The following is a 72089-nucleotide window of genomic DNA, read 5'->3' on the forward strand; positions in this document are numbered from 1 at the left end:
TGAAATACAGGCATACCCCACTTTTAAGTACACAATGGGACCAGAGCATGTATGTAAAACAAAAATATACTTAAAGTGAAGCAATACCTTTTTTTCACTTCCCAACGCAAGTACTGCATTGCAATAGTAATTTGCGGGCATAATGGATACTGCAACTGCAGATTTCCAGTGATTTTATTTCCAGTGGGCTTTTATTCAGTTAAAACAAACCGTAAAAAGAAAAATCTCATTCCAGAGTGTACCATTTTTCTTTAATGTTTTACTCATCTGACAACCTTCATTTTCTGTCAATACAGCGCCAATTTGTATTTGTTAGGAGCTTAGTTGCACACTTTGTTTAAAAACACCTCTTCATCACTTTAAGCATTTATGGTTTAATTTTTAATCCTCAGAATTGTGGCTAATGCAGCTAAGCTGCTAAGTCATAGTTATAGAAAATGGCAGGTTAAACCCTTTCACTGGATGGCAGCCGATTGCAGAATATGGACAATGTATGGGCAGAAAAAAAATATATCTATGTTCAGCTAGGAGTAAGCATTATAAATATGTCCCAACATGTCTGAGGTTTACAGATCCTAACCCAACCCGTAAAACAAAAACAGAATGAGATGACTAACCTGTGCCATCTCAGAAGGTGTGAAAGGTTCTTGCCCCAATGAAACTGAACTGAGCTGCTCCGGGCGAGAATAGAACCTTCCATTTCCTGTTCCCCCGCTGACAGAAGAGGCTCGGGAATCTCTGTACTCACAAGGCACCTTTACGTACACTCGCGGGTATGTCTGTACTCGCGAGTATGTACGTAAAGTGAGTGTATGTAAAGCGGGGTATGCCTGTATTGGCTGGTGAATTTTAGGCCAAATAACATCAATCTCCAACTGTTTATCGAATAAACCTTTAAAAAGGATTACTTGAAAAGCAAAAACTGTGTTGCAAAAGGAGGAAACAAACTAAAAAAGGTCAGTCCACTAATACACACTTCCAAGAACAAGATTATAAATACAAGCTAACAGGTTACGATGCTCAAATTATCAAAGGAACATATCTTGAAAAAGGAGTTGAAAAAATAAATTAAAAGGACTCATTGAATAAAAGATTGGTTCTTGTACAGTACCATGCCAATGCCTGTGTATTGCAGGAATAACATGGAATATAATTATAGGACCACTAGATCGTGTTCCTATCCCATGTTAGATAGGCTGCCATGCCCTCCGTGTAATAAAAATTATTAAAATAAAAAGTTTATTTACCTTTTTCCAGGGACAATAGTCCTGCAATATTCCTCTGTAGTTAGTACAATCCAATGCTCATTATTGAGAAGCATTGGGGACCTGATACTGGTTGCTGAAAGGCTTCATTTACCTAGAGTTTGCTATATTTGTGACAGTTTATAAATGTGTCGATTTCAATAGAAAATCAGCATTTTTATAATAGAGGCCGGAAATACATCCCTGGCTGTCACTCAGTCAGGGAGGTTTTAATTCCGCTTCCATAAGGTGCACGCAGCTAATGCTGAGCTAGACCATATCTGTCTTCTCCTTTTGTAATTGAGCCGTACTACAGCTCATTGAGAGCAGTGGCAAGCTGCGATCTCATTTGCGGAAGTTCGCAGCTCCAGCACAGAATGAAAAGCCTTTGATTAAAGTATTCATCAGCACAGACTAAAAATCTGTGCTAGGGAAAGAGGAGGGTGCTTGCAAAGGTCGCAACAGCTGTTTTTTTCAAATACCCCAAACAGGGCCGGTGCAAGGATTTTTGCCGCCCTAGGCAAAAACAATTACGTCACCCCATTTGCTCCACCCACTCATGCAGACTGACATACACAGGGCCGGCGCTACCTATAAGGTGGACTAGGCAGCCGCCTAGGGCGCCCCTTGGGAAGGTGCGCCGCCAGGAGCGCTGGCCCCCCTCATGCTGCAGCCGCCCGAGCGCTCTGTAGAGAGCCTCAGGCGGCTGCAGCTTTGCCCGGGCTGGTGCGTCCATGAGGGCGCACCGCCCGGGCGCAGCATGAGGAGAGGGGCTGACAGGAGGGAAGCGCTCAGCGCTCCCTCCTGTCACTCCCTCACTGTAGCATGGCCGAGCCCTGTATGGTCCGCGGGTACAGGGAGCATCTGTCTCCTGTACCCGGCCGGACTAACAGGAAGTGCACACTCAGTGTGCACTTCCTGTTAGTCCGGCTGGGTACAGGAAACAAAGGCTCCCTGTACCCGTGGACCATACAGGGCTCGGCCACGCTACAACAGAGGTAGGGGAGGGTGGGGGGATAAATGGAAAGGGAGGGTGAGGGGAATAAATGGAAAGGGGGAATAAATTGAGAGGGGGGTAATAAATTGACAGGTGGGTAATAAATTAACAGGGAGGGGAATAAATTGAAAGGGGGGGGGGAATAAATTGACAGGTAGGGGGGTGGGAATAAATTGACAGGGAGGGTGGGGAATAAATGGACAGGGAGGGTGGTGGGGAATAAATGGACAGGGAGGGTGGGGGGGATACATTGACAGGCAGGGTGGGGGGAATAAATTGACAGGAAGGGTGGGGGGAAATAAATCGACAGGGAGGGTGGGGGGAAATAAATTGACAGGGAGGGTGGGGGGGGGGGATAAATTGACAGGGAGGGTGGGGATAAATTGACAGGGAGGGTGGGGGGAATAAATTGACAGGGAGTGTGGGGGGAATAAATCGAAAGGGGGGGGAATAAATTGAAAGGGGGGGGAATAAATTGAAAGGGGGGGGGATAAATTAAAAGGGGGGAATAAATTGACAGGGTGGGGGGGAAGAAATTGACAGGGAGGGGAATTGACGGGGTTGGGAGGGGGAATGAGAGTGGGGAGAAGAGAGTGACAACAGGGGAGACGAGAGTGACAAGGGAGGGGGGAGAAGAGAGGGCCAAGCAGGGGAGAAGATAGTGACAAGGGAGGGGGGGAGAAGAGAGTCACAAGGGAGGGGGGAGAGATTGACATCCATCACACACACACAATGCACCCCTTGCACACAGAAAAACACACAATGCATTACACACACAGACACACACAAGCAATGCAACCCTTATACACACACACTGCATCCCGTGCATACACAGAAACACACCTTGCAGCCCTTACACATACAAACACAGATTCACACAATGCATTCCTTACACACATATCAGGACATCCCCTACACACTCCACCTCCTGTGAACAAACTCATTGGTGGAACATGAAGGTGGACCCTGGGACCCAGACCTTGAGCTGTGTAAAGGGCGTTAAAAAAATGGAGCTGCTTCCCGTTCTCCCAGAACATTGATTTTTGTGACCACAGTTACAAACAGCCTCCAGAGAGCCTGTTTTACACCAGACCAGTGGAGCCAGACTGCAGCTAGAGCCCATCATCATCCTCATCTGGTTGTAAGTAGGCAATCTATTATATTATTTGTGGCACTAATCTCTAATTTACCTCACATTAAAGAAACACTATAGTTCCCAGAACCACTTCAGCTTAATGTAGTGGTTCTGGTGTCTATAGCCTGTCCCTGCAGGCCTTTTAATGTAAACACGGCGGCACTGCAGCACTTGCGTTAGTTAACATGGCAGATCATATGGGTGGGGCATTGTGATGTCATATGGGGGGCGGCAACCTTAACTTTTGCCTAGGGAGACAAAAATCCTTGCACCGGCCCTGGACATACACTAACCCAAGCAGACTGGCGCACATGTACTGACCCATGCAGACTGACGCACACTCACTGAAACACACAGACTGACGCACACACACTGATGAATGCGGACTGACACACACACACACTGATACATGCAGACACAAGCTGACCCATGCATACCCACACAGATACTGATCCATACAGACTGACATACACAAATTCTTCACAAATACATATTCCCTATTGACCCACTTACCTTTCTTAATATTCGACTGCTTGTCACATGTTCCTGGCCGCTTCCCTTCGCCTGGCCGCCTTCACTGCGTGTCAGCCTCGCCCCTGCTATTCTCCTGCCCACTTGTCCCCACGTACAGGGCAAGGAGCGGCAGCGAGGAATTGAAGCGCCCTCGCGGCAATGGGAGTGCTTCTGGGGGGGCTGACTAAAGTGGATGCTGCCAGACCAGCGCTAGTCAGCAGATATGCAAGTGTTCCTAGCGCCCGGTAACATGGCCGGCAGCACGATTTGTAGAATTATTAAAACATAGAGGGGCAGCCAAACGAGCAGAGCGGTAAAGTTCCTGACCCCAAAAGAAAACATGCAGGGGGAAAAATAAAACCACATGCATGTTTTCTTTGGAGTATAGCTACAAAAATTATTACAAATGTTCCTTTAAACATATACTGTTTAATAACATATTTGTTACTATTACCTGTTTCTTGTGCTTCCCAGGTACACCTTCCTGTAATGCATTGGCTTTCTCTCTATGTGCTTTTCTAACTGTTGTACTTGCTTTAATAACTTGTTTAGGAATTGAGAGAGAATGCTTAGGGTTAGTATTGAGCATGCTTACACATTCATATAATGAACTGCATTGGCAGATATGTTTTCTGTTATCAAATACACATTTTTAAAACCCAGAATATCTTTAATATAAAAAGTTACTCATAGAGATGGTTATTGCCTTATGTGAAAAGAGAACGCTAGAGAGTACCTTTGATTGATTTCAAGTCATATAACACATCAAAAATGCCCGCTCCATGTGTCAACATTAAAGGGACACCACAACAACTTTAGCTTAATGAAGCAGTTTCGGTGAATAGGTCATGCCCTGCAGTTTCATTGCCCAATTCTTTGTCATTTAGGAGTTAAATCACTTTTTTTATGCATCCCTAGTCACACCTCCCTGCATGTGACTTACATAGCCTTCATAAACACTTCCTGTAAAGTGAGATTTAATGTTTAAAACTTATTTTATTGCAAATAATGTTCAATTTATAATTTCTGATCTCTTACTTAATAGAGATAGAGACTTCTAGACTTTGCAGAGGCCTCCTTTGTGTGATTTTACAGAGCAGGAAATAAAAACTTCTGAAACAAATTAACATCTAATTAAAAATGAAGCAATTTTATTCAAGTATGCGGTGTCAGTCATAGGCCGGGGAGGTGTGGCTAGGTTTGCATAAACAGAAAAAAAAAAAAAAAGTGATTTAACTCCTAAGTGGCAGAGAATTGAGCAGTGAGGCTGCAGGTGCATAATCAATATACCAAAACTACTTAATTAATCTAAAGTTGTTTTGATGCTTATAGTATCCCATAAACTTTAAAGTCAGTTCACCTTTTTTTTTTTTTTTAAAAGAACAAATTGAATCAAGGAATTCTAGTTAAAACAGACTTCCTACAGGCACCTTGAGCATTCTCCACCATCAAGGACTTAAGTTTATAAGCCGTAAAAATCCCTCACTCCCACAAAAACACCCAAACAAGTCATGGGTGAAAAGCAGTTTTTTTTCTTTAATCTTTTGAGTAAGTCCTAACATTTTCCTGTCACAAACAGCCAGATTAATTTGTATAATCAGAAAGAATTTGTTTACTTTGGCAATGTACAAACAAAAAAACCAAAAGATATTTATTTAGAGTTGTGATGGCAAAATTCTGATGATTCTCCTTAGCCTTCCATCACCTTCTATAATAATGTGACAACACAAGAGTTGTCACGTCTTCAACACATTTTGTTTTAAAGATGCCCCAAAGCAGGGGGGAAAAAATAAACCAGATGCCAGTTCACTCTAATATTAACATAATGGTAGGAACAAATTATAAAAATAGTTTAAAGAAGACACAGTTTTCTTTAGTGCAAACTAAACTTTGGCTATGTCACATATCAAAAACCAGTAAAGCCAAATTAACATTGGCTTAGCGAGTCAGTTACACATAGCCACACATACGGTATACCATTTAGTACTTTTTAAATTTTAACAGAAAACACATTTTAAGATTTTTTTTTCTTTTCGGAGGAAGAATTCTCCAACTCTTCACATTCTTGCCTGTGCCTTTTCAGTCCACCAGGAGGCCGCCAATCACCAGAGTCTTTATGATCTGTGAAATCATCTTTGGTACATATGTTAGGGCCTATGGGTGTTAGACATACGTCCTTGTGCGATGTTCGTGCTACCTGTGGCAAGCCTGCACTTTGTAAAACAGAGTTTGTATGAGAGCATGTCCCTGCTTCACTAGAACTTTGTCCTCTGTCATTATAGACTGGGGAATGGTGATGGAGATGGCCATTACTCTGGAGTGAGCATGAATTGTCTGTTTCTCCCCCTTCCGCCTCATCCTCCTGATTTCTTAAACAATGTTCTATGCTGGTATTCAAAGAAGTAGAAGAGTCCCTTATTTGGAAAAGAGATTGCTGGTTTAAAGTCTGTTGATTTTTTGGGCCGCTGTGTGCCAATTCACAGCCACAATGATCACAAGAGTCATCAGATTGAGGTGAGACCTCTTTGTGGATGGATGTTCCATTCAATTTTTTAGTTTCCGACAGGCATTCTAAAGACCCGGTATCTTGTGAAGAGTTTTCCAATTCTTCCAACCAAGAGTGTTTTTCTCCCTGATAACTTGGACATGTACTAAGGCTTTCTACCATAGAGTCTCTTTGTACAGAATCTGAAGCTGCAGAGGATATATCATTTGTGTTTTGTAGGCTATCATTTACCTTAACCGGTGGCAAAGTACTACACCTTCCACTTGTACCTGGCCTTCCTTCTTCACTTTCCTCGTCTGCATTGGAGGTCTCTCCTTCTTTCCCTTTAGAATAGGATATGTAAGAATATTGCAGCCATTTATATGCTTTATATATCTTTCGCTCAACTAAGCCTATGCTTGAACACAGTGAAGATTTTCTGTCAATTTCGTTTGGACTTCTTCTCTCAGGTGAGGATTCCGAAGATGTTGAATGATCATCAACGGTAATTTGAGGATAATCATACACATCCTCACCTACAATGGTTGTGGTGTTTTCTGTGTTTACTTTAGCCTTTTCTTCCCTTTGAATTTTTTGACGGTTTCTGAGTGCATTACGTTGTCGCATTGCCGATCGACGATCATTAAGGTTGTCTTCTTCATCGCTGTTGCTGCTGCTACTGGATTGATCTTCCTCAGGACTCGGTGATCGAGGACGAGGAAAGGGCTCAATCTCTGCCTCAGTTTCACAGGCATTATCATCGGAGTCAGAGTTGTTGGACATGGCAGACAGTCGTTTATCCTGGTATCTTCTTAAAGCCAACATATGTAGCTGATGGGAAGACATATCTGGTCTTGTAGTAGGAAACTCTGCAGATCTCTGGGACCCTTCAGCATTGGTATTCTCATCAGACACTCCTGGAGCTTGCACTGGTGAAGGAGGTAGAGATGAAGATTCTGAATCGCTGTAAGCTGAACGCTCACTGACTCCAGGATGAAGCTGCAGAATTGTGCTGTCACTATCAGAATCTGAGCTCCATCCCTCAATCTCCCGCCGTACTAGGGAATCAAAGAAAGCCATCATTCTGGGGTCCTCTTGCACTGACTGGTTGGCATAATCATGGGACAGCCCACTTCCACTGTTGAGTACAAGACCAATGTACTCTTCATGAGTGTACAAACTGCGGGAGTCATCGTCAACCTGCCCATCAAGGTCTCCAGAGCAACTTGGCTGTTTATAAGGGCTCCAAACCTGTCAACAAAATTATAGATCAAATGTAAGAATACAAATTTAATCAGAGAAATATATGTCTCAGCCAGCTCATAGATGTCGGTCATATGGACTACGGTTTTGCTTTTATTAGGCATCATGTTGAATACGTGCTAACTGATGAGAAATATTCACAAATCTCATCTTACATTGGGGATTAAGTGTAAGAGCAACAGGAAGACCTAAGCTGGAACCCTGACTAAGTCACAAGAGAATCTTCATCTTAGTGGACAATAATGAAAGATCCATTTCATCACATTTTAACGTGAATGTTTCACACATTAAGAATAATTTAACCTCACCTTTATTATCTTTTCGACACCTGAAGAACAGATCATGTAGGTGTCTGGATTGAAACGCACTTGATTTACAATGGAGCGATGTCCCTTCAGAACCATGAAAGCACCATTTACATCTCTACTTGCTCCACCTACATATGAAAAGAGAACACAATGGTACATTTACATTAAGAACATCGCTGTGCCAGAACCAACAATAAATCGCATTTTACAGACAAGAGGCAACCACGCAAAACATATACTGCAGAAGCACTGAACGATGTAAGATGTATGTAATGTGCGCTCCGTTAGCCAATCAGGATATCGAGCACTTACATGTAAATTAACTTAAGAAAGCCTGTCAGATGGTAATCTTATTATATGGTGATCAATGGCTCACGGATTTATGGCAAGCCCTGAACAGTGAACTAATAATATCCGTTTTCTTGCCTGACAAATCAGGCCTCTAATGCATTACATGCAATCTGTTTCTAGATGATGAAGTGTAAAAATAAACATACTAGAAGGGGAAATGTCAGTTCCTAGGACTTTTAATATTAAGTTTATTTACTCCTTAAATTTAAGAAATATCTGTTTGTAAAGTATGACAAAAACAAACAAAAAATATAGATGTGGAGAAATCCTCATGGCTGTATTTAGTGCTATGTAGGAACTGTGTAACGGAGTGCCTCAACCATGGCTCTCTGTCAATCACTGAACATTGGCCTCAATTTAATACTGTTCGATAAGCTTTTCAAAATTAGTTAATATTTTTTTTAACAAACTTCAAATGATTTAATATATATATATATATATATATATATAAAAAAAAATAATAATTTGAAAACCCAACAATATAAAATTTAGGCAATAGTTATTTACTATAGTGAAAATTCAACATGAATCCAGTATAGCCAATGTGTCAGAAGAATAGTTGTTTAAACTCACCTTTATTGCAGTGCCGTGCCCATCTCATCGCGGCTGGCTCTGCCCACTTGGCTGAGATCATCAAACTATCTCAGTCAATCCAATGCTTTTCCATAAGAAAACATTGAGAGGCTATTGCTCATGCGCAGCAAAACGTTGTGCTGCTCCAATCAGCATCTCCATATACAGATGCATTGAATGAATGCATCTCTATGAGGAACTTTCAGCTCATCCATGCAGAGTGCAGAGACGCTGAACGTCAGTGCTGCACATCGTGCAGCTCTGACCCAGGAAGCACTTCTAGTGGCTGTCTGAGTGACTGCCACTAGAGGTGTTCCTATGCAGTAATGTATGCACTGCCTTATCTCAGAAAAGGCAGTGTTTACATGAAAAAAACTGCAGGGACAGGCTATAGACACCAGAGCAACTACATTAAGCTGTAGCTCTTTTGGTGACTATAGTGTCCCTTTAACTTTGAAATTCCCTTGAAATTCCCTTTAAATTCTCTCTTGTGGAGAAACAGAGCTCCTGCTTCTATTTCCAGAGAAGTGTTAGCTCCCCGTGAACTTTGTAACAAAGCTGAATACATCAAACCTGGCTTGTTAGATTCAGCAACATTTAGTAGCAAAAAGCTTTGCTTATCTTACTAAATCTAATGTTTTATGGGAGATCGGAAAATATGCAGGCTGGATAATTGGTTACTTCTAATCTGTGGTCCTATTCTATGTTTATGTTAAATCCCAACTGTCTTGAGAACAAAAATATCCTCCCCTGGTGGTTTTTATTTTCCAAGTCACAAGTGAAGCAGAGCCCTTGAGGTCACAGGTCAAAACAATATTTTTTTAAAGACTGATACAGACCAGCCTGATTCCAAAGGCTTCATGTAATCATGTAGGCTAGACATGTAGACATGGGAGATACCATAGCTTGGATATCACAGATATTAACTTCTCTGCGACAGGTAGCACATCACAAAAAAACTATCCTTTGAGGGCAAGTGACTCTCCTGGGACATGACTGTTTTGCGAGCGTGGAAAGCAAGCACGCATGCATCCTGTGATCTCCGGGTAAATGCAAATACGGACACTGTCCGTATCAGACATATTCCGGCATTTCTCAACATTCGATAACTCTTAGTAATGCTGTGTTTGTCTGCCGTCCAGCTTCTCTGCATACTTGCTGTGATTGTAAGTAAGCAGGCAGGCTGGTTTAGAAAGTATATATATTCTGCCCCAGGCTCTCTTATTGGCCATCCTCCTTATAAGTGCCCCATCTTCCGATACACCCCCCCCCCCCCCCCAAAAAAAGCAAAACTAGCCACAGTAATGTATTCCAAGTATGTCTCATACTTTCTATAACTCACATTGATTGCAAGTAATTGAAAGGTTTTAGGAATCGTGACGATGCTGCACCCACCCCAAGGACTCTCCCCACACATCCCATTTAAAATTATGATTATCACGGAATTATTAAGTGGTCAACATAACTTTATGTCTTCCTCTCACTCGGAGATCTTAAGTATGGAAGAAGCTTGAAGGATAATCTAGTTCTTAACCTCATTCTAGAATGGCACAACTACCCCACCTGCAAACACTTTATAGTAAACAACTTCATCTCATTAAATGTTAAAAATATACTACATGACATTGTGGCAGAGATTGGTAATAAAGTGGTCGCAGGTTGTATTATTAAATGTAGATACCCAACATATCGAAATTAGAACTTTTAGCTTTTAAATTGTAACAGCAATAATGTTGTGAAAGGTCTTCTAGCTACGTGAAGAATTCTCAAAATCATGGCAAATGGGATTGTTCACTAAACTCAGAATTCTTTATCTGAATTCCAAAGCGGAGGCAAAAATAATTGAGCTGTATCTGGCCGAGCAGGAGAAATTTTCCAGATAAGTTGTTTTTCTCTTCAGTCTTTCCATTTAGATTTCGTTCACAAAAACTTTAGTTTTTGTTTAGTGATTAACTCTGAAATGGGTTAATCTATTTTCACATACTTTTCTTTAGCTGCACTAATTATCTACAAATAACCTACAAACGTGTAGCACATAGCTTTTTGCACTAAATATGTAAGAGGAAAATGACTGATCAATAAAGACACAGGAACAAAAATGCAAACATTGCTCATACTCCAGGTATAAAAAAAACCCTAACCATGATGGGGTTAATTACAGAGGATTATGTAGCCTTGTATGTGCTGCACTCCGTCAGATTTTGTAAAATATCTCTGGCTTGTGCAGGATTCCTTTAATATATAATACCCATTACAGACTACGATAAATGCTATGCATACTCAAGGGAAATAAGATTTAAGCCCTGACTTACTGAGTGTGCATAGAAGGTCCAGCTCGTCTCGTCCGCTATAGCACAGAGTATTTGTAAGAATATATTTGACATATTAAGTCATTTGTTTTAAATATGTTCTTAGTGGAATGGGATCTATTTAACAGCAGAACCGGATTAAAACTCAACCTTTATCGTTTTGTTACTTTTATCCCAGTCTGTTAAAGTAACACCATGGCATTAGAAATACTAACCTGTATTGCTAATGTTAAAGTTCCCTAGTGCACCTTTAAATTCAGGCCCCACCCCCTTTTCACCTATGTAGTAAAAAAAAAACAAAAAAAAAAAAAAAAAGTTTTACTTACCTTTATACCGGGGCCAAGATTACCTTGGTGCTGCTGCCCGCTCTGCCTTCCGCAATGTCATTGTGGAGGTGTTGTTTCCACAATGAATGTCCAAAACAATGCTCCTCACAGAGCATCATTAGGGACGAGATGCACAACAAATGCTGATCATTAGAAAGCATTGAGTTCAATGCTCTCCTATGAGCTACATTTAGGCACATGACCAAGTTTCACTCTGTTTCAGAGGAAGAACCTCTAGTGTCCGTCTTCATATAACAATGTATATTATGCTACATTATATAGATACAATGTAACTTAAAAGTGCACGGTAAGCAACATAATAACTTCAGTTAAGTGTAGTGGTTATGGTGCAATAAGTATCTGGCCTTAAACTTTTAAGGTTATTTAGTAAAGTGAGAATTCAAAGTGAATTTCAAATCTAAGGCCAGAGTAGCCAAACTGAAAGCAGGCTGACTTAAATAATCCAGTTTGGCTATTTGACCTTAAATTAAAAAATAAATAAAAAATAAATCACTTTATATTCTCACTTTAATAATTTGGTAGAATTATTTGGGAGTGGTTTGACAAAGAAAGGATCCTTCCAGTCGCACATAGCCTGTTCCTACTTCAGTCTTCTTGATAATGCAGGATTCACGTTCTGCATTACCAATATCAATTCAATCCAGACTGGATGTCAGTGAAAGGCTCAGGACAGTTCATGTGACGCAGTAGAGGTTTTCTATTGGTGCAGGAGAGAGCCCGCTTTGTGTCAATCCACTCCCAAATGATTTGGCAAATATCCAAGTGACGGCGTGTATAGACTTTTCACTTCGTAATCTCTACACTGAGCTGCAGTGGTTATGGAGCTTAGAGTGCGTTAATGACAGATGAGAGTTAATAGGTTTGGGCAAAACATTCCAGCAAGGATGGAAAATGAGTTTTAGTCCAGTCCTACTCAACGGCAGGAAACAATACAATACTTTAATCAAGCAATCAGTCAGAATCTGTGAAAAATCACTTGTTAAAATGAAGTGTTAGCGTAATTATATCTCAAAGAGATGTGAAATCAGGACAGTTGGGACAGAATATACAAAACACGTCAAACACAAGTCGAAAGGCTCTTGTAGAAAACACTAGCTATTGAAAGTGGAACTGATTAACTTTTACATTCAACATTTAATTCTAGTTAAGTGCAGAAGACCATTTATGCGATGTTTTGTCATTTCTATACGTTGAATTAAGGTCTCCAAGTCTGAGTTTCTAAATAATACCATTGCAGCTCTTCTGTGAATGAGTTAAAGGAACATTCCACACACAAAGCACTTTTTAGTTTGCAGTAAATAAAAGTCATGCTTTCAATGGAAATTGTCACTTTAAAAATTGGGGGCAGAAACACTGATCTGAATGACAGCCATCAAGGTTTTCTTCCACATGTGTTGGCTCCACACATGGATGTGGCAGGCATAACAAGCTAGTAAGCAGAGATCGCATGCGTGTGCTAGCAGCTCCAGCACAGAGGCTTCTCAATTAGACTTTCAGTCTGTGCTGGGGAGAAAGTGGGAGGTCTCACAAAGGCTGCCGAAAAGAGATCTGCAACTTTTGAAAGCCATTTTAAAATATACCCCCTGTGACGGACCGCCTGGCACCCCGACCGGGTACCTTCCTAATATTTGCAAGCACCATAAGCACTGCACTGGAATACCATAACCACCGCAAACCCCACTAACCGCCGCAGCTTAGTTGGGGTCTCTCAGTCCTCCACCCACCCTGGAACCATGACCAGGATCCAGCTTCCAGTGAGTAAACCTCTCCTAGTCCAGAGAGCAAAGCAGGAACAGCTCCTATAAGAGCTAGTGATTTTACTCAGGGGAGTATTGTGATATAGCAATCCCCAGAGTGAATGTAGTTCTCCAATCCCCCAAACATGAACCAAGACTTCATGAAGGGTAAAATTAATCTCAGTTTAATTGGGAGTCACACTTGGCCTTATAGGATCATGCCCATGCAAGGGGTACGCCCACATGGACCTGATGGTAGACTGATTTGCAACTTCACATACCAATAACAATAAGGTTACAAGGCACAGCACTCCCACACACAGCACACAATCCCTCCCCTCTACCTGGGAGAAAATTGGATCAGTAACTGTACCAATTCTAGTCCAATTATCTCCAAGCACAGAAAAAAAACATACTTTTAAAAAACACCCCAAAAGTACCCTAACAATACATAAAACCCCACAAATGTTGCTTCCCCTGATAGCCCTGATCCGGGTGACCAACATATCCAAAAATCATCGAGATCAGTTCAGGGGTTCAGGAATTTCCTGGAAGTCTTATTTTTGACCGACCGTGCACATGGTCCTATGCCCAAAACAGTTCCAGGGAATCAGGGCTAACGGTTGGTCTCACTGTCTGGAGTACAAAAGTACATAACTCACATGAACAGAGCCTTTTCAAGTGCATTGGGCAAGGTATATTGCAGGGCCCATAGTCTGGAGGCAAGAGGCTGGCCAGCAGGTCCCTCCAAGAACCTGTGACAAGGTTCAGTTCGTCACACCCCCCAACAAAAATTAATATGAACAAATACATTTTCTTTAGATTGAGTTTCCAGATCATGATTTGATTAAAGAAACATACAAAACACATATCCCTGGGATGTTGTGTAACTAGTAGAGTCCTAAAATATGCATTTTATATTGATGTCCCAAAGTCAATCAATCTAGTTACACATAATTATAATTTGATAGAAAACACTCAAAACAACATAGCAACCAGTATCGTTTTTTGGCATTGTAACCCCCGGGGTGTCAAATTTGTATCCCTAAAGCTATAGTATTCCTTTAAAATTAACTTCAAACCAGTCTTCCTGATGATATAGTGCCCCTATCCACAGTTCTACACATGTAAAGGATAGTTAGTTTATCCCTCACTCACAGTTCCATTCATCACATAGGATCATTGGAACTGCATTATATATTGATATTAGTCATACTGTGGCTGCTTTCCATTTCTGTGCAGTCCACCGTTTCCTCTCTTTCTGAGGAAGTGAGAAGGTCTTCTGAAAATTTGTGTGTGGCTTAGTGCACAAGCTGAAGACAATTGCCAAGATCACCTGCCTTGCAAAACACTGTGCATTGAGCTACATTGGGAAGTCTGTGATTGGACAGCCACAGAATGTCTGGGCGGGTCAGAAAGGAGAGGGCTTGCAAAGGCAGCAGAAAGGATAACTGCATGTTTTGCAAGCTGTTTTTAGATATACCCCAAATGGAAAAAAAAAATTCCATTATTAAATGTGTGCACCGTTTCATTTGGGGTATATCTACTAAACAGTGATTTGTATTTATTTTGTGTTTGGTCAGTGGAGTGTCTCTTTAACTAGTGAACTGACAGGTATATACGTGGTTATCAATAGGGTGAATCTCTGCAGCCACCCTTTAGGCCCCACCAAGGATATGTCCCTCTTTGCCAATTTGAAACACTGGGAGGTATTCATTAGGGTAAACAGGTCTATCCTTTAGCTGTAGACTGCTGTACAGAAAATAATTGTACATATCCAGGTGGTTAGAAATCATTTTTTCTTTAGTTACGCAGAATACTTTTTTTATGTTTTATACAGTTACTGAGTAGGTTTGTCTCCCCCTAATATACAATGTCTAAATGGTTTCTGCTGTGGATACTAGATAAGTCTACAGAGTGATCCATCATTTCACACACCTGAGCCAGGGTTGGTTGGAATCTTCCACATGTACAGGTTGAAATCATCAGATCCAGACAGGATATACTGGAAAGAACAAAATATATATATATATCAAGAGCCAGAAATAGAGGCAACACACATAGAAAATGTTATTGCTATCTGTATACATTTCAGCATATCAATCTATAAGGTGGGGTAGAGCAATCGTTTGGCTATCAGGCTCTGAAAGACACAGTCCCAATGATTCTTTACCAGTTGTACTCTAACCCTGTTACTGGGGACATGCATCAAATTCTTCCCCAGCATGCAATGAGTTCTATTTAGAGAATATGAGCAACTACATATTTTCAAAAGAAATGTAAGTATGCATCTGTCTTACATAAAACAGACACAAGACAGCTTGCTTTCCATGTAGGAGACAGCACAAATTATTCACAAATTTAGTTTTGCCTCTTCCTACACAGCCACATACATACAGCCGGTTCTCCAGCTACTCACAGATGTATCCAAAGCTCATTCACCACTGTGCCAGAGAACCAAGCATTAAAATCACATAATCTTATCCTGTAGTTTATTCCTCATTTTGTCTCTACTCATGTTGATTCCTTTGCAAAGATCATTCATTCACCATTGTGGCAGAGAATCAAGCTTTCTCCCCTCTGACAATAAAAATCACATTATCTTATCCCTTAGTTTATTCCTTTGTTCGTTCTCTCCTCCTGTTGTAAGCACTAAACAAACTAAATGTATCTACAGCTAAATGACAGAGACACTTTAAGGAGACGATTAGACACATGAATGAAAACGTAAAAACAGACAGAAAAGACATGACAGATCACACCAAACATAAAAAGGTAAAGTTCCGGGACGGTGTTGTGGCTTGTGCTGGCTCTGCCCCTGATCTGCCTCCTTGACAATCGCAGTCAATCCAATGCTTTCCTATGGGAAAACATTGCGATCGGCTGAGATCACCACCAAGGAGGCAGAGCCAGCAGCAGACTGCAATAAAGGTAAGATTTTACTATATTTAGGAGGACAAGCGGGGCCAAGGTGGCTAGATGGATGTTTTAACACTCTAGGGTCAGAAATACATATTTGTGTTCCTGACCTTATAGTGTTCCTTTAAGTTGATATTATCAGTCAGCGAGGCATGCCCATACCGCACATATTGTAATAAGATTGCAAAATTGTACTGCATGCCTTTTTTGTTGCTGCCCGACAAAGAATAATGTAAAACAATGTTAACCCATTTGTTATATATATGTGTGTAAAGGCCTATTTTGCCTTGTTACATACATAGGTCATGAGCTCCCAAATACAAGCAGTACGGTACTCAGTACATTTAGCAAATTCTTCTCCTATATGTATCACAACTAGTTCTACAGAATGTAACCAAGAATGTGTGTTGATTGATGTATGTGGGGTTTCTCTTGACTGAAACAAAATTAATGAAATCGAAAAGATTTTAAATGACCAAGAATAGAAAGATGAAGATGAATAGAAGATGGAACTGGGAAAATGTTTTTGTTTTGTCCGTGTAATATCCGATAAAACATGATAGACAATCCTAGTAAATAAAACCATGCTCTCCATACAATGAACATGTGAAAACCCTTTTTAAAGAGCTGAGGTTGTGCCTTGCACCTCAAAGACTTGTCAGAACAGCTTCTCTAACTGCACGGTGCTGTAGAAATAGCCAAAAGGTAGATCCCCAGCTGCGTTAGAACTACAATGCCCATGACGTTATGCCAGCCCAAGCACACCACTTGACGATCCATCTTTTGAAGGGCATTATCTGATGGTGCGTTTTGCTTATACAGGGGAGATGACTGAATAGAACGTGCACAGAAGCTATGAAAATCATAACTGAATGGAAGAGGGATTAAGGTTTTCATGACACAAGGCTAGGTTTCTTTACTGAAAACAATTAGAGGGGTGGGGGAGCCTAGAGGCACGAGCGCGCAGAAGGCTGCCTTACATGGAAGCAAATCTTAATGCAGCAGGACTATGTCAAATAGAGAAAGTATAGTATGTAAAGCATGAAGATCTATTGCATCTGTGCAAATCAAAAGCAACAGATTAATGTGTTTGGAAATGTGTGTATGTCTGAGATATATTATCCAAATCCTGATTTAAAAAAAAAAAAAAAGTTATTTTATGTGAGAGGGTACCCAGCTGAAAGCCTGGTGTATACAGATAACTTGTAAATTTCCTGTCGGCACAGAACTTGTTACTCAAGAGATAATGAATGCACTTTATATCTAGGCTAATGTTCTGAGTACAGTAATCCATGTGCACGCTAAGTATGGGATTGTGCTACATGACATATTAGCTCTAGGTCCTGGGACAAGGAATTCTTCTCATAGAAGGACTTTGGCATTTCTCCTTGCCTTGCAGTTTACACTATCACTGACAGCTGGCTCTGTTTAGGAAATATTTGGCAGAATTACAGCCTTAAGATATAAGGTGCATTCCTAAACAGCGACAGACAGAGCAGAGAATGGCTCTGTTACATGGAACACGACAAGGCTACATACACTGAGACAAGCTTATTAATGGGACGACTGCGCATGCAGAAAACCAAATGGATATATGAATAACTGTAAACCCATAAACATGCCCTCAACATGTATAAAAGCCAGATTTACCCACTGCAATCACTCAGAACACATAATTCTACTGCAGGCAGTCAATTTAGAACATACATAGCGTCTTCCATTTTAATCCAACAAAGCTAAGCTATGTCAGAGTTTTCATTGGTTCTTTTAATTAAAGTTTTGAAATGATACCATACATTTGTACCTGCATGTTCATCCTTTGGGATACTGGGTCCATGTGAGAGGAAAACCGAGCTCTTTTCTGGCTGTATATTAATCTGGGCAGCCTAGTTAGAGCTGACATACGGGCTCTGAAGCATGTGAGTGATTTATATCCTCATTTCCAATTCTATGAATGGTGTAATAACGCACTATGGCCTCCATTTAATAAACTTTCTAAATGATTCAATACTGTGAAATCATTTGTAAAGTTTTACAGTATTTAATTACTTGAAAAGCTAATTAAATCAAGGCCTATATTGATTGATGTTTGGTGGTGATGGGGGATGACCGGCATTCCAGATGGACACAGACTGTGATAGCTCCTCCCTTATACTTCATCAATAACTTCAAAACACTAATCTATAAGAATCTGACTATTGCAGACAAAGTACTGTCACCTGGGTGCCTGAATGGGAGTGACAGCCAACATCCTGGATGGGGCCTTACTGGCCTGCTATTCTTGGTGCCCTGTTTCCCGCTCCCCGCCTCCCGGACCATTGTGGGTTATCCTTGTGCCCACAAATATAACCCTTTTACATTTACTAACCTATTGGGACATTTTAGCAGCTTTAAGCCTTCTCCTCAGTCCATTCCTCTCATTCTTGGAGAAAAAAGCCCAGAAGGGTTTCAACCTCAGAAAGCTCTTCACTATAGAGCACACTCTCAGGACTTCAACCTGACCACTTAGATAGGGTCAGTGGATATTGAGTCATGGTTCTTGCGGAGGTCGGAAACCGGAGATGGGAACTTGAGGAGCGCTACCGTGCTTCAGGCACTGGTTTCAGTCTACTGTTTTTTCCATAAGCCTCCTGAGCCTAAGTATAGGCTTACTTGGGACAACAACACACATAGAAATGGCCATCTCTTGGTGGATCTCGTGTACAGTGGCTTCTCATTATATTTCACTTTGAGTTATGATGTCCACAATCCACTTAATGTTAATGACTTTTCCTTATGTACTTTGCTACGTGCTTACCTGGTGGTCTTACCTAGCCTGATAAGCTAAGCATATATACTACTGATTATTATAGCATTGCTCACATTGCATTTGTTGCTGCATCTTATTATGTTTTGTTTTCTGTGCACTGTTTACTTTGCCTATTATTTTGATTTCATTTTTAAATTGAGTGGCCAGATTTCTCATGCAATAATTAGACATGATTTTTGTGTGCAGATATTTACTGTGTTATGTATAACTACTTGTACTGCTCTTCTATAAAAGACATTGCCAAACAATATTTGGTTTATTTGCAATGCAATATATAAAATCCATTTCATTTGAGCCCCCTGAAACAAACTGGAGCGAGTTGAAATGTGAATGAGAAATGTTCTCATTCTCTAAAAATAGCCAAGCTGGGTTCAAGAATGTTTCCAGTTCGCCTATTTAGAATGTAAGAATTTTCACTTTTCATTTTAAATGTTACACTATCTTCATTTAGCTTATGCTGAAATAAGGGTCCCTTTTACCATTAAGAATCAGTTTCCCCCAGTGAAGTATTCACTTCCCATGACTGTAAATGGCAGTAATGAATAAAATAAATAAAAAACTATATATTTTGTACCATAGTGACATTATTTAGTCATGCAGGAAAGTACTGATACTGGATCGTTCAATTTGAATCTCTGTTCATTACTTCAAATAGAGTTGATGACTATGGACCAAAGAGTGAGTTAATAAAAGTTTTTATACTATTCTAGTGTATACCATTCTCTAGTACTAAATAAAGCAGTAAGTGATTGGAAATAGACGCATGCTATGAAGGGCAAGGTGAAGCAAAAGATGCCTTAATTGTCCTTGGTTAGTAATTTCTGCTTTTCTTCTTGCGCTACGATGTTAAAATAAAGTGGAAGAATCTTGGCCATCAGTGTATTTAACTATACATGAACTCAACACTGAAGCCTACTGCTCCAGTTATCACGTGGTAACAACACTATCATTGTAACCAGATGGTATGTGATCCTCAGATAATAATGACCCTTTATAGAAGTAGATAGTAAACTATTTTTCTATGTTCAGCTTGTAGTCACTCTTCAAGTCAAATGTTATATCTATTAAACATTAACTTATGAGTGTATACATATCTGATATATTTGCTTGTCTTCAATCACAAGATTTAAAGAGCAACTGTACCCTTGTTAAAATGAGAGACAAGCGCCATGTCAAAAAACACACGCACACACACACACACACACACACACACACACACAAATGGCAGGTAAACTCATGAAAGTCTCATCGCTGAACTGCTACTTGATAAATATTGCTCAGAGTGGTATCACTGCACTTCATGAGATGGTGCATTACGGTACATAGAAGAAGGGGCTTCAGGCACTTGGAGTCTAGCTTGACAAAGACCTTGACAAAGACCTACTTCATACAGCACTCTGTGGTTTACAGCAACTTAGTGTGGTCCCCCCTTCTCTTCTGTGGTGTAGTGCATTAAGGCATCGTGGAACTTTATTCACATTGACCTAGTATATAATCCTTAGGTAACTCGACATGTTGTGATCTTGCCATCTACTGCCATGGCATTCATTACTGTACCAATGGTTTCTCAAAATGAAACAAGCAAAATCCCTTCTTGTATAGAAATAGGATCGAATGGCCCTTCGCAAGCTGGTATAAGATCTCTATATTAGACATGACACTTCTCTCAACACAATCTGTTACACATAAGGTTTGGAGAAATGCAAAAATAAACATGTGATATGAATGGCATTTCATTACAGACTTCAAACTGCTATTATTAGGAAATGCCGTAAACTAAGGCTGCTTCATATTGCCTTGAATTGATTCCATATAGGCAGGAACAATATAAATCAATAAAGACAAGCAGTATTACTCTATGCAAATAATCATGTTACTATATATATATTTATTTATTTTGACATTTGTAAACCCCCCCACCATCTCACCTGGTCCCGGTCTCCAGCAAAGCAGCAGCTCTTCATTGTGCAGGAGTTGAAATAGCCTTGGTTGTCAAACTGGAAGACTGGCAGACGCGAGTGAATATCGTACAGGACAGGAGGCAGGCGTCGGCGCAATGCTAGCAGTTGCGTTCCATTGCTGTTGAATCGTACACTCATGGCGCTTTGCAGGGATAGGTTTCCACCATATCGTAGCAGGGAGCTAAGAAGATGAGAAGTATGGTAGTTTAGTACACTTATTGCACAGGGCACGGTGTTTTTTTTTATGGGATAGATATTTTACTTGGATTGGGGGGCTATGGGTTGTATTGAATTTGTGTAGTATTGGTGGCACCAGTGTAATGTCAATGTCTTATTAGGCTGTTTTATCAATGAGGAAGGGATTGTATTTCCTAAGTACTAGAGGTACTGTGGTATTAGGTATAGACTGCTAATGTACACTGAGAGTACATTTTTATATGTTTTTTATTTATTTTTTATTAATTGCCGCTGCATTAGATCTGATCAGAGGCTAACGGTGTGTCATTGTCCGTGTATGTACATTGTACAGTGATAAGTTAAATCTGAAGATACACAGAAGCTCATTTCACAATGCTGACTGGCCACTTAAGACAAAATGTAAAAATACACACAGCAATACAGAGTAGGTCAATTTAGCACTAATCTACAAATTAGCTATAGTAACAGTTGACAGATACACATGATCACCGCTGATTTTCCTATTGATTTTAAGAGAGGATGTATACAGTCCTGAGAAATTCTATTTCATTTTCTCCGATCCCCCACCCACTATTGCCATTAGTATCACATACACAAGTATTGTAGGTAACACTTGGTCAACATCTGTTGTCTGACACATATAGCGGACAGCGTTGAGGAGCATATAGTCTATAAATTAGCTGTTCGCATTCACAAACAACTGCAGCTGTAACAACTTTGATCCTAAACACTAAGAACTTAACACAAGAAATAAAGGAATTTCCAACAGTCCTCTTTCTAGTAAATTATATTTCTTTATAAGTGCCAACTCGTATGATGAGGTTTCAGCTTTACTTGAGCCTTTGTCAAAATGTTTGAGTGCGTGGTAGTAGTTATGGTGCCAGAAGTCGACTGGAGCTGTCCCACTGTTAAGGGTCACACCATATTTAACTTGCAGTACAGCACCAGGGGATTCCTGGCACCATAACCACTACAGCGCACTCTAGAATGCCCCTTCAATCACTTTGTGGTACTTTCACCATATTTTAAGTTGTAGAAATATTTTTTGTGCAAGGAGACAGTGACAAGGGACCTTTTTGTAACATAAGCTATGCAGGAAATAGGCGTTTAAAGTGAGCCTTAAAACTGAAACTCATTTTTTTGTAAGTGAGAGTCTCTCTTTCCTTCACTCTAGTAATGTCACAGAGGTAAGTATAAAAACATACTCTCCTCTATCGCACATCTTTTTTTTTAAGTAGACTTTGCCTCCCATGATGCCTACGGCACACACGTGCGTACTTGGCATTCCTTCGGCAGCGCGGTGCTCAAGGGTACAGATCTGCAGGGGTTAATTTAATTTATACGCCATGACCAGGGAACCAGGCTAACTATAAAATAGGTATGGGATGTGCAATCAGCTTGTGCATAAATCTGGGACAGTTCAATGTGTATATTAATTACTCCTAATTAAGCATTGTAACATTGGTTAAATCACCCAAAATATTTTCAAGCCCTTGTTATGCCTTTTCAACCTTAATGAATCTCGTGAAATAGCAAATGACAGTTTTGATAGTCCTGCACCCGGAAAGCTGCAGAACTTCTAAAGGGCCAATTTAGGTACAAACATAGGTGTGCCCGGCCTTTGTTTCACTAACATATGCCTTGGCCTAGAAAAGTCTGGGAATTACTGGATTAGAGAATGAGATTAATGGAGAGAGAAAGCAAAAGTAACAGAAATCTAAATTTACAAAATGCTTAAAGCAATGTTAATTAGATCAGTATTAGAAGTAACTTTTCTTCAACTGCGCAATTCAATTTCAGGAATTTTAAACAAATGCCAAAAGCTAAGTCTGGCACTGCAAGATGGTAAGAAAGAAGAAACAATGTAATGCAAATCTCTGACAGATACAATGCATAAGTATTTAAAACAAAACGCACAGATACAATATAATCCATTTGTTATGTTATCAATATTTAAAGCCTTCAGGAATCTTTGCAGATTTTGCAAAGACTCTAGATCAAGGGTGCCCAGGAGGAGAAGCCCCAGATGATTTAAAACTACAGCCTCCATGATGCTTAGTCATTCTAAATGCACACACAGCATCATTGGACATGTAGTTCTACAACATCTGGGGTACTACCTTTTGGGCACCCTAGATGGTGACACTATCTATTGAAGTACAGTGGCCCAGGGGTGCAGGAAGTACTGTATTTTTCAGACCATAAGGCGCACCGGGTTATAAGGCGCAATATCATTGATCGACTGCTAACGGGTTTATTTTCAAACATAAGGCGCACCGAGTTATAAGGCACACGCATTAAATGAAACAAAACAAAATGATTGGAGACTGTGCAGGGAGACTGACAGGTCTCCCTGCAGCTGCTGGCAGCCACACCAGCCCCCCCCTCCCCTCGTACTGACAGGCTGGCACAGTCCGAGGGGAGGATTTATTATAATAATCATTAGGGCTGTCAGCCCGGCCCCAGCTTAATGCGGCCCACCGGGAAATTTCCCGGTATCCTGGTGGGCCAGTCCGGCCCTGCAAGCAGTGCAGCTTCGTAGATTACCAAGGCCGTGCTAAAACATGTTGACAGATTTTTGAGCGCCGTGTACCACATAAAATCGGTTCTAGGACAGAAAGCACAACCATACATTAGGCGCACCGCAGATTTTTGAGAAAATGAAAGGATTTTAAGTGCGCCTTATGGTCCGAAAAATACGGTAGTTTTACTTACCTGAAGCTGTCCCTTGTGGCCGTCGCCATCTGCATCCAGTGGATCCTCTTTAGATCCTGGCACTTCATATGCCAGGAGCCAACATCAGTGCTGTTTTGCACTCTTGTGCATGTGCGAGAACACAACACTGATCTCTACGGAAATTCCCACGGGATCCTCCAAAGACAAACCATTTTTCCTTACAGCCTTTACAAGTGACGGCTGGGGGAAATGACAACACTTGATGGCGGTATCTTCGTCTTTTGTCGAATATCAGAATGGATGTGATTGTGTGTGCATAAGGCAGGGCTTGATGAGAAACTAAATTCACTGATATTGTAATAATGGAATTTCCCTAATGAAATGCCTGCTTTGAGAATGGCAAAGCATTGTGGAGCTGCAATTCTGCAATACCTTGGTAAAGAGGTGTATGTTTCTACATTGCATTTTATTTTCTAACTTCACGACTACATATTTTTTAATATAGGGATAACTAAAAATAATATTAAAAATGTGGGAAGTGACAATTCCTCCCTAATACTTGGAAACCAGAGTAATCTGAATGTACATTTCTTGGTTAAATACTTTGTTGTTATTATTATTAATGAGAGGAGAACCTCCCAACATTCACAGCTGGAATTAGTACCTTCGTGGTGTATGCCAAGTCACGTAGAAGTCCTCAAAGTGGACCAAACCATAAGTGTAATACCAGAGACTACGCTACGGTTAGTCAGGATTATATACTATCATGTTAATTGAGAGTAGGTGAATGGATCCAGAACGGCTATCTTGACCTTAGATTTGAAATTCACACTGAATTCACCTTGAATTCTCACGTTGGGGAATAACTCTGTATGTGTTTACTTTCTGTTGTGCCTCTGGATGACATACAACCCTTCCCCCATAAAGCTCTCATTAAGACCCAACGAGAAAATATTTTTCAAAGGTAACTAAAGCTTTAGGGTTTTATTGTTGATTCGATTATGTGCTACAATTGTTGTATCGACTACTTCCTTCTAATGATCCAGGAATGCTCCTCCCAAGGTCTGTGTTTTTACCTGTATCACTCATTTCCTTTGAAACCCTCCTACACTAAAGATCCCTGAGCGACTTACTCCTTATCTCTGGAATGCCTGCACAAGCCCTGTCAGACTCCACCTCTACCTCCAGGGCTTAACATCTCTTCAATAGCGACCCTGTCATTCCCATGCCTAGCATCCCATAACAAAAGACAAATATATACACATATACACAGCATCCTTATTATCTTCAGACGCACCCGTGACTAAGTATTTTCCCAGTCTAAAATGTTTCATTCTTGTACCAAGTGGAGCACATTTTTAGTGCTTCCGAGTAAACCTTTAGTTAATTTGTATTATTACACTGGCAAAGCTCATATTACATAATGATTAATGGTCTATGCACGCAGTATGGGTGCATACATATTATACTTTCTCCGTCAATAAAAAATGAGAATTGGGCGTTATGTATAGAAAGCTAAATCTGTTATGTCTGTCTATCCTTTATTTTGCTTGTTTGTTTGTAGCACAGTTCAGTTGCCGTCTACCTGAGCACTCTGACAGTTTGTGCTGATTTCCACCTCTTTGTCCTCCCAAAGTATCTGCCACGGTGTTCTACATTGTTTAAATTTAGACAGTTTGATCTTCCTTTGTTTAGGACCAATGCCATATGAAGACGTTTGCAGTAACAAGTACTTGCTGTAATCTGAACATGAAAGACTTAATCGCTGCATACGTTCAGTAATTTGCCAAAATTCTAAGTCAAGGGTGCTTATGTTATTTCCTTTTAGTTTGGTCTTTCGTCTCCTGTCATCGTTCAAGATCCACAGGTGGAACACACGATTTATGTAATGTGTCTGTGTGATTTCCCAATTGTGGTTTACATGAAGGAGTATGGGTCACTGGACATTTAGAGATGTGTCCAAATTAAACCAGACAGTAGTTATTTTTATTATTATTATTATTTTTATTTATATAGCGCTAACAGGTTCCGTAGCGCTTTGTTGAAACAAAGACAGGGTATCTGTCAGCTTTATTAAAAAAAAGTTCTCTTTTCATTATCTCCTAAGACCAGTAAAATGTAGAACGTGTCTCTAACAGAAATATCCAGATTTCCCACTAAAGGCAGCTATGTAAAGAATGTGGCACCCTGTAATGCCTGCAAAGGGAGTTCTTGTTAAGACTTGCCAGGGTTCTGGGACTGGAACTGGAAAAATGCATTGTATAGGCAATGCTGAATAGTCATAGAGCAGGCGTCAGGTGCCATCTACTGGTAAGAAATAGGTATTACATTTAAAATTAACTCAATCTGTCCCACTCCAAAATGAAATTACAAAAAGGGTTTTTGGGAACCTTGGTTATTGTATTTTCACAGCTGAATCCATGACTGTCCCTCTTTTTAAATGGTTAAACCAGCACCCCATTCTTTTTGTCATGAATTAGTTTTCACATTAATGAAAAAATTGGCTGTCATATTATCTAGTTAATTTTTCTAATGTTGTTTATTAAGAGGCTTACAATGAGCTGGTCAAAAGAATAAATAAATGTAAAAAAAAATAAACAAAACAAACCCTCAATTACTAAAAATAGTTGGTTTTAAAAGTGAGACTTTGGGCACCATAAATATGTTATCCCATTGAAGTGGCTATAGTTCCTGGGGTCCCCTGGCGCTGTCCTACTGTTCAGTGTTAAACCACTCTCAATGAATGAGGGTTCCTGGGTCCCCCCCCGTCTCCCCACACTGGACATTATGGTTAAATCAGAGGCAATGTTAAACAAGTCTAGGTCTGGGAAGCAGCAATACTCTAAATGTAAACTGTAGGCCACAGGCATGAATGTCGAAACAGGTAGTTATGCAAGTCGAATTAAATAACTAAAAGTAATAATCAAACAGAATTTGTGAATGGGCACAACAGGGGTAGAACAGTTGGTTTATACATGTTGGCATTCATTACAGATCAGAGTTTAGTGAATAATCACGAACATGTAATCAGTGAAGCACAAATTATAACTGAAGATGTAACATGGGTCTGAGACGTAGGCCTAAGGCAATATTGTACCTGTGTGGTTTCCGGATATCCCAAAGTCCTACTCCCTCCTTGGAATTGGCGGTTGCCAGTAACCTGGGTTCCACCGGATTAAACATGACACTGTGAAATGCTGATGGATAATGCGCCAAGCAAAAAGGATCTGAGAAAACAAGAAGAAAATTATGCCTCTCTGTATATAAATTCTCTATTCTAGGTTTATCAGGCATTGAATTTTCAGGTATTTTCAGAATGACTTGAGACAACTGCTTCCCCCGGGATAATTCTATTTAACTATATTAAGTTTAAAGGGTCACTATAGTCACCTGAACAACTTTAGCTTAATAAAGCAGTTTTGGTGTATAGAACATGCCCCTGCAGCCTCACTGCTCAATCCTCTGCCATTTAGGAGTTAAATCCCTTTGTTTATGAACCCTAGTCACACCTCCCTGCATGTGACTTGCACAGCCTTCCATACACACTTCCTGTAAAGAGAGCCCTATTTAGGCTTTCTTTATTGCAAGTTCTGTTTAATTAAGATTTTCTTATCCCCTGCTATGTTAATAGCTTGCTAGACCCTGCAAGAGCCTCCTGTATGTGATTAAAGATCAATTTAGAGATTGAGATACGATTATTTAAGGTAAATTACATCTGTTTGAAAGTGAAACCAGTTTTTTTTTCATGCAGGCTCTGTCAATCATAGCCAGGGGAGGTGTGGCTAGGGCTGCATAAACAGAAACAAAGTGATTTAACTCCTAAATGACAGTGAATTGAGCAGTGAAATTGCAGGGGAATGATCTATACACTAAAACTGCTTTATTTAGCTAAAGTAATTTAGGTGACTATAGTGTTCCTTTAATAAAACACTGTTTTGGTTAGAGCTACCTTTGATGTGCTGGCCTGCTAAAACGTCTAGTTTTACTGCCGGGCCAAGTTCTCCCTGCAGCTTGATCCTCTTCCACTGATGTCACTCCCCCTCAGTGGAGGAGAACTGACGTCAGGGAGGGCAGGCTGTGGGGAGGACAGGAACGGCACAGAGGGAAAGCCCTGCTGCCAATGCAGCTTGTTGCCAGCATGCGGAGTCCAGACACCAATACACACAGAATTACCATTAGCCACGCAGAACTCCAGTTCCAAGCTGGCTAATGATGCCCTAGTGACACTGTTGGAGTTCCACCTCTGGCAGCAGAAGGGTTACACTTTATATGTGCAGGTTTTCATAGTAAAATGCTGAACACACAGACTCCAGGCACCATGACCACTTCAAATCAAAGATGTCATGGTGACTGAAGTAACCCTTTAAAAATGCTAAAATTTGGGTAGGTGACAGGTCCTGATGAAGAGGTGTGATGACAATTTTTTTGAAGACAGGGATACACTTTTGGATGGCTTTAACATCCTTATTTTGATGTATGACAATATAGTTTATGTGATCAACAAAGAGCAAGGTGTCCTGGACATTGATTAAGTATCCTGGGTAGGGTGCTTTGGACAATAAAAAAAAAATACTGCGAGTAGAGCATATTTGAGCAACAAAATGAAACAGAACTTTACAGAAAGAGCTTTGAATTGATAAAACAGCTATCCAGTAGAATGGGTTAAAGCAACACAGAAACTCATTTCTGATCAGGGATAAATATGCCTTTATTCTCAACAAGCCAATACCTTACTATTTTTTATATCAGACAGTTGGTACACAACTGTATTTAGCATTGTAATCAAATACAAAAACAAACAAAACAATCACCATGTAAATACATGTACCTATATTGTGACAGCACATAAGCAAAGAGTCTAAAAGTAACAAAGTTAAGCTCACCCCACTTGAAGAGCTAGCCAATCACTTAAACCATGTGCTATTCCCCCAATAGGCTCCCAAACCAACCTTTTTCTAGTTCAACATTCACCTGTGCTTACACTAAAAGAAAGGAAAAACTACAAATAAAACAGCTCTCTCTGCTAGTGCTGTCAAGTCATCTCATGAAGCTCTACTCAAATTCTCCAGTCATGTCTTCTTTCATGTCTATAACCCCTGCATCCAGTTCCATATTACCTAGTTCAAGCTGTTTTGGCTGTAGTTCCTCGTCATCAGCAAAATTCCAGTGCCCTCAAGATTACAAATGCGATAGTTGAAGGCTCCAATGCAGAAAACCATTGCAGGTACACTCATCTGTCTTCGTAAAGTTACCATCAAGTTCATCAGATCTTGCGGAGACTAATGCCTTTCTAAGTCCACTTAGAAGAGGAAGTCAAAGTGTGGTTTTCTACTTGGGAAGTGGAAAACTTCCACAAAGACATAGAAAGAAACCATCTCTGGTCAGGGAAGCAAGGTTGGTTTTCAAACAAAGACCAAAAACATAACTTACCTTAACCCTTTCATGTCGTGTCAGGACCATCCTGAGTCAGCACTAAAAATCTAGCCACATTTTATGATGTGCTAAAACTGCCAGTGTAAACGTGATCGTTAGGACGAGATCTAAGACCTTAGTTGTGGAGCTGCTTTTAACAATGAATGCAGTACACCTGTCCCATCAAATAGTGTAATAGTAAACTCAAAGCAGGATGTAAAAAAAACTGCCTGCGAGATCTCTTTGAAATTATTCATGACAACAATACCAATTCCATGATCTGCTCTATTCTCAGTTCTCTTAACTCTCAACACAGAATGATCAACTATTATCCAACCTCACTGATAAAGCAAATGTATTAACATGAGGGAATTTCACACCGGTGGAGAGACTTTAGTTTAAGCCAATGTTATTGATGCAAACATCCCACACACAGTGTCACGGTTCTTACTTTGAAATACAGATAACCAGACGTGGTCGCCCCAGAAGTGCCCACCAGGGGATGTGGACCAGGATCATTCTGTGTCCTGGGCCTGCTGTTTTGCCTCTGAGCCACACTTCAGCTCACGTTAACCTTGTCTTGTCTCCAGCACAAGGGGGCTGGACTTTACCTGTGGCTGCTCCTGTCAATCTCAGTCCACCTGAAGCAGATCGCTAATTAGCCAGGTATAAAACACTGCCTCTCTCGGAGGGCTGTGTCAGTTCATTGACTCTGGTTCCTGTATTTGTGTATCTTGATTCAGCGTTCTCCAGACGGCTCCTGACTTTGTCTTATCTCATGGTTTATTTTGACCTTTGACTTTGGCTTTCCACGACTACTCTTCTGCTTGTCCTTGCCTGTACTGTGACCTGGAGCTATATTCCTGCACAGCCCCCGTGCACAGACTCACAGCCCAGGTGGCTTCTTACCTGGTCATCTTGGTCTGTGTTTATTTGCAAGGGTGAGCGTATAACTCTGCACATCGGACTCCACATCAGGTAAGATCCTGACACATAGGGGGTCTACAGAGAAGATTAAGACTGTCGCAAGCACAAAGAAGAAGAAACCATAAATGGATTGAATGTATTTCTGAACATTCAATTGTAATCCTTTGGAACCAAAAGTACACATATACTCGTCTCGAGATATATGGAAACTTTAACAGAATTATAAGAAATACTCCTCTTCTCTGCTGGTCTCATGAACAGTAATGTAGGTTGGACCCATGTGGAAATGAATAAACAAAATAATCTCTGGACAGAGCTACACATGTATATCAATCTAAATGTACTGGAGATTGGGGAGCACATGAGAGAACCTTTTACAGGCAAATCTGTCTTGAGCAATATTGTTTAGAAATGGTAGTTGTGAGGCAGTGTATTCTCCCCATGTGATATCATTTAACTATTAAACAAAACAAAAACAAAAAAACACGCAATTTAAAAATGTTGACAAGTTGGTCTGAATTAAATAGTGGGTTCTAGTCAGTCTCTCTGTAAGAAAGAAACATAGAATGTGACGGCAGATAACCGTTTGGCCCATCTAATCTGCTCAAAAAAAAGAGGGAAAATTAACAGTAGTGGAATGGTACTCGCTGTAGACATAGTGGGTACTACTTACCCTATGAGATGCCCATGACCATCCACCTGGATGTAAACACTTAATGTGGACCTTCTGGAGGTTTACAGATGAACAGGCTATTGATTCCACTGAACAATTAGCCTGTGAGGGAATAGTCATCTTCTCCCTGTGAGGAGAGAAGGAAATACTAAATCCCTCAAGATCTCTTCACCCTGCTGATACAGGAGTGTATTATGTAGGGGGCGTGACGTTATGGCAAGTGAACCCTATTTCATAAAATAACCAAAGACCTGCAGCAAATCACCCCTTGGTAAAGAGGTAAAACTGAAATATTTCTACCCATATGGACCAGTTAAAAAAAGCTCCATCCAGGTAATCTTCCCACATATAATGTGTTTTCGAAGTAGTACAAACAACTCAAAGTATGCATTCTATGCTGGACAGGTCCCGAAAGTGCCTAGAAGAGATAGTGGCCTAGCTTACATGTAGTTAGATTCCCCGATAGTCCGATATCTAAAAAGTTACAGCCTCTGTCACACAATCTCTTCTTCTTTTGAAGTACTTTAAATATTCTAGTGCACCAATGTGTTTATAGGACTGTTCAAAATGGCCGTCAGTCAATAACTTAAAGTGTAACAAGACCTTCCCATTGCCAAGGAGACATTCAGAAGCTGTAGTAGAGTATGCCTCACAGTCAATAATCTCACTCTACTTACCGAACTAAACGGCTGAAACACATGTTCTCCGTGAGATATCAGACTATGTCACCCTAGACTCTGTGCCTTCCATTTAAAGTAACACGAGATCCACATGGGAATCGATTATACACTAGTTACTCAATTACAGAGGTTTTCTCTGATTAGAAGATACAAGACACATTGACTTCTTCATTATGCAGCTTTGCATTCACTTCTTTTTTTAAAAGTTTTTCTTAATAAAATGGTTATTAATTTAAAGAAGGAGTAGAAACTAAAAATAAGAAGAGAGTAGAAGGAAAGATGTAAGGTTTTTGGGGAGTGTCCTTTTTCTCCAAGTGGGATGAGCATCATTTCTCAATATAAAACAATATAATAAAAATAATTGTAATGTGAGACATAGTCTGGTTGTATTTGCTTCTAACCTGGGATGACACTGAGCTTTAATTGTGCTGCTGAGGCCTGTAGTGTGACGTCTGTAATACTGGCGTGCTCTAGTTAATTACCAGCATGCACTCCTAACTCATTGAATGCTGAGACTGCAATAGAGCAATTACACAGAGGTCTGCATCAGCCTCTCACAGTCCCTCACAAGACCACCAATAATCCAGGACCAACAAGCAGAGTTAATCACTGCTGGACCACCAGGCTAAAAGATCCCCCTCCAATTGAACATCCAGGGATGATGGCACACCTTCCCCCAAAAAGCCAAGCAGGAATGAGGCTAAAAATAGCACCACCACAGCCAACACACAGCAGTCACCCATCACATGCAGCCAGCACACAGCAGTCACCCATCACATGCAGCCAGCACACAGCAGTCACCCATCACATGCAATCAGCACACAGCAGTCACACATCACTTGCAGCCAGCACACCGCAAGCATGCAACCAACACACTCTACATACAACCAGCACACACCACACACAAATTACATACAGCCAGCACGCACCAACACACACACACACACACACACAATCACATACAGCCAGAACACACAAAGCACAATTCACACACACACACTCTTCACATACAACCAGCACAAATACCACAAGCATCACATGTACACATACACAGGCATCACACATATCACATACAGCTAGCACACATACAAACATTACATACAGCCAACACACATCACACGCACAGATTGCACACATGAAGCATAAACCAAGCACACTGAGCACTAACCACACAACACACATGACACAAAGTCAGCACACACTATGACAAAGGAAGAGATCATAATAGAACATAGGGTTAGACACTCAAAAAGGTAAAACACAAAACTCTGAACTTTTGCAAAATAAAACCAAAATGGCAAAACTGAGGCAAAAGTGGCCATAGTTACATAGCTGAACAGAGACTTGCGTCCATCAAGTTCAGTCTTCCTCACATTTGTTTTTTGCTGTTGATCCAAAAGAAGGCAAAAAAACAGTTTGAAGCACTTCCAATTTTGCAACAAGCTAGGAAAAAAATTCCTTCTTGACCCCAGAATGGCAGTCAGATTTATCCTTGGATCAAGCAGTTATTACCCTACATTGAAAGATTATATCCTTGAATATTCTGTCTTTGCAAGTATGCATCTAGTAGCTGTTTGAACATCTGTATGGACTCTGATAGAACCACTTCTTCAGGCAGAGAATTCCACATCCTTATTGTTCTTACAGTAAAAAAACCTTTCCTTTGCCTTAGACAAAATCTTCTTTCTTCCAGTCTAAACGCATGACCTTGTGTCCTATGTAAAGTCCGTTTTGTGAATAGATTTCCACACAATGGTTTGTATCGGCCCAGAATATATTTGTATAATGTTACCATATCCCCTCTCAGGCGACTTTTTTCTAAACTAAATAGGTTTAAATTTGTTAACCTTTCTTCATAGCTGATATGTTCCATTCCTTTTATTAATTTTGTAGCCCGCCTCTGCACTTTTTCTAGTGCCATAATATCCTTCTTTAGAACAGGTGCCCAAAATTACACAGCATATTCAATATGTGGTCTTGCCAGTGATTTATAAAGAGGCAAAATGATATTCTCGTCCTGAGAATGAATGTCCTTTTTCATGCATGACAATACCTTACTGGCCTTGGCCACTGCTGATTGACATTGCACATTGTTGCATAGTTTGTTGTCTCTAACAATTTCCAAGTCCTTTTCGTGTGTTGTTATCCCTAATTCGCTTCCATTAGGGGCCATGTTGGGACTAAAGCAGTATTAGGGAATTGTTCCAGATTAGCTATTTTTGTCTCTGGTTTTCATATTTAATTGATGAGTTGTCAATATTTAGCGTTGTTTATTTCATGCAATGTCTGAGTTCTGGGCTGCCTAAGTCACGTATGCTGGGGATATAACTAGCCCCCGGAACGCAATTGCCAATAACTCTGCATGTGCCGGGATTCATGGTGGTGGAAGTGGTCGTGGTGCTTTGAGCAACCTTTTACATATAAGGGATAAGCAAACACAATATTAAAAATCCTGAGAAGTGGTTATTACCCTTTAAAGAGAAACGGTAAACTTTTGTTGGTGGAGGAGGTAAATGCCCATGTCTTCAAAGTTCTCTAATACTTTCATGTATAACGTTCCAGCGCACCAGAGTCACATATTATTAAGATTTCTTTGGCCAGATTAACAATAGTGGGTCTCTTTTCAGCCCAAATAAATCAACAAGTAACATTTTAGCATGTAAATGACTATTTATTCTAATACACCAACACTTAAAGGGACACTTTAGTCACCTGAACAACTTTAGCTTAATGAAGCAGTTGTGGTGTATAGAACATGTCCCTGCAGCCTCACTGCTCAATCCTCTGCCATTTAGGAGTTAAATCCCTTTGTTTATGAACCCTAGTCACACCTCCCTGCATGTGACTTGCACAGCCTTCCATAAACACTTCCTGTAAAGAGAGCCCTATTTAGGCTTTCTTTATTGCAAGTTCTGTTTAATTAAGATTTTCTTATCCCTGCTATGTTAATAGCTTGCTAGACCCTGCAAGAGCCTCCTGTATGTGATTAAAGTTCAATTTAGAGATTGAGATACAATTATTTAAGGTAAATTACATCTGTTTGAAAGTGAAACCAGTTGTTTTTTTTCATGCAGGCTCTGTCAATCATAGCCAGGGGAGGTGTGGCTAGGGCTGCATAAACAGAAACAAAGTGATTTAACTCCTAAATGGCAGTGAAATTGCAGGGGAATGATCTATACACTAAAACTGCTTTATTTAGCTAAAGTAATTTAGGTGACTATAGTGTTCCTTTAATATACAACATGCAGAAAGCACTACAAGGGTTATGAATTATATTTGCAAGTTTGAGTAATATTACTAGGAAAACAAGCACATTTGCAACGTAAAGGATTTATTATGTTTTAAATATAAAGCTGCATATTTGTCACGTAAAACCTACCACTCGGACAGCTGCATTACAATCGGTTATAAAGAAAAAAACAAAAAGTGTTTATGTTTGTTTATTGGCCCACCACTATCTTGCACCCATTGATTATGTGGAATTCACAATGTCAAACTCATTTTCCTTCAAACAAGATGGCACTCGTTGGCTAACAGAGCAGGGGGTATGAAAATCTGACAAACATCAATTCTGCATTACCAAAGTGTTGAATATTGTGGTGGTCCGATGTATAAAAAAAAAATAAGAGGAAATGGATATATCAAACCATTCTTTCTCGGTCACCACAATTTCTGAGTATTTCGTAAAGATATAAACTTTACAAAATGTTAGTTTTGACAGGGTTAGAATTTCATTGACATTCCAACACTGTCACAAAATATCAAAAGAAAAATGCGGTAATAAACAAAAAGGTGGAGATTCCGCCGTCATGTTCTGTAATTTCACAGCCATTGCCAGCAATGGCTAAGGGAATCAGGCACCTTCTCATTCACCGAGTCGGAGTAAAACAATGACGCGGCTCCTGGCGGATGAAACGCAAGGAACCGAAGAGAGAAGATGGCGGGACACGTGAGGGAAAGCTTCAAGTGAGTATAACTCATCTCAGCTGTACTCGTAGCCGCTGCACACCTTGTTAGGCTACTACTCTCAGGCATCTATGCAAAACACGCAAAAACCCGTAAAGGTGACAGGGCCACTTAAATCGAGGGACAGTGACAGAGAACTTCAGGCTACATAATTACTCATTTATTGTCTCAATTTCCCCTTTAATAAGAAGCAGTATGATAGAAATTTAGTAAAACACTGCAGTTTTTCTAAAATACACTTGCCCCAAACTGCCTCCTCACCTCCTTGTTGAGACTCTCGGATGTCCCATATCAGAACTCTTCCATCATCAGATGAACTAGCGAACACGTTATCATTCACAGGACTGACCGACAAGCCATATACAGCCTCCTCGTGAAGAAAAACATCCAATGTTACGCCACTAAAAAAAAAAAGGATGGATTAGAATTCTATTTAAACTACATTTACACAAAGTATGGATCTGGGAGACGCTAACATTACACACCTCTCAACATCGTGAAGGATCACTTGTTCATCGTTTCCTGTAAAGGAGATAATGGTCAAGTCAGCAAATATTATCTGGCAGATCCATTTAATGCTACATACACCGTAATAGCTAGCATTCTGTTATTTAATTATTAGTCAATTAGGTTATTATAAAAATTAAACATAAAAGGAAATATGTAAGGTAGCTTAATTGTCACACAAAACCCACCACTGTAAATGTATGTAAGCCAGGGCTTGACAAACCTCGGGAGCCAGGTTGCCATGGCGACCAGGAATTTTGTCCTGGTGTCTGGGATTTGTGAGCCTGTTCCCTCTGACGTGAGCAGCTGGCTGAGAGACAGTGGAGTCGGGCAGTGAGGGAGCTGTGATATTCCTGTTCAGCTCCCTCGCTGCCGCTTAGTGATGCTGGGGCCAGAATATGCACTAAGGATCATAGCAGAAGATCACAGCTCTCTCACCGCTCGCCTACAGTACGTGGAGCTGGCCACCCGCCTCCACTCTCCTCCAGCCGGCAGCCCACTGGACCCCAGGGAAAGCAAATTCACTCCAGCTCTCCAAAAAGGTAGGACGCTTGGTGGACTTAGATTGAATTAAAAAACATGTAATTTGTGAGTTTGTGCGTCTGTCTGTGTGTCTGTCTGTCAGTGTATGTGTATGTTTAGGTGACAGCCCCCTTACGATCGCATGGAAATCGTGATTTTACTCCCCTTTTTTTCCCATGCCGTGTCGGTCTCTATCGCTGAGATCATCAAGCTTTATTATCTCAGACAAATCAATGTTTTCCCATAGGAAAGTATTGGGAGGCTATTGCGCATGTACTGTGCAGCACTGAAATAGGGAGCACTGGTCCTGGTGACAATACTGTCCCTTTAAGAATTGTATTTTTGTCGATAAAAATAAAGCTTTGTAAGATTTTTTTAAAATCCTGGCTCTTAACTTTTTAGGATGCTGATGTAAGCATGCTATCAATTAATTCTATAAAAACATGTATAGGTTCCTTATTACTGATATCTAGCCAATATTCATTCAGAGTGAGCATGAAAAATATACTCTGCTACCTGATATCTATCTATATATATATATACACACACACACACACACACATAAAACAAATAACAAGAAACTCTTGGAATTCATATTTTCTATACAATCCTATTCACGTACCTAAAACAAGGAGTCGAAAAAGCATAAAAATGGAAACTGCACTACACCTGTCTGTGTTTATACTTACACAACATACCTACATATTGCCACAAACACTATAAATACCGCTAATGTCAGAGAGGACATATTTATTACGAAGGCTGAAGAGGAATCACATCTCTTAAACTATTCCATCTATTAAAGATAAAGGGGCTTGTCCCTTGTAATGAATAATAATTCACACCACGACTGTTGAGGGCTATATTTCCTGGAGTGTTCAGCCAGCCCTTTAAGGACAGTGTCCTCAGCAGCTGTAACGCTAATGATTAGCCATCGCTGCTCGGGGCGATGTGATTTTTTTCAGGCACGGCTCAAGGCTAAATACACATAATTTTATACAAACAGGCAGGCAGGCAGAAGCAGATAGCATTATCTCAGCAACCCCAGCTTCTCTCCTACAACAGATCATCAGATACTTTGTCATATGGTCTATTATTGAGACTCATACAAAAACAGAAAACACACGAATATATCCGGAAGAACTACGTAGCAGTGTTCTAAAATGTGGAGCGATCACCATGAAAACCTAATGATCTTGCTAATTGCACGAACTATAGACTATAAATGCAGAGATAATCTTTATAAACCACCCAGTCACATTCAGAATTGTTAGCATTCTGTAGATTACAACACAAGCATTGGAAAATTATGTCCCATTAATGGATACATTTTAATCTATACATTAAACTGGAAAGATGTCAAGACTAAAAGTAAGATTGTAGATAATTTCCAGCTGTCTTCTAGAGAACTTTTTACTTATTTACGTATCAAAAATTATTTGGTTAGTTCTATTATTGATTCTACCTCCCCAATCTCTAAATCTTTAGAATCTATATTTTGCTATAGATCCATTGATAAGGCTACCTCGACTGCTAATTTATTGTTAGAGGTGTTAAATGAAGGCCCCAGTAAAATGATCAGGTACTGGGAAAAGGAACTAGCAATAGTAATTTCAAAAAAGGATTGGTGTACTTCATTAGCCCATACGACCAAGAATGTACATAGCTTAAATTTGGTAGAATGTCATTTTAAAGTGCTATATAAATGGTACTATACTCCGTGTAGAAGATCGAAAATGTTTCCACACTTTGATGGTACATGTTGGAGATGTGGTTCTTGTGTTGGAACTTATATACATATTTGGTGGACTTGCCCGGGAGTGAAACCGCTGTGGTCATGGGCCTTCAATATTCTTTTCAAACTATCTAATAACAAAATCATAAGAGAACCCTGCCACAACTCTTTTGCATTTAAACTAAAACTTTAGATGGCTAAAATGAATCTGCATAGCGTTGCACTGTCTAGTGGCGCTTAAAATTATAATTTGAGAAGTTGGAAATGATCCACTCCTTTTCAAAAAAAGAGTCATTTGATTAATCAAATCAAATTTCAACTGACTATGGAAACTAATCTTCTAAATAATGTGGCAAGTGTAACGTACAAGAAAGGGATATATATAAGATGTGGTTGGAGAAATTCCTACTAATATATGGTGGATTTTAGTGGTAATACTTATAGTCAGAAAACATTATTTACCGCTATAGTAATAAGATTGACAGGAGGATAAGATAGCAATTAGCGATTTTATATGAATAGGCAAGATGGCAATAGAGAGGGAGGGGCGCCGAGGGAAATGGGTTCGGTTGAATGTTTAATGGACAGAATAAAGCAGATTCTCTTATCGCAATAATTTTTAGGATTCATTTTTTCCCACTCTGATGAATGTGAATGAATGTATATGTGTGTTATGTTTTTTGTCAATGTGAGATTGTTATTTATATGCACACCTGCCCAATTTGATAGGTGTATTTAGATTAGTATGTATTGTTAATTGGAAAGGTCTGGTGTATATATATATATATATATATATATATATATATATATATATATATATATATATATATATATGTTATTATGGAATTGTGTGATATGTAATTGTAATGACATTTTCAATAAAGAAATCTAAAGAAAAAAAAAAAGCTGGAAAATGTAGCTAGCATATGTAAAGATAGTATTCTACCCTGGGATTCCCCCGCCTAGATAAAGGGGGCTGTGTGCTCCCATGATGTATTGAGCTCAAACCAAGCAACACTGAATTCTGCCAGAGTTATTCACTAAATGTTTAAATTATCAGGAATTCAAAGTGAATTTCGATTTTTGGGCCATGATAGCCGTCATTGAATACTTCCATGTTAAATTCATTTTGAACTGCCAACATTTCAGACTTTAGTGAATTGCCCTGTGGGAACACAATTAATGCACAGGTGTACTTTACACTTGAATGCTGAAACACTGTCATACGACCTGGAAATGATTACTTAATGTTTTTGTTTGTTTTTCCTCTCAATATATTTACTATCTAGAATCTTATGGTCTTTAAAGGGACGCTATACGCACCCAGACCACTTGTGGTCTGAATGCAGTGTCCCAGGTCCCTTAACCCTGCAAATGTAATTATTGCAGTTATTAATATAATAAACCACAATAATTACCTTTGTGGGTTAACTCAACCTGTAGTGGCTGTCTACTAGACAGCCATTAGAGGGACTTCTGGGCCGTTAAGCGACTTTTGGCAGAGCCAGCGCTAAGGGATATCGGCGCTGTACTCAGGTAAGTCACAAAAGGCATTTTTAAGAGAGATGCAATTGCAAAAAATTTTAAACTATATTAGGTGTTAGACCGAGTACTTACCTCCAGAGAAAATCTTTGTGTTGGTGCTGTTGAACGCAAGGCAGAAGATATTAGAATGATGCTCCCCCTTCATTTGGATAGGTTTAGCTCTAGAGTGAATGGCTTGCTCCATATGCCACAATAAAACACGACGGTCATCTCCACCTGTAAAACATACCACTTTAGTAATGCACACACAACTGGATTCAACGAACAGCAATGGTAGCAAATAAATGAAAGGACCTGTAATAAACAAACCTATCATTTAATGTGATTAACAAAAAATAGATAGAAAAAAAAAACATCTCCCATTTTATTTGTCAGTATTATTTTACGGAGAGCTGTATATTACAGGTTACAACGTCAGGTCTATAGGTGAATGGAGAATCCTGCTGCAGACTGAGGTACAGGAGATAGATTGAAGATTCTGTGTCATTTGTGACAATTAGATTATTTTTTGTACCAAGTCCTAAGAAAGTATCCAAAAAAAGGCAAAAGATGCTTCTATTTCCCAAGCTCTTACACACACCCACCTGAGTATATCCCCACTGCACTACAGAAAACAAACCATAGTGCCTACCTTTAACTAAATTGATTAATACATCTCCCACGTGTTATTTTTTATTTTTTTTTAGATTTGACAATTTTTATTTGTTTTCAAAAATTTCACATAAGGGACGGGGAGGGTTACAGAAGGAAAGAGGGGGGGGGGGGGGTATAAAATGCAGCGTGTACATAACCAACAGTTCGTATACTTAAACCAAAGTTAGGTTGAGTGTTACAGACAGCCATGCATCGTTATTCGGTACATTAATTACTACTCAGCATAGTTTTTGTTGGTCCTGACTGAAACTATTTACAGATCGAACACATTAACCTTTTCCCTGTGTGAGATTTACAATCTGTGTGCTCCGGCCTGCAGAGCGTGCCAATCTCCATGCGCTCTAAGTCTCCCATGTTTTTTGGGTAGTTTTATTAGGGGGCAACAGCCTACTGAAGGCTTGTTCATACGAGGAGAGCCTATCTATTTCCTTCTCTAGGGTGCCTATCGAGGGAACGTTTTGGGATTTCTATGCTCTGGCTATCAATCTTTGAGCCGATAGTATGATATGGTAAATTAGTTTCAGCTGATGCTTAGGACGACCATCCTCTAAGTGCATGGTTAGGTATGTGCTAGGATGGAGGGCCAATTTAGTTGCGGTCAGTGAGGACAGCAGGCCGTGAACACCTCTCCAAAATGGTTGGATATGAAGGCATTCCCACCAGATGTGAAGTACCGTTCCTACATGGTTGTTGCATCTCCAGCAATTTGGTGAGGTGTTGGGGTATATTTTGTGAATGCGCATGGGTACCATGTACCATCTATAGACCGTTTTTTTCTGCTGTTCCGATAAGGCTGCAGACTTAATCAGGGATTTTGTTGTAGTGAACAAATTATGCCATTGTCGCTGGGAGATCTCCATGTCTAGATCAGCGTTCCATTGTTGGGCAGCCGTTGACATATGGAAAGGGAGGTAGGTCAGTATTGACTTGTAGCACATGGAGATGGGCTTACAGTGTGGAGGTAACCTTTTGTTTATGCATATCTGTTCCCATAGTGTGGTCGTCTGAGCGGACGTGGATGCGGGGTGGGTCAAATACCTTGATCAATACATCACCTATATGCCATTTTATTTTGTAAAAGCAACACTATAACGTTATAAATACAAATCTGAATTCCTAACTTTATTGTGCCCCACCCCCCACCATTCGACAAAGAAAGGGTTAAGGGACACTATAGTCACCTGAACAACTTTAGCTTAATGAAGCAGTTTTGGTGTATAGAACATGCCCCTGCAGCCTCACTGCTCAATCCTCTGCCATTTAGGAGTTAAATCCCTTTGTTTATGAACCCTAGTCACACCTCCCTGCATGTGACTTGCACAGCCTTCCATAAACACTTCCTGTAAAGAGAGCCCTATTTAGGCTTTCTTTATTGCAAGTTCTGTTTAATTAAGATTTTCTTATCCCCTGCTATGTTAATAGCTTGCTAGACCCTGCAAGAGCCTCCTGTATGTGATTAAAGTTCAATTTAAAGATTGAGATACAATTATTTAAGGTAAATTACATCTGTTTGAAAGAGAAACCAGTTTTTTTTTTCATGCAGGCTCTGTCAATCATAGCCAGGGGAGGTGTGGCTAGGGCTGCATAAACAGAAACAAAGTGATTTAACTCCTAAATGACAGTGAATTGAGCAGTGAAATTGCAGGAGAATGATCTATACACTAAAACTGCTTTATTTAGCTAAAGTAATGTAGGTGACTATAGTGTTCCTTTAAGATACTCCAATCTAATGCTCCATATACATGCACACTGGGGACCTAAAGCTCATGTGCAGGGAGTGCCTCGGAAACATTTAAACTTTCCGATATAAAGCATTGAATCAATGACTTCCAATGGGCTTCCATGCCACGTGATCGAGTTTTACTCAGTCAGTGTAGTGCAAGTGCCTCTAGTGGCCGTCATACTGCCCTCTGGTCCACTCCTCCCCCTTGTGGCACATATTTACTCACCGCTTTCCAGCGCTAATCTCCCTCAGCACTGGGACGGTACTCCGTCTCCTCTGACGTCATTCTATTGGGGCCTAATGAGCATGCATGGCAAGCGCCACTCGCACCCTAGGCCTTACTTATAGGAAAGCATTGTATTAATGCTTTCCTATGGGGATTTCCCTGACGCTGGAAGTCCTCATGCAGAGCGTCGTTTAGACGACTTATTTAAGGGATTTCTGCTAGAATCCAGGAAGTCCCTCTAGTGGCTTTCAGGTAGACAGCCACTAGAGGCAGTCTTAGTCCTGCAATGTAAATATTGCAGTTTCTCAAAAACTGCATTGTTTTACAAGGCAGGACTAAGGGGGGAGGGATATTGCACCCAGACCACTTCAATGAGTTGAAGTGGTCTGGGTACCTGTAGTGTCCCTTTAACCCTCTAATGTAAGCATTGCAGTTCCTCAAAAACTACAATGTTTTACATTGCAGGCTTTATAGACAGGGACACTGCACAAAGGCCACTTTATTGAGATTAAGTAGTCTAGGTGACTATAATGGTCCTTTAACCCCTTAAGGACCAAACTTCTGGAATAAAAGGGAATCATGACATGTCACACATGTCATGTGTCCTTAAGGGGTTAAAGAAAGACACTTTTATAATGACATATTCTCTTAGTATATGTAAATATGTTTTGACTATCTTAGACTATGTGTAGTAGTATATGTAAAAATAAACTAATTCAGTGGTTCCCCTATATTTTCATTGGTCTTACAACTGTATAATTGCAAAGGTTAAAGAGACACTATAGGCACCCAGACCACTTGAGCTAATTGAAGTGGTCTGGGTACAGTATCCCTTTTTCACTTAGTGATGTAATGTAAAAAATGTGTTTACATTGCAGCTCTAAGTCTGCCCCCAGTGGCTGTCTCCCAGAAAGCCACTAGAGGGCTTCCTGAATCGAAATGGACCTTTAGTTCAGTATCTGCTGCTGAACGTCCTCACGCTCGGCATGAGGACATCCAGTATCAGATTTTTTTTCCCCCATTGGAAAACATTGATTCAATGGTTTCCTATGGGAAGGTCTAATGCGCGCGTTGCATTTTCCGAGCATTTGTATTAGTGCCCACTCATCGCAGAACGTCAGCGGGGGCAGGGCCACAACGAGGGACATTGGCGCTGGGATAATGTAAGTAAATAACGGGTTTTTAACCCTTTATTCACCGGGGAACTAGTGGGAGGTGGACAAGGGCGCAGGAAGGCAGAGGAAGCTATAGTGCCAGGAATACAGCTTTGTCCTTTAAAAGGGACTGTGACAGTGCACCCAGACCACTTCAAAGAGCTGAAGTGGTCTGGGTGCCTGTAGTTTTCCATTAATCATATTTTGATATTTTCTTCTAGACAATATAGTAATAATAATGTGTGATTGTATTTCACAACCATTCTGGAAGGATAGTTTACCTTTCTTACTAGACTTACAGCATAGGGTTTACGATTACCTTTGTACTACCTTTGCAGAGTGTAAAATTAATGCAAGACCACAGGATCCTCCATAAACCTTATCCTGCAATATGGGAGAGAGAGCCCATTCCCCCCAAAACTTTCAAGACTTGATGGTAGATGCTTCTCTTTTTATGAAGTATTGTCAACTGTGGGCTTGCACCATGAGACACAGTAGTCCCTAATTTGCCTTTGTCTTTTGATTATGTTGTAATTTCAATAAAAATGAAAGGGACACTAAGCACCAAAACCACTGCAACCCAGTGCAGGTCCTGCTGCAAAAAGCATGTCCCCTGCAGTCTGACAATTGTAAACACTGCCTTCCCAAGAGAAGGCAGTGTTTGATTTGGTCACTAAGGATATGTCTAGGGGCTGTCACTCACAGCCACTAGAGGAACTTCCTGCTGTGGTCCTGTAATCTTTGCAGTAATGGTGATTGGCATCTTCACTCTCTGTGTGAAGACACTAACTGCACCCCATAGATATGCAATGAGCGAATGCATGTCTATGAGAAAAGGCTGATTGGTGCGTCCTCTTCTCCACATACAATATTTGCTTCTGCTGCATCATGAGTAGCTTGAGGTTCTACTCCAGGACCATCCAGCTAACATGCAGATTTCGTGGTATAGCACACCAGGTGGCAATTATCACCTAGCTCAACTTCAAATCTTATTATTCCAGTATCCTATTCTACAAGTTTATATGTGAATGCAGAAGAACATTGTGAATGAGTCAAGCAAGCTCCATAAAGGTGTAAAAAAAAAAAACATCTAACTTTCATATACTTAATGACAGGGTATGACACTTAAATGACAGGGTATGAGAAGGAGAGCACTATCAATACCCATGCCTTCGCAAATCCCATCTGTGTCACAAAGATCTGCATTCAGCAATTGGTACAAGATCAGAAACACTCTGTCCAAGGGCTTGCTTTAATGTCACCAGGTTTACTCAAAGGGTCACCAAAACTATTACACTATAGGTGGTGTTTTTCTTAGAAAATGTAGTGATATTTGTCCCTACGGCCACTACTAGTGGCCGACTCTCAGAAAAGCCAGTAGAGGTTCTTCCTGGTGTGGTACTAAAGCGCCAACAGTTTCAGCAGCGCTGTACGATAGGTGCAATAACAGACAAGTATTTGCAACAGGACAAGTTGGACACAGAGCAACAAGCCTAGATTCTGCTCATAGACCTCCCCAAAGATGTGCACAGAGTCAATATTACTCTTATAGGAGATGCTGACTTGCACAGAATTGCAATTAGCGTACATGCATATTAGGCTCTCAGTGCTAATGGTAACGGTAATGACAATATCAGGCAGATGAGGAGCAGCCATGGCGAGACCAGTGCTCCAGGAAACTAAACGTGACTAAAACCTTTTATTCCAGAGGCCAATACTCCATACTAATTCTTCTTGACCTCTCTGCTGCCTTTGACACCGTTGATCATGCTCCCCTTCTTCAAACTCTTCAATCACTTGGTCTCTGTCCTCTCGTGGTTTTCCTCTTATCTCTCCCAACGCTCATTGAGTGTCTCCTTTTCTAATGATACCTCCTCCCTTTGTCCTGTCTCGGGTTGGAGTCCCCCAAGGCTCTGTCCTTTGTCCCCTTCTATTTTCTCTTTATATTGCCTCTCCTGGCAAACGTATTACCTCATTTTATTCCACTATCACCTGTACACTGATGACACTCAAATATATCTGCTTGCTTTTCTTCCATTTCTGACTGGATGTCCTCCCGCTTTCTGAAACTCAATCTCTCTAAAATTTAGCCTCTCGTCTTTCCTCCTCCTAATACTGATCCTCCTCTTTATCTCTTCCTTCAAGTTAGTGTTATCCAGATCAGTCCATCCTTGCAAGTACGCTGTCTTTGCGTCATACTTGATTCTGGCCTCACATACAGTATGCTGCCAAATCCTGTAGATTCCATCTTAAAAACATGGCCTGCACCCGCCCCTTTCTTGCGCAAGATGCTACCAAGGAGCTTGTCCATGCTCTAGTAATTTCCTGCATGGATTATTGTACCCATCTCCTAAATGGTCTTCCCAATAGCCGTATTGCCCCTCTACAGTCTGTAATGAATGCTGCCGCCAGACATTTTCCTCTCTAGTCGGTCCTCTCACACCTCACCCCTCTGTCAGTCCTTACACTGGCTTCCTGTATCCTATAGGAGTCAATTCAAAGTGTTAACCCATACCTATAAAGCAATGAACAATTCTAGCCCCTCTTATATCTCAGATCTATAGGTATGTCTCTACTCGGTCTCTCTGCTCTGCCAGTGACCTTCTCCTGTCCGCTGCTCGCACCCGTACGGCCAACTCACACTTGCAGGATTTCTCAGGGGCGGCTCCCTTCCTATGGAATAGCCTGCCTACCGCCATCAGACTCTCCCCTAGTCTTCAATCGTTTAAGAAGTGCCTTAAAACCCATCTCTTTAGGAAAGCTTATAGCCTCCCAGAGTAACCTCTACCTCGCATACCTGTCTCTTGCTCTCTCCTATAGGGCAGCACTCTACTCTCTCCTCCAGCTCTGCTTCACTTCCACCTTATTTGATTGCTATTTCATGTCCTAATGTGTCTTACACCCCACCTCCTATAGACTGTAAGTTCGTTTGAGCAGGGTCCTCTTCAACCTATCGTTCCTGTAAGTTTTCTTGTAATTGTCCTATTCATAGTTAAATTCCCCCTCATAATATTCTAAAGCGCTACGGAATCTGTTGGCGCTCTATAAATGGCAATAATAATAATTTACATATTTCAGGTGTGTATGTTTGTGTGGGAGTAATAATCTAAATAGATAGGAACACACTCTTAGGTTAGAAATGCGTGTTCGTATTCCTAATGTTATTGTGTTTCTTTAAATAATATAAATATCTACACACACACAAAAAAAAAAAAAAAAATCAGATACCTTAAAATAAAATCTATAATAATATACTAAATGAAGAAAGAATACCAGAATTGCAGAGGAAAGATGTAGTTATGCTTAGTTAAGGCAGATATTTTATTTTTGGATAGTGATGTCGCAGATATTAAATAAGCTTTTCCTTCCTGATACATAGAATTCTAAGTTATTGTATATCATCATCAGCTGGTCATATGCGCCCACTGATGGAGTTAAATCTGCTTAAAGCAGACGGCCAGAGAGATATAAATACAAGTATCTATTTTAGCCATCAGACAAATAGAAGAGGAGATGTGGTTGATAATTGTTCTTTTTTATGTGTAATATTAGAGTCCGTTCTAGAATTTTGCAGGGATACATTTCATTATGTCAACTGCTTTATTTACTTTACAACATAACTGAAACATGTACTGTGGTTTGTTTACACCATGTATGTATATACATTGGGTGTGACGTCTGGAAAAAAACAGATCCAAAAAGATAAGAGCCATAAGAGTGCAGTTTAAAGGAACAGTAACACACACACACACACACACAAATAATATCGTACAATTTACAACCATTTCAACTGTTGTGACTGAAGTTAAGTTGGATAATTCTTCCGACACAACAACAATACGAATCAGGATATAAACTTTCTATAACAAAATAATAATCTAGATACAAACTTTCTATAACTATACGAATCTAGATACAAACTTTCTATAACTATACGAATCTAGATACAAACTTCCTATAATAAAATAATCTAGATAAAAACTTTCTATAACAATATGAATCTAGATTTTAAAAAAAAAAACACCTTTCTATAACAATACGAATCTGGATACAAACTTTCTATAACAATACGAATCTAGATTAAAAAAAAGAAACCTTTCAATAACAGTACGAATCTGGATACAAACCTTCTATAACAATACGAATCTGGATACAAACTATTATAACAATACGAATCTAGATTTAAAAAAATAAACCTTTCTATAACAGTACGAATCTGGATACAAACCTTCTATAACAATATGAATCTGGATACAAACTATTATAACAATACAAATCTAGATTTAAAAAAAGAAACCTTTCTATAACAATACTAATCTGGATACAAACTATTATAACAATACTAATCTGGATACAAACTATTATAACAATACTAATCTGGATACAAACTATTATAACAATACTAATCTGGATACAAACTTTCTATAACAATTCTAATCTGGATACAAACTTTCTATAACAATTCTAATCGGGATACAAAATTTCTATAACAATACGAATCTGGATACAAACTTTCTATAACAATACAAACCTTCTATAACAATACAAATCTGGATACAAACTATTATAACAATTCTAATCTGGATACAAACCTTCTATAACAATACGAATCTGGATACAAACCTTCTATAACAATACGAATCTGGATACAAACCTTCTATAACAATACGAATCTGGATACAAACCTTCTATAACAATACGAATCTGGATACAAACCTTCTATAACAATACGAATCTGGATACAAACCTTCTATAACAATACTAATCTGGATACAAACCTTCTATAACAATACTAATCTGGATACAAACCTTCTATAACAATACTAATCTGGATACAAACCTTCTATAACAATACTAATCTGAATACAAACCTTCTATTATTATTATTATTGCCATTTATATAGCGCCAACAGATTCCGTAGCGCTTTCTATAACAATACAAATCTGGATACAAACCTTCTATAACAATACGAATCTAGATACAAACTATTATAACAATACGAATCTGGATACAAACCTATATCAATACTAATCGGGATACAAACTATTATAACAATACTAATCTGGATACAAACTATTAAAACAATACTAATCCGGATACAAACCTCTATAACAATACGAATCTGGATACAAACCTTCTATAACAATACGAATCTGGATACAAACCTTCTATAACAATACGAATCTGGATACAAACCTTCTATAACAATACGAATCTGGATACAAACCTTCTATAACAATACGAATCTGGATACAAACCTTCTATAACAATACCTATCTGGATACAAACCTTCTATAACAATACGAATCTGGATACAAACTATTATAACAATACGAATCTGGATACAAACTTTCTATAACAATACTAATCTGGATACAAACTATTCTAACAATACGAATCTGGATACAAACTATTATAACAATACTAATCTGGATACAAACTTTCTATAACAATACGAATCTGGATACAAACCTTCTATAACAATACCTATCTGGATACAAACGTTCTATAACAATACGAATCTGGATACAAACTTTCTATAACAATACCTATCTGGATACAAACTTTCTATAACAATACCTATCTGGATATAAACTTTATATAACAATATTAATCTAGAAACAAACTTTCTATAACAATACTAATCTGGATACAAACTTCCTATAACAATACCTATCTGGATACAAACTTCCTATAACAATACCTATCTGGATATAAACTTTATATAACAATATTAATCTAGAAACAAACTTTCTATAACAATACTAATTCGTATATAAATTTTAAAGAACAATTATCTGGTTAAAAAATTCTGTTCCAATACCAATATGATAGCCACACATACAGAACACAGAAGCCAAACAGAACACAGGAAATGCGTTGTAGGACACTACAGTTTATTTGGATGTGTATTTATATAATAATTACTTCCATCTGCAAAATACTAAACTGAGCCTTTGCAGCCTTCCACAGAGAAATAGATTAAGATTTTCAAAATAAAGCAGACCAATAGGTTATATGTTTATAAACCAAATGAGCAAATTGCTTACTGAATAAACCCTGATAATACCCTTTGATCTGTACCAGTATTTTACTTTGAATGACAATAAAACTTTTTGTTTAACCAATTCTTATTGACATACAGATGTTTTCTTTTCCATAATTAACAGATGAAGAAGTCAACAGCAGATTTTTTTTTTTGTTCACAAAATACTGAAATTTAAAATAAATGAGGCTAAAATAGACGATATAAAATAAAAAGTCTCCAAATTAGCTATTCCATTTGCTCCTTACTATACTGTGTATTGCTGGGAATACATTTTAATACATCCTAAATTGTTGTACTGAAAACACAGGTAACTTGGAAAAAGTTTCTATTGTGGCTTAAAATTTAAAATTTACTAAGGTTATTAAATAAAGTTCAGATGCTGTCTATCCAGATCATCAATAATAATCTAACTTCCATTTGAAAAGGTAAATATAGACCGTGTTCACAAGATTTATTATTGAACAGATGTGAAATTCTAATAGGAGCTACGGTTTCAAAAATCTGGCAGAAAAATGATGAACTCCAGAGGGTTCAAAGATAACCCTGAAATATTTATTTAGGCTATTACATTTAAATTATAAATGCATTTCATTTTCTTATTATTGCAACCATTTTCCCCTGGCTGTTTGTGCATTCAGTGGACAAACACAGGTTCCTGAGGGTTCGCCTGCAAAAAGATTTATTCAAACTGAATCCAGCTGATATTTATTGTTCAATAAATATGCAAAACCTATATTTTAAATGGGATTCGCATGTGAGAATTACTGATTTTAAAGTGGCATGATCATTTTGCAGGATTTTGTCAGCGGCAAGCCACTGGCAGTGGGGGAATATAAACACAACGGGCATTTGAAAAGGAAAAAAACCATGACCGTACTGATTTAAAGACACTAAATGGTGCTCTTGTGGTACAAATAATTGAATTTCAACCAGAGGGCTGTCCTAAATATCAGAATTTCAAATTTGAAATAAAGTTAGCTGTTAAAATAACTTTTGCTGATCTTGGCTGCATTTGGACTTAAAGGTTCACTCCGGTGACCATAAGCTTATCTAAATGAAGTTGTTATGGTGCTATAAGGCCCCCAGGCGCACTCTTGCCTTAAGAGGAAACCCAAAGATGGCCTCCAGCGCTGATCTCCAGGTCCCCCCCGGTGGCACCCAGCTTCTGAATCTGAGTTACAGGAGGTGCGGAGTGCCGATGGGCAGGCGCGCCATTGTTTGGCTAGAATGGTCAGCTGACGCTCTAAGCCAAAACAGTAGCCCAATTCATAAAAAGCATATGCTGTGGTTGCTATGGTAACCACCTAACCAGCGCATTTAGTGACAAGATGTCACTCCATTCAGATGCTGGCAATTATAGCCAATGTACTGGCGCCATTGAGGAGGTCTTCCCTGATTTGGGAAGTGTCCCCAAGCAGTTCAAATCGCCGGAGACGGAGAGGAGGACAGCCAGGAGGTGGGTGTTGTTCATCTTGTGAAGCGGCACTGGAATGGAGGAGAGGTGAATAAATCTTTATATTTTACATTGAATACATTATGTATCTTTGTGATATATGATGTATTCAAAGTATATGTAAGCGATCTCAGGTAAGTTAATATTGTAACACCAGGCTCACTATGGCTGAAAATATAGATTGAAGGGATGCTCCAGCAGGATCTTATGTGGATGGCAATGGGGTTCTGGGAATTATAGTTCAGTTGTACACGTCCTGTACTATTGGAGCAAAAAAGGTAATCACTGTAAGATGGCAAGAGGGGCCAGAAATGGAAGGCATATGAAGTTAATACAATTTAAAACTTAAAGTATTTCTAAAAAATATTTGACATGCACTCGTCCAGTTGTGGGATTACTAGCTCCATGATCCTCACACATCATCCAAAATGAAAATAAGTTTGTGCCTGCTTGAGCATGATGGCAGTTTTGGTTTCTCAAGCGAAGAGCCTTCACCATCTATACAATAGATGATAAAACTACAGTGTACAGCTCTTGTTTAAAGCATGCACTAAAATGTTAGTGATATAATTCTTACTCTGGTTTTCAATACGAAAATTCTGACTGCAATTTTAAAAATGGTCACAGGTTTCCTTTTAAACACATTCTCTACTCTAAGGGACATTCCAGACCCCCAAAAGTTCAGCTTCCTTAAGTACTTTATGTGTGCAGTGTGTGCCCTCTTTTTCCATTTTACAAAAATTGCAGATTTCAATAGAAATTGGCACTTTTATAAATTAACTTTTTATACCACCCCAGCTGTCAGGCAACAAGTCCTGTTACTTCCTGGTTGTTTCGTTCAGTGGAGCTAAACCCAAGAGGCAGCAGTTGCTCAGAGCACCTGCCTTGCAAAGATTTATCATTGAGCTGTGTTGAGAAGTCTGTGATTGGGTAGTCACTGAAAGTCAGGGCTGAGGAAGAAGGGGAGGGCTTGAAAAAGCTGCTGACACGAGATCTGCAGCTTTTACAGTTTATTTTAGATATACCAAAAAAAAGAAATGATATGCATGCACGTTTTTCATTAGCGGTACATCTACTAAACAGTATTTTTTTTAAATAGTTTTTATTTGGGCAGTGTAGTTTCCATTTATCACGGTATTACTGCTTTGGAAACTATTTATTGCAATGCACATCTGACACTTGCTGCATACAGCTTCAGTTTTAAATTATGCAAGCCTTTCAGTTCCTAAAGTACAGGCACACACAGTCTTGCATAAATTAACAGCATACTATAAAACAGCTTTTAAAAGAAACAAATGAATATAAGTAAAACTCAATTATGACGAACGCAGGCCCAGAAGTTGTCACACACGATAGACAATCTGCCTGTCATTTTAACCCCTTAAGGACAGATGACGTGTGACAAGTCATGATTCCCTTTTATTCCAGAAGTTTGGTCCTTAAGGGGTTAAAGGGCTGCTCATGTTTTCAAAGTCCTTGTTGCACAGTATTAGGTGCCACAGTAAATTCTGTACTTCTCCCCGAGCTGCCATCCTGGGCGCACAGGGCATCTCTCTTTCTCCCTTTTACCTTGATTGGCATGTCCTAAACATAGAAGGGCAGAACTGCCGGAGCTGTAAACCTGGAGCATTATTCCCATCAATCTCAGCCAGTATAGAACATGCATGTCCCATGTTACATTACCAGGGTTATTCACTACAGTGAGAATTCAAAGTGAATTTAAAATTTAAGGCCACAGTAGCCAAACTGGAAACGTTCTCTAAGTCAGTTATGCTTTCAGTTCTCTGGACTTAAAGGGAAACTATAGCACCCTCTATCTGGTGCCCCCACACCCCACCAAAGTGCAGAAAGTGGTAAAAAAAAAAAAAAAAAAACTTCGGTCCATTAGTTGAGTCCAGTGCCAGTATCCCTTCAATGAGATGAAGTGGTCTGGGTGCCTTTTAAATGGATCCTATAGTGCCAGGAAAAGAAAAAGCTGTTTCACTTACCTGAATCCAGCGCCGATGTCCCTCAGCACAGGGTCAGGCTCCGCCCACGCTCCGCCGGCAGCCAGCAGGGGAGACCTAATGCGCATGCATGGCAATGACCGCGCACGCATTAGACCTTTTCCATAGGAAAGCATTATTCAATGCTTTCCTATAGGGAAAATCTGATGCTGGAGGTCTATGAGGACCTCCAGCGTCAGATAACGGACCAAAAGTCCGTTTGGATTCCAGAAGCGCCGACAGTGGCCACAGAGGGCAGACTTAGAGCTGCAATGTAAACATTGCAGTTCTTTGGAACAGCAATGTTTTACATTGCAGCACTTAGTGCAAAAGGGTCACAGCAGAACTTTTGAAATTGAATGTAAATTCCCATGTTAGTAAATTACCCTATACGAATCGTATGTCCCTGGAATGACAGACAATATCTGCAACCCAGAAGGCAGAAAATAAATAAATAAATAAATTAACATAATATTGCTGAACTTGGAGTGATGGTGAATTAAAACCAGTGTGTCAAAATTCTCAAGCTAACTCACAGCTAGAAAAAAAAACATATCTAACTCAAGTCAGATATATTTTACAACTGGACTATTTGTAAGCCCCTTGTGAACTCACCACAACTCCTGGGATTTTTCACTAAAGTGTGAATTGTTGGGACTTCAAAGTGAATGTCAAATTGTAGTCCAAAATATCTGAATTGGAAAATAAAATCTCCAAATCAGTCACACTTTCAGTTTGACTATTTTGGCCTAGAATTTGAAATTCGCTTTCACTTTCTGATAACTCATACTTTAGTGACTAACTCTGTTAATGTAATCTCGAGAGTCTTGAGACTCAATGTAATGAAGCCATATGGACCATGATATGTATTGAAATAACAAATCAGGAGATTGCCAAGAATTTTTGGGGTGATTAGTAAGTAAATATAGTGGTGATGTGATAATATTTAAAATATTGTGTTAAAATATTTAGTAATCATTTGGGTAAAAGTAATAATAATAGTAATAAGTTTTGGGCTACTGTGATTTTACAAGGAAAGGGTGTGGAACTAATCAGGGTTCATAATTGATAATTAATAGAAATGTCAGAATATGGTGTCTTGCTCCGTACCACATTTTTGGGTACATATACAGACAAAAATGATTTAAAATTCAGGAGAAAGAAGAATATTATGGTGGCATTCTTATGATCTGCCTAATGAGAAAATCATTCAAATCTTAAAGGGACACTATAGTCACCCACACTACTTCATCGCCTCAGTGGTGTGGGTGCAATGGCCCTTTCCTTTAAATTCTGCAATATTATTACAGTTGTTTTTAGAATCTGCAAAGTTTACAATGCAAAGTTAATAAAGTCCACCTGTAGTGGCTATCATACTGATAAGTCACTGGAGGCACTTACGCGGTCACATGATGTGATAGCCTATAGCAGTAGTTCCCAAACTAGTCCTCAAGTACCCCCTAACAGTCCAGGATTTACCCAGTTTTGTCTAAGAAGTTTTCAGAAATAAAGACACTTTAGACACAACAGGGTAATCCCTGGACTGGTAGGGGTACTTGAGGACTGGGTTGGGAACCCCTGGACTATAGGAAAGCATTGAATACGCACACGCACCTCTACAAGGAGCATTTGATTGGACCATCGTGGAGGAGGAGGAGGTCAGGCCTGTTCAGGGACGTTGTTGGAGGTGGAGAGGTTAGCAGCACCTTGGTGCTCGAAAAAGGTAAGTAAAACTTTTACTGTGGTCAGCTGACACTCTGAGCCAATCACTGCTGCCCATTGCTGCTCAGGCTGACGCTAATGCAATTGTTTTTAACCCCTTCACCTCCTGAATGGTGCAGGCATATGTGCATACCTCTGGCACCATTATATACACGTTCCATGCATGTATGGGCTTGCCTGGAGCACCATGGTACTATAACCAGGAAGTGCTTCAGTGGTGTGGTTATTTACTTACCAGTGCTGCACTTTTCACTTTAATAAATGCTTTCCTGAGGTGAAAGACTGAAGAACTTTTATTTTCTGAAAATAGTTCCTAAGAAATGCGAAATCAAACTACTAGAGTGCAAGCTTTTAAAACAAGAACAGACCACTAAGATCTCAAAGACGTTTGAAAATACACACACAAACGGCTCAAAATTTCCACTTGGCACTAGCCATATGTGAGTGAAAATTTGGCGCTGGGGACTAAAAATTCTCCCCTAATTTTAAACACTGATATAGATATAGATATAGAGTATAGGGATTAGGGCTCCCTTATTGTGGCTGATTGGGCTCTGGGAAAGGGATCCAAGGGCTCTGTTTGTGGCTGGTTATGTAATAGGGAAGGCAATCCAGGGGTCCTGTTTGTGGTATGTTGGGTCCTGGGGCAATGGATCAGGAGTCCTTGATTGTGGTTTGTTGGGCTCTGTGAAAGGGATCCAGTGGCTCTGTTTGTGGCTGGTTATGTAATAGGGAAGGCAATCCAGGGGTCATGTTTGTGGTATGCTAGGTCCTGGGGCAATGGATCAGGGGTCCTTGATTGTGGCTGGTTGGGCTCTGGGAAAGGGATCCAGGGGCTCTGTTTGAGGCTGGTTAGGTAATAGGAAAGGCAATCCGGGGTTCCTGTTTGTGGCATGCTGGGTCCTGGGGCAATGGATCAGGGGTCCTTGATTGTGGCTGGTTGGGCAACAGGGAAGGATCAGGGGTCCCTGGAGTAGCTGGTTGGGTAATAGGGATGGATAAAAGGGCTCTATTTGTGGCTGGCTGGGTCTTGGTAAAGGGATCAGGGCTCTGTCCAACTTATAGTGGGACTAATAGGCTGAGTGCACAGAAGGCAGAATAGCCAACTCTCAGCCTATTATACCTGCACGAGGTTAGATGGCCTGATAAAAAAGTTGACTTTCACATTAGTAAATCCACAGGTGAGGGGCAAGCAGTGGGCTTGTGCAGAACCACATTTATGCCAATACTATGTCAATGTATTGTCATAAACAGGTGGACAGTGCCTACAGACAGTTTGTGCTATAAACTATGAGAACTTGCTATGGCAGTTATGGTACGCAAGGAGCTCATTTAAATCTGTAAATTGCAAGCTCATGTGGCGAGGCCCCTCTTCACCTTTTTTTTTTTTTTTTTTTAAATCATTGTCATTTACTCGCAGTTTATCATATACCCACTGTGGAATATGTAACTACTGTAAATAATAACAATAAGGTGAAACAAATTTAAAAATGACAAAATTACGTAAGAAATCACCTTGACCCCACGTTTCCTGCCAACATAAAATGTCAGCACTGGTGAGGGTGAGGAGAAAACTCTAGTTTAACTTGTGATGTTTTGGGGAATTAATAAATTAATAAATTAAAGACAGTGTTGGGCCCACAGGTAGCTACAACTCCCATAATGCCTTGCCAGCCTGAGGTGTGTATTTCTATGAGTGACACATAGTGGGCACTGAGGCCTTCCTGTTATTTTGGGGGGCTGATGAATTCCTAGTCTCCCATTTCCAGACTGAGGGCTGCAGTTGTTTTAGGGGTGCGGCCAGGGGGCGGGATTGTTTTTTAGGGTGCGGAATATTGGTTGTCACAGATTTGGGGGGGCCAGGTTTAATGTCCCCCATGACACCCACCTGAGACCAGCATGTCCCCCCCTCGGTTGGAGAACTCGATGGCGTTGACACAGCCGAAGTGGCCGAGCAGGTCCTTTTTGTAGAGGTTCCTGCAGGCCTGCAGCCGCCTCCTCTGGAAGTCCTCCTTCAGCAGGGGGTCTCCGTGCAGCCCCCTCCGGGACAGGAAGCCCACCACCGACCGCATGCCGCACCCCGTGTCCCGGCTCATGGCTGACTGTCCCCGACCAGGGCTCGCTGTGAGAGAGAGCTCCGAGCTCGGCTCACACGGACATGGCAGCAGCAGCTCAACTTGCTGGGCTCAGCCGAGCTCCTCCTCCTCCCTCAGCTGATCATCGGCTTCCTCCCCCTGATCCGAACCACCCCGGGCTCCCTGATCCGAACCACAGGACCCGGGGCTCCCTGATCCGAACCACCCCGGGCTCCCTGCTCCGAACCACACAGGACCCAGGGCTCCCTGATCCGAACCACACAGGACCCGGGGCTCCCTGATCCGAACCACACAGGACCCGGGGCTCCCTGATCCGAACCACCCGGGGCTCCCTGATCCGAACCACACAGGACCCGGGGCTCCCTGATCCGAACCACCCGGGGCTCCCTGATCCGAACCTCACAGGACCCAGCCATTATTTACACATTTTTGTTCCAAATAAAGACTGCTTTCAGAAGAAACCATTGGGTGTGCATGGACAGTTGTATATACTTCCAGCGAATACATTAGGGGACTTGCCCTCCCTGTCTGGAGCATCCTGATGGAAGTAATCCCCTTTAAAAGGACCCTCCAGACCCCTAAAGCACTTTAGCTTGCATTTTTATAAAACGTGCAGATTTCAGTACAAATTGCCACTTTTATAAATTAACCTGGTTACACCCCCTGGCTTTCAATTAGACAACAGGTTTAAGTGGCAGAAATAGCTCAGAGCAACTGCCTTGCAAAGACTTCTCATTGAGCTGCATTGGGAATCTGTGATTGGACAGCCACAGAAAGTCATGGCAGGGTTAGAAGGGGAGGGATTGCAAATGCAGAACTGCAACTTTTGCACATTTAGTTTTTTGGAAAAAAAAGTTTTTATATGGAGTATATTTACTAAGCAATAATTATTTATTTTGTATTTGGGCAGTGGAGTGTCCCTTTAAAGTAAATGCAGTGTTGTCCATTTTGGTTAAAAAAAACTGCCACAAACGGGACTTCCTGATCCCTTTCTTGTGACTCAACCTTCCATATACAGGGCCCCTTGATTCCTTCCTTAGGACCCAGCCAGCCACAATCGGGGCCCCCTGATCCCATCTCCAGAACCCAGCTTGTCACCAACATGACCCAATTATTCCATCTGCAGGACCCAATTAGACACAGGCAGAGCCCTTGATCTAATCCCTGTGGCCCAGCTAGCCACAAACAGAACCATCTGACACGTTCTCCAGGACCCAGCTAGCCAGAAGCAGGGCTTTTAATTTCATCCCTTTAACCCAGCCAGCCATAAACAGGTTCCCGTTATCCTGTGCCCAGGACCCAGCAGCTCCCCAGAAAGCTACAAAAATGAATTGGCAGACAACCTATATTTGTGTCTTGGCAAACACCCCAAAATCAGGATAATTTGGCTGGTGAGATGCTGGATGCCTTATATACGAGCAAGCCAAAAATGAGATCCCCCATTTTATAAGAATTATCATTCTTACAATGCTCTGCCAGCCTTTGTGCTGGCTGTGAATCAGGGAAGTTGTAAGTCTACAGCTGGGGGCACATGTATGGCCACCAAGTCTTACATATTTCATAGACACAAGACCAAAACAGTTCTCCCCTCAATAAGCCTATACAGCATGTACCCCCACAAATCAAAGCCATTCTCAATAGTACCCACTCCCACGAAATGGTTACCCCACATTGAGGACGCTCAGCAATGTGGGGTAACCACAATTTTACAATGCCACAAAAAGTGATTTAGCCAGGTATCCAATAAATGATTCATGAGAAAAGTGATCCAATCGCATCACAATTGTGGCACTTTTTTTAGTTCTCTATGGCACTTCAGTTGCCCACTAAACTGTGCCTGACCTGACACGATCTGTGTGGGAACTTACAATGTCAAAATATAGTCATATGTATGAAACCCAGATAGACATCTTTATACATAACATGGGCACAAAGGCAAAAATATAACTTTGTGTTAGAGTTAGGGATATTATTAGAGCTGAACAAATACCCGGAGGCATTGGGGGACTGACAGGAGCCAGAGCCCCAAGTTGGGTCCTGAAAACCCATGGGTCTAATTTTGGCACCATTTAGTTCGTAACCCTGAGTCCATTGTAAAGCTGAGAGAGAAATAACGCCTCCAATTGCATAATTTGTGACAGTGCCACTTAAATGCAACATATTTGGATTTAATATAGCACCATGTGGGGGTATTGCTGTGGGTACAGACTTTTAACGCAGTTGGGTGAAGGAATAATGCAGTATGGCCTGGGGTTAATACAGCAGGTGTGGAGTTTAGAAATATAGGTTCATGTAGTACTCTGAATTCAATCTAGAGTTTGGTATAACAATGTGATTTAGATTTTAGAGAGCATGTTAATGTTTACGGTTGGACTTAGGGTATATGCTGGTGACGCAATTTGTGTTACTGGTTTGCCTCCTCTTATCCCGCTCACAGGTTAATGCCAATATTAGTGGGTATGGCTTTGGGTGGGGTCTTAAACATGCAGATCTTTTTGTCACCTAGTAACACCCCTGCAAATACTACTGTCTGTATGGCAATTAGCAGGGATATCTAACTTTTGGCATAACAGCGTGGTGGACCACAAGCCTTTTGTTAAAAAAACAGTCAATGGACATAATGAGAAGCAATCTACAACATTTAGGGTTCCAAAAATGAGCTTTCCACATGGTGTACCCCATACAGTAAGGTGATGCAAACAGGTGGATGCCATAACCACATGTTTAGTTACTTAAAAAGACTAGACACTCCCAGTCTCTAAAATATCCAATTTTCTACCTCAATTTGGACAATAAGAGGCCCCTATTGATGTTTCAGCTGTCTGTGACAGGTTGCTAACTGTTCTGCATTCTCTATTCTCTTGGGCATGTTGCAAAATTCACTTTAACTGCAAGTAAAAAGAATACATGAATAAAAAGTAACCCTTTCAGTTGTATTTGTAGAATTTGTTTCAGCATTTCTCTTACTAAACTGGGACATAATTTCTCATAAAACCTGCATGTGATTTAGCATCAGACCTGGGGTTTATCACCACCCACCATGTCATTATATCACCTTATAAAACATTGTTTATTATACCTACTAACACACAATAACCCATGTTTGGCCTGGGGCAAGTTCATGTTTTATATTATAAACGCAGAGCTGCCACTGGGAGGCATCCCATGCTTAGAATGGAAGGGGGATACTCTGAGCTCTGAGAGTGAATGGGTTAAACACGCCTCTCGCTTTCCGTACAATAAGGGGGGGGGACACGTGCTCGGGCGGTGACGTCATTTCAGGAAGAGGAAGTGCGTGCAGCCGGTCGGTGGAACGCTTGAGTGCGTGTCAGCTGTGTGTGAGCATTTATTGCGACCAGGTAACTGCATGTCTAGCAGCTTCCATTCTACTGACTGTCAATTATCCATACCAAGTCGTGGTCGTCTATTTTTTATATATATATATATATATATATATATCTATATATCTTATATAGCAAGATCATTTCACACATACTAATGCTAAACCTATTCCTAGGACATATGGAATCAATGTATGGGGTCTGCTCACTAAACACAGAACTGCAAAATTTAGCTTAAATGTAGACCGTGAATATATAGGTAAATTGTATATATATTTATTTTTTACCTATATGTTTGCAATTGGTCTTCATTTAATTAATTTGGTGTCTAAACCTTTATATATTCTAACCATGTGTACATTTAATTTTAGAGATACTGATGCAAGTTGGAATTATATCAATGGGGGGGGAGATTTCTTTTGATTATTATTGATTTAAATTGTAATCCAATAGATGCCTCAGAATATGTCTTGTGATAGAGCATGCAATGCTACATTATTATTTCTTTAATTTAGAAGTAATATGTTCTAAGCATACATGAAACGTCCCTATTCAGGAGGCACAGGTCATATTTTGAGTCCAAATCCGCTTTTCTAATGTCCTTTGTTTTTAGGAACGCCATGTTGTTGGTGTATAAATGAGCTTGACGGCAATAATCGTCCCTATAAAGTGTATTTGGGCTGCAATAAATGTGGTTAGAAACCAATCTGTATAAATAAGATATGTTTTTAACTACATTTTAGTTGCATGCATTATTAGTAAGACACCTGAGACTTCTCAGAACAGCCCCACACCTGTTCACTCCACCTTGCACTCTTAACTTTAATCTATCCATTTCAGATTTTGGGTGGTATGCTTGGACCATTCCACACTCCTAAATCACTTATGCTTGCTGAAGTGCTTTATGAGTAAGGAGTATCTGATGATAATGACAATTATAAGAGCTAATTTCTATGAGAAAATTAAACACCGACCTGATTGTCAATCAATCAGACAGCCAAGTATGTTTCCTACTTCCGTCAGGTCTCCTATGAACTCTTTACTTTAATGCACCTGCATACCGGTTTGTCAGAGCTCCGATCAGAATGCTGTAAGTGCACACAAGCAGACATGAGTGGCTATAGCAGGTGTACACAAAAGGAGAGCTTCAGAGGCATTTCAATGAGAAGCCTCTGGCTATTGCCCCTGTGAAGACTACAAGTCTCTTATGGGGGGAAAAAGGTGAGGGCTTGCAATGGCTGCCATTCGTTAGATCTGTAGCCTTTGCAAGCTCTTTCAAGATTTTCCCCCAATGAACACATGTATGAAAAATGATTGTATGCATGCATGGGGCGTATATCTACTAAACCATGAACCCTACATTTTTATGCCAATTTGGTCATTGGTGTGACTTTTTAAGGCTGGATTAAAACTGTCCAACTTTGTTCCCTGGTCTGCTGTTTCTGTCCCAATAAGCGTAGCATTAGATGCGTTTTCATTACACATTTAGGATGCTAGGTCCTCACAGAGAGCACCAAAACAGGGCTCCCTGCATGCTCTGCCATTAGTGGGCTGGCCCGTGTGACTGGCTGGCAGATGGGTTTGCATTCTGTCAAACTTCCATATTCTTTAGGCAGATCTGAACCATTTATCGGCAGCGCCAATGACGTGATTTGTATCACTGGCCCACTTAACTGGCTCCGATGTTGGGAGGTACAGATTTTTTTTGGTGGGGGAGAGGATTTCACCAAAGTTTATTTGCAAGTGTCCTGAAAATTCTCAGAACAGCCCCACCCTTACCCACAGTTACTCTTAAATTGACAGTGTCCTCCTTGTTCACTTTGATGCTTTTTCAGCATATTTCTACTTGAAGACACACATTTTGATCCTAACACTTGCTCCCACCCTCACAATATAATAGGCTGAAGTGTTCCATCCTTACTGCATTTGTCTTATTGGTCTGATTAGTGGGTGGGGGATACATGTCACCAATTTAATAGCCACATCTTTAGCAATAGCTCTGTTTTATAACCTAGCATTCGAAACACTGAATACTGGTATTTTGTTTTAGAGCTGTGTGTTAAAATGCAATACTGTATAGGGGTATAGTTTGTCATGTATAAAATGGAAATGTCATTGGTGATTTGGGTGCCTACGTACATTATGGTTGTGGGGCATATGCGGAAAGTCAGCATGTCTCCGGGTATGTTAAGGGGGAAGTAAAGTCAAGGAAGTCTCTGGGTTTGTTACACTTAATAAATGTTGTCTGCATATGCAGAGACTTTGAAGAAATCTCAGTTCTGGATAACGGCTACAATGAGTGATTTCAACCTGATGGCTGCTAGGAGGGGTTCAAGTGATAAGGCAAATAAGAGTGGACAGCCTTTACAGGTGCTTTTGATGAAAGGGTAAGAGGAGGAGGGGGATATTTGGTAGCAGTAAGTGTCCAGTGGATGCAGGAAGTTGCTTCTATTAATGGTCTAAATTCCAATGGAAAGCTAAAACAATCTAGGACCTTGTAGAGAGAGGGCCAGAGAAGGCGATCAAACACCTTCTCGGCGTTTAGAGAGACCATGGCCACTGGGAGGGTCCTTTTTAATAGATCCTTTTTTTCAATAATGCAAAATGTTCTAGCCATAAAGCTTTTCGTCACCATCTGCAGTACTGGTGCGTTTTGTTTAACTATGGATCTAGATAATGTATAAACAAAGCTAGTCCACCTTCTGTGCGTTTGGATCCTGTAAGAAAAAAAGTGGCAATGCCTTTTTGTTTTAAATCAGAATTTTTTAAGAAATTAAGGAGACCGCAACTGATTCATAAGTCTAGATGAAATCCGATAAGTAGTATGGAGTCTGACTTTACCGTTAACCGGTGTCTTTGTAAGGGCACGTGGGGCTTCTCTATCCTTGAAATTTGGGTGAGCAAAACCCCTGCAATATTCGTGTTTTGTGTAGGGAGCATCGATAAGCACGTGGTCTTGGTAAATCATAGTAAAATGGTTCTACAGTGGCTCTTAATAATTAGTTTTTTTGTTTGTGTTTCAATAATAGGTATTCCAATAAAATGCCCAGGCACCCTGGGCTAACACTTGGCGTTGCATCTTTGGTGGGAACCACTGTAGGATGTCTTGTACTGTGGAGGTTTATTCATCGGAGAAGACAACTCTCTGCTGCCAGTCTCCACAAGAACATAAGCCCTGGAGGTGATGCTTGCATCGACTGCACAGAGAGAGAGAGCAGCGAAAACTCAGAGGAAGAATATTGTGGTGTGTCTGCCGTAGAGAAGATTTTGGAAGCTGAAATCAAAGTAGTGTCTGAAACCGAAGAATGGGAGGAAATCTGGCCCATTTTGAACAAAGAGCTTACATACTACAAAGTTCTTGGTATAGACTGTGAATGGGTAGGTGTCGGTGTACAGCGTTCGTGTAACTGAATCAAGTCTGTGTATCTGTTTCTTGTTTTAATACTTTAGTTTGACACAGAGCTCATTCTATTCTAAGTCCAATGGAAGTTTGCTGAACTGTGGCTTTTTTTTTTTTTTTTTTTTAAACCACTTTTTCATTAAACTACACTTCACTGAAAGCCATTTAGCGACGGTCTATATGCACATAATAGTACTTTGAATTTACCTTTTTAACCCCTTAAGAACACATGACATATGTGACCTGTCATGATTCCCTTTTATTCCAGAAGTTTGGTCCTTAAGGGGTTAAAGGAACGCTATAGTCACCCAGACAACTTCAGCTCAATGAAGTGGTCTGGGTGCAATGCCCCTCAGGTTTTACCCTTCTCATGTAAACATAGCAGTTTCAGAGAAACTGCTATGCTTATATTTGGGGTTAAGCCAGCCTCTAGTGGCTGTCTTCCAGACAGCCACTAGAGGCGCATCTGCGATGCTGGAGGCATATTATGCGTCCATAGGAAAGCATTGAGAAATGCTTTCCTATTGACAGCTTGAATATGCTCTGCTGACGTTGGTGGGGTAGGAGAGGTCACCAGCGCCGAGGGACACCGGTGCTGGATTAAAGTAAGTAACTGAAGGGGTTTTAACCCCTTCAGCGCCACGGGAGGGGGACCCTGAGGGTGGGAGCACCCTCGGGGCACTATAGTGTCAGGAAAATAGCTTTGTTTTCCTGACACTATATAGTGATCCTTTAACTACTGACAGTGAAAAGGCACAAAGTATCATATTGCTGTGAAGGCTGTTACATATTTGTTCCCAGGGAATAGTAACCAAATAAAATTAAATGTTTCTAACTTTCAGTTTAACAGATAATCTCTAATGTAACATCTAATACAATTTATCAGCTTGTATTTACTGTAATGTGCTGTTAACCAAGACCTCTCCTTCCATTTATTGCCAAGTCTCAGGGGCAGCTTAGATCTGCAGAGAGTACATTTATATTTTTCAGTTTTACTGCTGTTTTAAGCCTTTTTTTTTTTTTTTTAAACTTTTGGGTAACTTTGTTGTGTTCTCCTCCTCCTTTATTTTTCAGGTGGCTGTAGAAGGAAAAAAGAAACCAGTATCTCTACTACAGATGGCTACCCACAGTGGTTTTTGTGTCCTGGTTCGTTTGCCTCAATTTGTCAACTCTGGCCGTACTGTCCCCAATACGTTTCTCAATCTCCTCGCAAACCCCAGCATACTGAAAGTTGGAGTTGGCTGCTGTGATGACTCCAATAAACTGCAGTGTGATTATGGCCTTTCTGTGAAAGGACTTGTCGATATCAGATACCTTGCAATGAGACAGAGGTATTATTTTTATTTTTACAGTGGTTTTATTTTCAGATCTGGGGTTCCAAGAATTTCTGTGAATGAGGTATAACAAGGGGATGTTCTCAATCACTCTTCAACATATGTGTAAAAGATACTATAGTACAGTGGCAGCAACCTTTGGCACTCCAGATGTTGTGGACTACATGTCCAATGATGCTTTGCTAGCACTATGGGAGATGTAGTCTGCAACATCTGGAGTCCTGAATGTTGCCTATCCCTGCTGTAGCACATTGTAGGTGACTTCTTTCCCCCTTATCCCCTTAAAGCCCATTGGATAATAATGGATCGAATGGTGTCCAGCCTCGCTTTGAAGATTTCAGTAAATGAGCTCAGATGTTTCCTAATCTTGTCTGGCTCAACTTCCCCCAATGTACAGGCAATACAGGACACTTAATATTTGGGGCTTGACTTGCATAAGGTAGAAAACGTTTACCTCTAGATCAGCGTGAACATCCCACCTTCAATGTGCAGAGTAATCTTGACTCCTATTATCCAAAAGATTGAAGAACTGAGAAAGGTAGAGAAGCGTAAATGATCTAATAAGAAAAAGATATGAAGATTTTAATTATGAAGAGAAACTTCAAAAAAATCAAACGTCTTAGGCTGGGTGGGTGTGTATATATCTGTATTATAGTGTCCTGCACCCTCTAACTGTTTAACAGGGCTAAAAAGGAACACAGACTTCAGGAAAAGAAGATTTTGCAGATGTCCTGTTTGATTCCTAATCTCCTCATTTTGAGGTGTCATTGGAAAAAAAAATGTAAATATATTGTGGCATATGTAGTTTCTGTATGGACTCCACTTTATTTGAATTTGCAGGAAGTCTATTATTTGGTGCTCTGTCATTTGTGTAGAAAATCTGTAACGCCTTCACTGAAATAGTAAATTTTATAAATTGTTGATCACATTTACTATCAAAATGACGAGCTGCGATTAAGAGTCAAATATTTGTTATGAACTGTGTAACTATATCTGTACCTGCTAATAATTCTACAGTTTGGTTTGTACTACTGTGAATTGAACACTGAGGATTTTTTATTTATTTTTTGTTCTAGAAGAGACTCATTTCAGAACAGTTTGAGTCTAAAGACTCTCTCCGAGAGTATTTTATCCTTCCCCCTAGACAAATCCTTTCAGCTGCGCTGCAGCAATTGGGATGCAGAAGAATTTAGTCAGGATCAGGTCTGTATCTACTCGCAAGCCTTGGTCTGTTCACTGTTTTTTGGTAGTTTGAAGTTTAGAAATGTGGTTTTGTGTCTGGGGCATCTTTGCAATATTTGTAAAGTCTTTCCGATTCTAAAACGATTTGCAGTGTAACAAACTTGGCACAATAGATGGGTTAAAGAAATCATAAGACTTGTCATTGTTGCACAACTATTCTAATCATATTTCATATGAATTTACAAGGGGCCAGCTAAGTATTATAACCCTTACTGCTTATTGTGGTGCAGGCAGTCTTTTATATGCAAGTTTTTGGTGTGTGTGTGGGTGTGTGTATGTGTTGGGTTTTTTTTTTTTTTTTGGGAGGGGGAGAGTGTGACTGAGTTCCCTGTACCTCCGCCAAGTCCGCTTCCTAGCCGCTTGCAGGGACCCTGGAATGCTTATGCCCCCATTTGCCGAAGCTTGACTGGGCTCCTTCTGGAGCTTTGCACCCTACCAGGCAGAAGCTCTCCTTCCAGGCATGTATCGTCCCCTCTGCCTATTCCGCTGCAGCTCTGCTTACAGTGATTATAGTTATTGCATTATACCAGAACTAGAGGGATCCTGCAACCAGCAAACTCCTCCAAAGATTGCTAAAAATCCACACAGGACACAAGTTCCAAAAGGAACGGACATACAAAACTTCATTTTTCTCAGGACTAGCCCATAGACTGCATTACATCTAGATTACTGTGACAACTTAAATAAAATACAAGTAACCAAATCCTAGCAGACAACATACAGCAACTTATTAACACAATTACCTATTTTTAAGGGAGTGGGGAAGATAATCATTAACACAAAATATCTCTCCAGCCTGCAGAATTGGCAATATGCAAATCTACCTGAATATGCTAATTATCAAGTCTTGCTATTCAGGTAGTGCATAAAGCTGTTCCTGGAACCAACAGAGGTTTCTATACAGGCTCCATAGCCAAAGTTCCTCCTAGTTGGTAGAAAGCATCAGCAGGACAAGAGAGCACACAAACAATTAACAATAAATACACATACATTACACACACACCTTGCACCTACAATGGGCACAGGGTGACTTAAACATAGGAGTCATCCGGGGATCTTATGTTCCCAGTGATGGTGACTACCGTCACAGGAAGTTACTATGTCCTCATCTCTCTGGGTTTGTATAAACAAATGTAGGTTCGTTTGTGTTTTTGGGTTGTGTGGGTTGTGGTTTATTTTTTTTTTCTCTAGTGTGTATACAAAATTAATACAGATTGATATGCTTCTTTGCCTTTTTTTTTTATTTTTTAGGTTTTGTATGCCGCAAGGGACGCACAAGTCTCTATTGCCCTCTTTCTTCACCTGCTGGGATTCTTCTCACCAGATTCACCCTGCTCTTGGGAGTTTTTACTCGGAAAATGTCAAGGGTTGGTAGATGTCCCGTTTAAAGCAAAATCTGCTGGCATTTTAAATGGAGATGTAAATGGTGCACAAAGAACTAAGAGGTCAAGGTCTGAAGAGAAGCTCTCTCAGATTAACCAAGGCAAAGACCCTCGCAAGAATAAGAAAAAGCCCCTCGGTGTGGGATACTCTGCAAGGTAAACGTGGATGTGTATGTATAGAACTTGGAATTCTAGAAGAGTAATAATGTCTATTCCCTCGGTTGTGCTGTTCGCCTGCTGTATAACACTTATCAGTTTTATAGACGATGTTTGTAAACCATGTCTTTTTAGGAAAGCACCATTGTATGATAATTGCTTTCTGCATGCTCCTGATGGACAGCCCCTGTGTACGTGTGATCGGAAGAAAGCTCAGTGGTATCTGGATAAGGGCATTGGAGGTGAGAGCATTTTGTTTGCTTGCCAGCTGCTGTCTGATATTTAATATGTCCAACTGTCCGTTTCTGCAAGGAGCCATAACTTTGTAACAATGTGTGGTTTCGTGTGTGTTTTTATATTTGATATTTTTCTCCTTTCCACTCTCCATTTGAGACTTTTTTGTTGTGTGCACGTTTATTCATGCAGTGATGATGGTCCCAAAAATGTGAAGATTGACCCTGGGCTATTCCAGTGATTATATTTTTAATAATTTTTAGAATGGTAGAAACTTCCTTTAGAACATTCTTACACTATCTCTAATCTGTTTATTTTTATTTAAAGTTAAATAACTTGTCTTCTATGACTACTGATTTAGATCTGATTAGCAATGACCCATTCATTGTGAAGTTGCGATTTGAACCATCTGGCCGCCCCGAGTCCAGTGTGGACTACTACCTGACGGTTAAAGAGAATCTTTGTGTTGTGTGTGGCAAAAGGGAGTCTTACATAAGGTAAGCCTAAAGCCTGCTATTGACTTGCTTCTTTGTTATTCATATCCTCCAGTTTAAACTCATGCAGGTACCATTGTGTTCTCACCCATTTTACTTGCCTCTTTCTGCAGAAAGAATGTGGTGCCCCACGAATACAGACGCCATTTTCCTATCCAGATGAAAGACCACAATTCTCATGATGTGCTGCTGCTTTGTACGTCCTGCCATGCAGTGTCTAACTACCATGATGCCAGTTTGAAGCAGCGGCTCTCGGAGGAATTTAATGCCCCTATAGGTTGCGAAGAAGGGGTGCGCATGCTGGAAGACCCTGAACGTAGGCAGGTGCGCTCGGCAGCCCGGGCTCTCCTAAATGCCTCCAAGCTGCCAGAGCAACGAAGGAATGAGCTTCTCAAAGAGATCAAAAACCATTATGGAACGGAATACATAACCCATGAGACTCTACAAGAGGCAGCTAGTCTTGAGACAAGGTAATAAGTTGGAGAGATCTTGTAAAAGGAATCCTGACATTTTATAGTCCAGTATTGTTCACTAAAATGTGAATTGTTGAATGCAAATACAATGTTGGCCAAAACAACTAAATGTAAAAATTCTGTAAGTTGAGTATTTAAGTTCAGCTACTTTAAACTTCGTTTCTGACATTCTCAACAATTTTTATTATACAAGATTATACAAGAGAAGAGCGCGCAGGCCTCTCCTTATAAAGTATAACAAGTATTTCTGGTATTGAGCATTCCACATTCAGTTACCGTGTACATTGTATTGCAGATTACGATCCCTGTATTCAATATATGGTAACAGTGCTTTTATTACTTGAAGAGGTCACTCAATCAACCACGAAAAGGGCATGGTACTCTCGGAGAATGGGCTGCCCCTTATAGTGTTGCCTCTAATCATACACCCAGACACTTAGAACTAGGCCCACTATGCAAGACAGTAGAAATAGAGAAGATAGGGATAGAAGAAGTAGATTAGATGAAAGATGTGGTCACCTCTGGAAGAGAACGAGCACCACCAGTGCGTGCCCCCCCTCCCCTCCCCCGGCAATGAGAACAACTACACCTCACAGGTCTCATTCTCAACAATTCCAAAGTGACTTTATATATTTTTTTAAAATTCTTTATTTTTGCCATGACTGTCATCAATATTCATATCCGTTACAGTCAGGCGACCCAATACACAATTAACATGTATAAATAAAATATATATCGTGATACAGAAAAGCATGCCAACATCTTTTCAAATACAAATATTTATAGACCTTAATAGTTAAACATCGTGCATGAGCCCTGGACCTGAACTCGATAAGTCAGGTTTTTTTTAATTCTAATATACAAAAATAATAACGACAGGGAATAAAAAGTATAGCTCGGTGGGTAGCTTAAGAACCCCGGTGAGTAGTAGAAAAAAAGCTTAAGGCGTATACAATTTTCACCAACATCGATGCCTTTGCGACTTTCTATTTTTAACAGGGAACTGTATACATACATGGTACAGGCTGGGCAACCCATTGCGTGCTTTTAGAATAGCTTTAGTAACTATTCTTTAAACGTTGTGTTAGATGCCATAATTTTGCAAGTCCTCAATCGTAGACCCTTCCTAGTGTCAGAGCAGGATCTCCACTGCACCAAGGAAGGCAGGGCTGCCTATGAGGGGTGGTGGTGGTGGGTTTAGAACCACTGACGCTGGTGATACCAGAGAGGGGACACATTTTGTAGTGGTAGTTTGGGTGGATTTATCAGTTTGAGTAAATGATAAATCATCCAAACTAAGTTAAGTATTCCTGCAGTTTCATATTTTTTTTTTTTTTTTTTCTGCAGGATTTTCAATGAGTCCTACGTGCCCCATGGAGTGAAGGTAGTGCAGAGCTACGCTAAAGGTGGACTGAAATCTTTAATGGAGCTTGAGAAACGTTGGCGTCAGCATTTCTTGGACAGCATGCAACCCAAGTACCTGCCACCACAATGGTCTGTTGATCACAACCACAGCAAGTTGCTCAGGAAATACGGTGAAAATCTGATGATTCCAGTGGGTTAGATCAACTTGACAGGATCTTATTTATTTAAACATACAAGAGTGAGTGCAGAGAGAATCTCTTCATGCTTGGTTCATGTACAAACTGTTCTTAAAGAAAGCCATTAATGTGTTATGAGACATGCCTTTGCTTGATCACAACACACATTCTTTTCTTTTTTTTTTTAGTGGACCTTGACATGAGATTCCTACCTCCTTTGTGTAAAAAAACTAAAATTAAAAAAAAAAATTAAAATCAAACCAACAAAAAAATATTATTAGAATTTTACCAGAACAGTTTAGACTCACTTTAACCCAATTTTTGTGGGATTAAAGGACGATATACATTTTAACTTTGTAACTGAAATACTTATCTTCTCGCTGTTTTGGCTTACAGTGGAATGCATTTTGAGAGCCACCTTTTACTTTATATTTTGAGGACTGACTGATCCTTCAGATCTAGACTTCTGGTAAGGGTGAATTTACCAAGCTTGCCAAAATTGACTAGACTTTTCTGTCCTATAATGTGAAACTGTGTTTCTGCATGTTCTTTCGTTATTTGTAAAGGTGTACATATATAGATATATATATTCCCCCTCTCCCTCCCCCTTCTTCTTGTTTTTTTTGTGATGGCTCATGCTCTTATCAATCTATTATTTATTTATATTCTCCCATGTGACTAATTTATATTTGTAACATTTTTCTGTGGAGGAATCTGATATCTGACAAGGAGCTGTGCCTCTAATGAATCTTATAAATGCATTAAACATGTTTAACAATACTGTGTGTGTGGAGTTAGGTTTTTCATTCAATGAGCTAAGCCCTGCTGTAGTGGTTATAGTGTTTGGAGTGTTCCTTTAATTCACTATGTAGTATGTGTTTATTTTCATATTAAATAACCAGCATGACATTAGAAGTACATGTTTCTATTACCAACACTGTGGTGTTATACTACACTGAACAAAATTATAAATGCATCACTTTTTTTTTTCTTTTTTTGCCCCCATTTTTCATGAGCTGAAATCAAAGATCTAAGCCTTTTTCTATGTACACAAAAGGCCTATTTCTCTCAAATATTTACAAATCTGTCTAAATCTGTGTTAGTGAGCACTTCTTCTCCCTTGCCGAGATAATCCATCCACCTCACAGGTGTGGCATATCAAGATGCTGATTAGACAGCATGATTATTGCATAGGTGTGACTTAGGCTGGCCACAATAAAAGAACACTCTAAAATGTGCAGTTTTACTGTATTGGAGGGATCCAGGTTGGGGGGGGGGGGGGGGGGATCTGAAAACCAATCAGTATCTGGTGTGACCACCATTTGCCTCATGCAGTGCAACACATAGCATAGAGTTGATCAGGTTGTTGATTGTGGCCTGTGCAAAGTTGGTCCACTCCTCTTGCACAATGGCTGTGCAAAGTTGCTGGATATTGGCAGGACCTGGAACACGCTGTCTTATTCGCCGATCCAGAGCATCCTAAAGATGCTCAATGGGTGACATGTCCAGTGAGTATGCTGGCCATGCAAAAAACTGGGATGTTTTCAGCTTCCAGGAATTGTGTACAGATCCTTAAAACATGGGGCTGTACATTATCATGCTGCAATATGAGGTTGATGTAGAATTATTAATCTTTAT

At 40.2% G+C, this 72089-nt stretch overlaps 2 protein-coding genes across 2 annotated transcripts; one reads left to right on the top strand and one right to left on the bottom strand.

Annotated features, from left to right (window-relative positions):
* Positions 1 to 5410: 5410 nt before the first annotated feature.
* Positions 5411 to 56947, bottom strand: DCAF5 (DDB1 and CUL4 associated factor 5). The gene is made up of 9 exons (XM_063439169.1): positions 56647 to 56947; positions 39864 to 40007; positions 35968 to 36004; positions 35744 to 35883; positions 26922 to 27051; positions 20918 to 21131; positions 15200 to 15266; positions 7946 to 8073; positions 5411 to 7625 (listed from the first exon to the last, which is right to left on the bottom strand). Exons 1-9 carry the CDS (start codon positions 56852 to 56854, stop codon positions 5904 to 5906), a joined length of 2790 nt encoding a protein of 929 aa, XP_063295239.1. The 5' UTR covers positions 56855 to 56947; the 3' UTR covers positions 5411 to 5903.
* A 3194-nt stretch (positions 56948 to 60141) lies between these two features.
* Positions 60142 to 71053, top strand: EXD2 (exonuclease 3'-5' domain containing 2). Its single transcript, XM_063440161.1, has 9 exons — positions 60142 to 60213; positions 63225 to 63573; positions 64670 to 64926; positions 66006 to 66132; positions 67423 to 67709; positions 67845 to 67951; positions 68305 to 68440; positions 68551 to 68907; positions 70258 to 71053. The coding sequence occupies exons 2-9, from the start codon at positions 63238 to 63240 to the stop codon at positions 70472 to 70474; spliced, it is 1824 nt and encodes a 607-aa protein (XP_063296231.1). The 5' UTR covers positions 60142 to 60213; positions 63225 to 63237; the 3' UTR covers positions 70475 to 71053.
* Positions 71054 to 72089: the final 1036 nt, after the last annotated feature.

Source organism: Pelobates fuscus, chromosome 13 (genome assembly GCF_036172605.1).
Source record: "Pelobates fuscus isolate aPelFus1 chromosome 13, aPelFus1.pri, whole genome shotgun sequence".
Lineage (NCBI taxonomy): Eukaryota > Metazoa > Chordata > Amphibia > Anura > Pelobatidae > Pelobates > Pelobates fuscus.

What these genes read in the sequence shown, in the direction of transcription:
- DCAF5 (XM_063439169.1), bottom strand. Translation starts at nt 56,854, where the DNA reads ATGAGCCGGGACACGGGGTGCGGCATGCGGTCGGTGGTGGGCTTCCTG. An exon ending in CACAAAGATTTTCTCTGGAG is followed by an intron (nt 36,005 to 39,863) that starts GTAAGTACTCGG and finishes TCTCCTTTACAG; the next exon opens with GAAACGATGAACAAGTGATC. An exon ending in TTGCTGGAGACCGGGACCAG is followed by an intron (nt 15,267 to 20,917) that starts GTGAGATGGTGG and finishes TGTTCTTTCCAG; the next exon opens with TATATCCTGTCTGGATCTGA.
- EXD2 (XM_063440161.1), top strand. Translation starts at nt 63,238, where the DNA reads ATGCCCAGGCACCCTGGGCTAACACTTGGCGTTGCATCTTTGGTGGGA. An exon ending in AAGAATTTAGTCAGGATCAG is followed by an intron (nt 66,133 to 67,422) that starts GTCTGTATCTAC and finishes TTTATTTTTTAG; the next exon opens with GTTTTGTATGCCGCAAGGGA. An exon ending in AAAAGGGAGTCTTACATAAG is followed by an intron (nt 68,441 to 68,550) that starts GTAAGCCTAAAG and finishes CTCTTTCTGCAG; the next exon opens with AAAGAATGTGGTGCCCCACG.